Source organism: Vicia villosa, linkage group LG3, assembly GCF_029867415.1.
Source record: "Vicia villosa cultivar HV-30 ecotype Madison, WI linkage group LG3, Vvil1.0, whole genome shotgun sequence".
NCBI classification, from domain to species: domain Eukaryota; kingdom Viridiplantae; phylum Streptophyta; class Magnoliopsida; order Fabales; family Fabaceae; genus Vicia; species Vicia villosa.
In genome coordinates this window covers 134,658,383-134,730,471 of record NC_081182.1, presented here as the reverse complement: position 1 = coordinate 134,730,471, position 72,089 = coordinate 134,658,383, and the positions used below count along the sequence as shown (strand labels likewise).

Below are 72,089 nucleotides of genomic sequence, written 5' to 3'. Positions count from 1 at the left end.
AACTAGAACCCACCTCGATTACGAGTCTTTGATGTCGAAGATGAGTCGATTCGGCGGAGAAATGATGAAGATCCAAGCCTTTTCCTCTTTTCTCCTCTTGCTTTTCCTTCTCTCTACTTCTTCTCTCTATCTTTCTCTTCTTGTTCCAAAATGAAGAAGAACAGCAAAAAGGAAAAAGATATAAGAAAATATCTTAAGTTACACTACTAACTAAATGTCCAAAAGTATCTCTAATGTACCAATGTATAAAAACCTCGGTGTCAGCTAATAACATTAGAGCATTTAATTTAATACGGGGTATTACACCTCCGGCAGTTGTTAACATGGTCAATGTTAGGCGGCCTTTGTCTGAAATAGAGGAACTAGAAAAATGGCTGATAAGAGAGAAGGGAAACATTGAAATCCCACCGAGAGGGGAAGCTTGAAAGATTATCTCTGGAATTGCCATGAGAAGAATGGCGGAAAAATGCTGATGTGCCCAAGGTGTTCAATCATGCTGAATCGAAGGGTTCAGGTTAACTTCGAAAGGGCCCTACGAGAAAGATTGGAACAACCCTGGAGAGGAGGAAACCTATTGCTAAAAGTGTACCCAAGGATGGAAGAAAGCTTAGTGGTTTTCTTGGTCAAATGTCACAAAGAAAACACTGAGGTTGCATTGTGCCCCAGATGTGGAGCAGTCTATGACGAATTGCTGGCCCGATCATTCGAAAGAGTATATTTCTATATGGGTCGAGAAACTCAAGGGCTTCGTCCTAACCTGTATGGGTTCGATAACTGGACCCGATCGAAGAGGCCTGACAACCCCCATCCTAGAGCTCGAAGGGTCACATTCAAAGTCCCTGCAGACATACCCAGGGATAAATGGATGCAAGCTGGCGCGAAAATCAACAAATGGCGAAGTTGGGACCAAGGGGGAAGAACTGCAATGGCTTATAGGAAGTAATTCCAAACCTCAAATCGAGAGATGTACAGGTTGGAGAATTACAAAGGCAAAAATCCTATGTCCAGATCTCAATGGAGAAGGCACCAGAGGATGAAGAAGGCCTAAAGGGAATACAGGCCAAGGGAGATTGGAGAGTCTAGCAGTAACCAAATCCCAACGCAAGGGGCAAGAACAAGTAAACCTCCAGTGGAACGCAAGTTGTTCGATTCTGAAAATGAGAAGGAGGAAGAAAGCGTGCATTCCAGCCCTTGGAAAGAAGACGATAGAATGACGAATGATTTCGACTCAGATGGAGTCTCATCTATAAACCTCAATTGCAATGTTGTGTCAGTACTCCCTCATGAGTTTAACCAAGAAACAGAAGTTGAAGATTGTGAGGAAGCTGATATGGAAGAGATGGCAAGACACAAACCTGTGTGTTATTATGTGCTAAACAACAGGGCAGTTGAAGAGCAAAATGCCTTTTCCGAGAGGCCTGATGAAGGTATGAAAAATCATCTAAAACCACTCTACATAAGGGCTAAGATTGAAAATGTTGGCATTAACAAAGTCCTAGTAGGTGGGGGGGCAGCGGTGAACCTAATGCCCCAATATATGTTGAAGAGAATTGGTATGTTCGATACTGATATAAGGCCACATAACATGGTCTTGTCTAACTACGAAGGCAAAATAGGGCAAACTCTCAGTGTCATTCAAGTAAATTTAACTGTAGGTTCGGTCACAAGGCCAACGATGTTCATGGTGATACCAGCGAAGGCAAACTACAATCTTTTGCTAGGAAGAGAATGGATTCATGGGGTTGCTGCGGTGTCTTCGACAATGCATCAAAGATTAACCATTTGGAGGGAAGATGGTATAGTAGAGAACATCGAAGGGGATCAGAGTTACTACATGGCTGAAGTTAATCAAGTCAATAAAACCAGCTTCCACAGGAATTTGGCAAACATAGGGCCTTGCCATGCTGCAGAAGATATATACACCCCAAATAAGAATGCTTTATATCATTTGTCTTTACACCCAAATGGATTCCAATGGAATAGAGAAATAATGGACGGTCCAGAAGATACCGTACCAATAGAGCATTTTCCAACAATACGGCCAACAGGCTGGGACGACGACGTTGATGATGTCGGAATCATCCTTCTTCAAAAAGATTTCGGCTTATATAGCCGAGAACAAAAGAAAAACGGCTCTCAAAGCTGAATTATCACATATGATTGTTGATGCAATTCCAAGAAAGGAAGAAACAACGGATTTTGGGACATATTCGATCCCTCAATTCCTTGAAGACACAATTCAAGCCGAAAAGATCTCAGGTGAAGAGTTGAGTCAAAGGCTGGACGCAATCTACGATGAAGAACCCTTGGGATTCGAGAAAGACCCAATGGGGGCAAATATCAAAATGTTAGCCCAAGATCCACTCGAAGAAGTAAATCTTGGAGACGGAGGTCAGAAGAGGGTAACATATGTCAGTGCAAAATTAGAGCCAGCGTTGAAATCAAGAGTCATTAAGTTATTAAAAGAAAACAAATATTGCTTTGCATGGGATTACGATGAGATTCCTGGTTTAGGGCGAGATTTGGTCGAGTTAAAGCTGCCCATAAAAGAAGGAAAAAAGCCCATCAAGCAGACTCCTAGGAGGTTCGCGCCAGAAATTCATTCAAAGATCAAAGCAGAGGTCGAGAGACTTCTACAGTGCAAGTTCATCAGAACCACAAGGTATGTTGAATGGATTGCTAATATTGTGCCGGTTATTAAAAAGAACGGTTCATTAAGAGTATGCATAGATTTTCGTGATTTGAATGCAGCCACGCCTAAGGATGAATATCCCATGCTTGTTGCAGAAATGCTAGTAGATTCAGCCGCAGGCTTCGAATATCTAAGTATGTTGGATGGATATTCTGGGTATAACCAGATCTTCATTGAAGAAGAAGATGTGTCCAAAATAGCTTTTCGTTGCCCAGGGGCAATAGGCACCTACGAATGGGTTGTAATGCCTTTCGGTCTAAAAAATGCAGGGGCAACTTATCAAAGAGCAATGAATTCTATATTACATGATTTTATAGAAACTTTCATGCAAGTATACAAAGATGACATTGTTGTAAAGTCTGTTTCAGATAACAGTCATCTTGACCATCTGAGCCAATCATTCGAGAGAATGAGAAAACATGGCTTAAAGATGAATCCCCTTAAATGTGCTTTCTTTGTGCAGGCTGGAGATTTCCTAGTCTTCGTAGTCCACAAAAAGGGAATAGAAATTAATCAAAATAAAATAAAGGCTATTATGGAAACAAAGCCTCCATCCACGAAGAAAGAACTACAGTCATTACTAGGAAAGATAAATTTCTTGAGAAGATTTATCTCAAACTTGAGTGGACGCACGCAAGCCTTTTCCCCCTTACTTCGACTCAAGCAAGGAAAGTTCGAATGGCGTGCTGAACATCAAGAAGCTTTTGAAAAAATCAAGCAATACTTGATGCATCCACCAATATTGTCTCCCCCTGATGGGAAGAAGCACATGCGCCTGTATATTTCAGCTTCAAATAATACAATAGGCAGCATGTTAGCACAAGAAGATGACAATGGTATCGAAAGAGCTATTTATTATTTAAGTAGAGTACTCAATGATGCAGAGACTAGGTATAGCGCAATACAAAAACTCTGCCTTTGTTTATATTTCTCTTGTATCAAACTCAAGTATTATATAAAGCCAGTTGATGTTTATGTTTCGTCTCATTGTGATGTTATTAAATATATGCTATCAAAACCAATATTGCATAGTCAAATTGGAAAATGGGCTTTAGCCCTTACGGAGAACTCTTTGATATTTCAACCTCTTAAAGCAATGAAATGTCAGATCGTATCAGATTTCATTGTTGACCATGCAGTGGTTGAGAACCCTCAACAATATGTAGACTTGAAGCCTTGGAAGTTATACTTCGATGGTTCGACTCATAAAGAAGGAACCGGCATTGGAATACTGATAATTTCTCCTGATGGAATTCCAACAAAGCTCAAGTACAAGATTGAAGGTCCCTTATGCTCCAACAACGAAGCTGAATACGAAGCACTGATCGCTGGACTTGAAGCTTTGTTAGAATTGGGGGCAACCAGAGTCAAAATTAAAGGAGACTCCGAACTAGTGATTAAGCAATTGACGAAGGAATACAAATGTATCAAAGAGAATTTGATCATGTATTTTGTCATAGCAAACAGGCTGCTTAAAAAATTCGAGTACGTGGATTTAAATCACGTTTCAAGATTGAATAATCAAGAAGCAAGCGATTTGGCACAGTTAGCCTCAGGATACAGAGTATCAAAAGAAAAACTAGAAGAGCTGATTGAAGTAAGAGGCAAATCAATGGCCACCAATCTCTCCCCAAGTGATCTGGAGAATTCACAATTAGGTTTTTCTAACAAAGAGGAGTTTGAAGTTTTAAATATAGACTCTTTAGCAGACACAGATTGGAGGAGTCCAATTGTGAACTATTTAAAGGATCCTTCGACAGACACGGATAGAAAGGTAAAGTATCGAGCCTTATCATATTTCTTGATGGGAAATGAATTGTTTAAGAAGACTCCTGAAGGAGTTTTGCTAAAGTGTCTGGGTGAAGCTGAAGCATATTTGGCTCTCTCGAATGTACATAGTGGAGCATGTGGTGCACACCAAGCGGGGCACAAAATGAAATGGCTTTTATTTAGGTACGGAATGTATTGGCCCTCTATGTTAAAAGATTGCATAGAATTCGCTAAAGGATGTCAAGAGTGTCAAGAACATGCAGGTATTCAACATGCTCCTGCAAATGAATTAAGTTCAATAATAAAGCCATGGCCTTTCAGAGGTTGGGCACTAGATTTAATTGGGGAAATTCACCCCAAATCTTCTAAAGGTCAAAGATATATCTTAGTGGGAATAGACTACTTCACAAAATGGGTCGAAGCGATACCACTTGCGAATGTGGATCAGGAGGCTGTGATTGAGTTTATTCAAAGACACATTATATACAGATTCAGAATCCCAGAAAGCATAACTACAGATCAAGGATCAGTGTTTACTGGGCGGAAGATGCAAGATTTCGCCAAAGAAATGGGGTTCAAGTTGTTTACTTCTACACCTTACTACGCTCAGGCAAATGGAAAAGTTAAAGCAGCAAATAAGATAATAATTGGTCTCGTAAAGAAACACGTAGGGAAAAAACCCAAGAGTTGGCATAAAACTTTAGACCAAGCACTCTGGGCCTGTCGAACGTCGCCAAAAAAAGCTACAAACACTACACCTTTCCAATTGACGTTCAGACACGATGCAGTGCTTCCAGTTGAGATATACTTGCAATCAGTCTGAATCCAAGGACAGGCAGAAATTCCTCCAAACATATATTTGGAATTGATGATGAACGAATTGGTAGATTTAGACGAAGACAGACTTCGAGCGCTGGAGATGATAAAAGGACAAAAAGAAAGGGTGTCCAGAGCATACAATAAAAAGGTGAAAGGTAAAACATTTATTAATAATGACTTAGTTTGGAAAGTTATTTTACCTATAGATCGAAAGAATCAGGCACTAGGTAAATGTTCCCCACACTGGGAAGGACCCTTTCGAATCTTAAAAGTATTCTCGAATAACGCTTACGAGATAGAAGAGTTGGCAGAAAATCATAGAATCTTAAGAGTAAATGGGAAGTATCTGAAAAGATACAAACCAAGCATGCACGAAGTAAAAATTGCAAAAACGTAGATATTCAGAGTATACTACGTAGGCCAAAATGGTTGAACAAACACCAAAATGGCTTCGTGTTCTAGCAAGATATTTGGCAAATAAAGTAAAAAGACAAAGCAATGCCAAAATATTTTTCATTAAGAGTAGGGGAGTACATTCATTTTGGGGAGTGTAGATTCAGCAACTACAGAATTAAAAACATACTAGAAGCTAACAGAAGGAGCATTCAAAATTAGAAATAATAAAACTAAGACCTATATCGCCTCCATCAAAAAGCTTCAGACAATGCACCCTCTAGTTAATCCTTTGTTCTAAACCCTCCAAGGATAGCAGGGGCAAGCTTTCTGCTTCGAACATGTCCAGAGATCCCGACCTGCGCATTCTTCTCACTATCCCCTTTTTGAGAAACATGTAGGACAACAATCTTCCATAGGGAAGGCATGTCACTACACCCTGACGAGAGGCAGCCATAGAAACAGCTTCGACAAGCTGTTTAAAGATCAGTAGAGGAAAGTTGATTTTCTTTCCCCGGAGGGCACGGAGTATGAACTCCAGATCCCCCATCATGATGCTGTCTAGATCATGGTTTCGTGGACGAAAGTTGCCCACTAAAAGCTGGTGCCAAATCCTAATGACTTTAGCACTGAAAGGATCATTTTCCATGAGGGCCCTCAACGTAACATAGGTAGTCATGTTGATGGTGTTGTCATCAAACACTTCTCTAAAATTGTTACATCTCAGCAGGTCAGAAATGGTTGAGGGAGTGATGGTAATGTGAGCCCTTCGAACCTCAGACACAATGGTGGTTCTTCCTTCTGGATCTATGCGCAGGGACGCAAACATCCAGAAATCTGCTAACATGTTAGGGTAAACAGACCCCTCCAGGATTTCGTGATAGAATTGGAGTTGTTGGTTGGCAAAGAGCGCGCTGATACTGATGTGCATCTCATCAAACTCTTCCTCAGAGGGTTTGAACTCCTTTTTGATGCAGGATTTAATGGTAGTATAAGTCAAGGGTTGCACCATTTGAGAAAGAGAATGCAAAAGATTTTATCAAACTCTGTATTTGAAAGAATGTAAGGAGAAGAGAGCAAACTTTGGTAAGAGTTTGGGGAAAGTATGAAGAAAGGAGTAGAATGCTAACGCTTTATATAGAATACGTTGGCCATAAAGAACGGTTCATTTTTTAGTGTTGATTGGACTGCGTTTGGTGTCCCCAAGAGAAGTTATGGCCTTCGCCGTTTCCCGCCTTGGAAGTTGAAGTGTAATCATGTTGAAAACTGATACACGCACGTCTCAAATAGACGTTTTGAAAAAGGTGATGTCATCATTTAATGATGGTTACGGCTACGGGAAGTGGAAACGTCAAGTCTAGGCGTGAGAGGCTGCGAAGAGTAATCATGTCACGTGGGGGCATTATTAAAGTCATTATGATAATAAAAATAATTTTGACAATTTTTAGGAATTGTTAAAATGCTACTCGTGACAACCACAGAATTAGATGTATAGAAGATTGAAAGACAAATTGTATATATATTCCTGAGAAAGTTTGATTACTACAAAGAAAAGAGCTAAGTACGAAACACAAAAAATAGTACAAGGTCCAAAGTGGCTAATTAAAATCCTTGGGAAGATTATCTTTCATCTTCGAATATTGAGTTTCCCATAAAGACATATGATGTTCGATTAATGCTTGTTGTCTTTTCAGTTCTTCGATATCTGGCACTAGCTTATGTGCCGTCCCAAAGTGTTGAATCCCTAACTGCGCCACTTCAGTCAATTCTTCCTGATGAGCTTGTTGGATTGCTGCCTGACGAGACTGGGCATTCTTTATCTTCTCTTCGAGGAGTTCAATTTCTTGTTTCCAAGATTTGATATTCGTTTCACAATCTTCATATTCCTTCTGGTTCTTCGAACGTTCAAGCTTAAGGGCGTCAGCCTTTATTGTTGCGTCATTTTCAGCTTTCCAAGAAGAACTATGAGAAGTCACCTTTGTTGTGAGTTGCTCGTCAATATTCCGTTTTCGAAGAAGATTAGATTGGAGTTGATCAATCAGAGAACCCAGTGAAACAATCACTTCTGAGACTTCCTCTGAGACCAGAAGTAAATCTACTTTCTTCAAAAGATTGTTTAAGCTATAACATTTGGTGGAATCCCTGCTTAGAGCTTCGACGAGGTTGGTTTCGAAGAACTTTTCCCTTATTTGACGAAGGAGATTAGGAATATCATCCTTGTCACCAGTATCCGCCAAGACATTAGAAGAAGTTCAAAGCCCAATGGGAGAAACATTATCAACACTCATCATGGTCTTGAGGAAGCTTACGGGATCAGTTTTCTTGAGTTGCTCCAGTTCTGAAGGAGTAAGCATTGCGGGGACCTGCTTCGAAGTAGTCACAGGAGTGACTATAGTTCCGAAAGTCGAAGCTTCATGAGAACCAGGTGTAGGCAGTTTGGAAGTTTCCTCTGTAGCATCTTGCTCAGATATAGTATCTTCGCTGCTAGTTGGTTGTCCGGCTGCATTATCACTATCCGAACATTGAGGATCCTCCCCCATATTTTCATCTTGATGAATAGGTGGAGACTCATCATTTGAATGGCTTTCTTCAGCAGGCACAGTTGGAATGATGGTTGCAAGGGGTTGAGCGTCTTCGAGAACTGGAGAAAGCACAGGAGATTTGTGTCGAGGAACACCTGTGTTGAACAGTTAGAATTGATAAAAATAGAAAGTTGCAAGAAATTCGTCTGTCATTCGAAAAGGCAGACATTTACCTCGAAGATTGTCAAGATCAATGTTTAGACTTGAGGTTTTGAGATCAGAAGTAGCTGTGCCAGCATCATCCTACATTTACAAGGTAAGATGTGAACTTAATCATTAGAATTAAAGTTTGAAAAATGATTAAATTGTGAAATCCAAATACCTTGGTTGGAATGTTGTCTGGGCTTGAGTTGTGACTCTCTACAATGGGGATAGTACTAGCAGCTTTCAATGTTGTCTTTTCTTTATTGCTTGTCTAGTACGAGGAGGAGATTTATCTTCGTCATCTGAAGCAGCTGTTTGAGGAACTTTTCGCTTCGAAGATGCTGGAGGTTTCGAGCTCTGAAATACATAGTAAAACCAAGTATTGGAGTCAAGACGCGAACGTGCTCAAGACCTATATGAAGATGTCCTTTGAAAGTATCCAAGGTATGCTTAGTCGGGACCACTCGTTCAGCACGTTTTTTAGATTCTTCCTGAAGGATTTTTATGAGATTCCCACACACGAACCAGTCTGGAAAAGAAGGGCTTAAAGCCACACCAAAATCAGCACTAGGTAGTGGAGGGAATTTTGGAGGATTAAGTTCGAAAGCCACTTCATAACGTAGTTCAGGTCGAACGGACGTGGGCAATTTCAACTTATCCAGTTTAGCAGAAAACTTTTCACGTAAAGTGACCGCAGCCTCACGAACGGTCCGACTAAGATCATCAGGCCTGTAGGCAGTTTCAAAGAATTTTTGAAATGCTTGGATTTCTTTAATGTGAGTCAAAGTACCTTTATGGAAATTCGCCTGCACATCAGCAAAAGCTTCAGTTAGTTCCCGAGTAAGGCTTTCAGCATCGAAGATTTGCATGGAATAATAATCTGTCCACCATTGATGAAAATCTATGGTAGAGTAAAAAGCAGGTTCGAAAGAGACGGGAGACAAAGTAGTGATCCCAACATATTTGGAGATTTTTGACTCATATTCGTCTTCTACCAGATGCGAAGTATGTAGACACATGTGATTCCTTTTGTCGTACAAGCATTTCGGTTTGAGTTGAACAACCCCAAATTGTCTCGAAACCAGATTGGGTTGATAACAAAGAAGACAACAATGATTTTTTGGAGATCGAAGTCGGTGATATAACAACTTTGGGGTGGGGAAAGCTTCCCAGATAGCCATGGATGCTTGTTGGTCGGAAGAAGTTGCTGGAAATTCTCGAGTAAACCATTCGGGACCCACTTTCCGTTGTACGAATGGAGCCATCGAGGGACTGAATTGATAACGTTTAGTGAACATCATTATGTACGCCAAGAAGGTTTCACGAAGTTTGCCAGTTTCTTCTTTTTGGGTTAGGTAAGCTAGTCTGGTTCCTTCCACTGTTCGATTCTTTATAGCTGCACTTTCTTCATCCACATCACTTTTGTATGGGAGATGAGCCTCAAAAGTGGCATTAAGCCATAGTTGCAACAACCAGAAAGGACCAGCAAAAAGAAGAGATCCTGTTTTGTAGTTCTTGACAAGGTCTGTTGCTTCACCGAGATTCTCGTAGAGAAATCCTAGAATTAACTGGCTTAGGTTTAACTTTTTCCCAGCATTTAGCTAGTTAGCCATGCAAAGGTATCACTTTGCTACTTGTATGGACCTAGAACAAAAAACGCATCTTGAAAGCCAGAGTGCTAAGAATGCAATATGTTCTTCATCCGAGACTTCTGCGTTCGTTTCGTCATGATATTGTTGAATGAAAGCAGTATAAGTGACTGTTGCTTCATTAAAATTGATGGTGTCAGTATCCATGAAATTGGGGTCGAAGGTTTCCCCAGTTGGTCAAAGCCCTGTGATAGCAGCTACGTCGAAGAGGGTAGGGGTGACCATTCCGCATGGAAGGTGGAAAGTATTGTGAGAAGCATCCCAGAAATAAACTGACGCTACTAACATGGTTTGGTTATATTCTAGGCCTGTTTTGGATAACTGGATTAGGTCATAAATCCCTAGTTGTTTCCAGAAAGAAGCCTTTTGTTTTTCCACTTTCGTTAGCCAAGCGTAATACAATTCAGGATCTTTTGCTAAAGGGATTGACCTAAAGACTTTCACAAAATTGGTTACATAGTTTAACCTAATTTTCTCTAAGACCAAAGAAGTTTCAGTTGAGGTTTCTTTTGTGTTATCAGGATCAGCTGAGATTGGATGACCTTCTTCATCTATCTTATTCTTGCTAACTAAAGGTCTAGTTTTATAATAAGCAGGGAAAAATTTACTCAAAGAGGGGTTGTTTCCTCCTGGTAAAGGACCCATGAAAGCATGAGTTTTTCCAGAAAGTTCAAAAGGGATGATGACCTGAGAAGCATAGATGGTGCGCGCCTCAGCATCATTTGGGTCTGGAATGTGTTCTTGATTCTTTATCTGTGTAGGATTTTGAAGCTTTTGAATGGGTTGAAGAGCATTTGAAGAAGACGCCATGAGTAAATTTGATTTAGGAAATAGGTTAAACTAAGCCAAAGAGGATTTTTTTTGTCTATGTTGAAGGTAAGGAAGTTAGGAGTGGAAGTTATGCGAGGGTAGAAGTTCAAGTATTTAAAGGTTTAACAGAAATCCTTTCAAATCTTTTGGGTAAAAGTCAAAAGACACGCGGCAGGCGTTGATTTAATCCAACGGCGGTCGAATAATTATTAGCCTTACTCCTAGTATATAGGAGTAATGATCATGAAGTAATGCCAGAACGTGGGAATGTAAGTTCTGAGAAGACATCTTTGAAAATGACAAGACGTTTTGAAAGTGGAGTCATAAATGATTAGGACGTTAGTCAGTTGTCTTGGAACTCTAAGAAGTGGGTAAAACAAAATCTCATCATAACAAGAAACGCCTATTTCTCTTGTTTTCAAAATAGGCATTTATTGGGGGCAATTTGTTGGCTGAAGATTTCGTTTAGAAAGAATGTTCTTTGAAGAGTTAGAATTCGAAGGAAGATGGTTACTGATGACCATTTCTGAGATTAAAGATGGCTACTGATGGCCATGTTTCGAGAATGATTGTTTGAGTTGGAACGAAGATAGTCAGAATTGGAGCTAATTCGAAGAGGATTATCTTTGAGACTTAAACGTTTTGCGAAATACATAAGGTACTGAGGCTGAACGTGTTTTTGTGGCATTCTCGGTTCTGATCACGTTGCCACGCGTCGAGAGAGGATTCAGGCGGGAAGATTTGAATTTCGAGGTATTTTGTGTAACTGCACAAGGACAGATGGCATCCCAGGGATTCTTGTGGGCAACGTGGCATCAGATTAGTGTAGGACCGTTAGGGTCGAAATTAGTATAAATAAGGGTCTTAATGTTAGGATTCCGTGTGTTCATTTTGTACAAATCACTCACAAATCACTCAAGTATCAAGTGTTTAGAGAACGAGTTCGCTGAGAAATGTACGTATGACACCAACACCATTTTAAATACATTTGTATCTTTCTTTATTCAAGTATCTTTTCAATTCCTTTTTCTTTGTTTAACTTTCATTTCGAAGCACTTTACATTTCTGCACTTTACATTCTTGCACGTTATATTTCTGCACTTTACATTCCTGTAATTTACATGCTTTTGTTTACGTTTCTTTTTTCGAAAGATATATTAACATATGTAACAAGTGTTGTTTTTAAGTGAATATTCATTCGATCACATCACAAACAAGTTTTCTTGAAGTCAGAACAAATGAACATGAATCAAATCATATCGAGAGGCAATTGTTTGACTATGTCCTAGGATCAATCTAGTCGATCTTGCGAGTAACCAAAGTATATTTTATAGTTTGGAGGACTAGCGGTTGTTTACCGGAAATCACCGTAAACACAATGGTATATCATGCAATGTTGATTTTGACAGAATTGAGATTCTACAATTGAGTTCGGTAGAATTGATTTTAATAAAATTGAATTTATTAGAATTGATTTTTATGTAGATACATTTATGTTTGAATAACAAATTTTAGTGTAAAAATCACGTTTAAACTTAGGAGCTACAAATGTAGCTTCATCTAGAATCAATTCCGAAGACCAAAATCAATTTTGAACTGGGTCAAAATTATTGGTTTGATATACGGTTTCAAAATTCCAAACTGTACCGAATTGTTTATCGAACCAAATCGTTACGCAATTTTTTTTAAAAAAAAATTAACTTGTTTTATGCATTTTTCATTTTCAATTTTGGTTTGGTTCGGATTAAGTTTCAGTTGAATTCGATTTTAAAACTGTTTGTGCATAATGGTTTAGTTTACTAACTGATCGTACCTGATCAGAAGAATCGTCACAGCAGCAGGATCTGGTTTAATTGACAGGATGGGGGGGTACCTGCAAGGTTCTCCGATGCTAAAGCCAGCAGCTATCAGAGAGAGAAGGTTTTAGAAGTGAAGAATAGATACCTGACCCTCTAGTGAAAGAGGGTATTTATAGCCCCCAGCGCTGGGCCAAGGTTTCCTAATTGGGCCAAATCCAGTTGGAGGCCCACGTGCTAGGAAACTGCCAGAACACCCTCTGCTAAGGCTGAGTCAGCAGATGACTCACGTTCTGGATGAGCATGGCGTAGGATTCGGAGGAGGTTGACCGGATCCTTCGCTGAAGTGTTACACGTGGTCTTCATGCTTGACTGATTCGTAACGGTAATCAAGGAAATGGGCCCAAACGCACTAGGCCTGCTCGGCTAGCAAGAAGAGTTGGGCCTACTCGGCCCAGTCCAGAACACTAACTAAATATAATTGTTTAGTTTGATAATTCGGTTTGGTTGTTAGATTTTTTTAACAGCTCTACTTAATTGTACCCGAGAAATCAAATGCACAAACAGAATAAAAAATTTAAATAACAATGTTTAAAAAAAATACCAAAAAAACAAGTTTTTTAAAAATTTTACCCAAGTGCCTAGATTTTGCAGGACCCCATAGAGTATGCGCCAAACCATTTGGCGCAGTATAAATTTTCTTGAATTAGCCAATTCATTTGGCATATAAGTGTTTGTGAAAAGTAAAAAAAAAATAAAAATGAAAAAGAAACATCCACATTGGTGCCAAACCATTTGGCGTATACACCTAATTTTTGTACTAATGCGCCAATTCATTTGGCATATACTCTAGAGGATCTTACAAAACCTAGACACTTTGGTAAATTTTTTGAAAAAGTTGTTTTTTTAGTAATTTTTTTTTTAAACCTTGTAATTTAATGTTTTTTTTGCACAAACACCCTATTGATTACACAAACTAAAAAAATGACTTATTCGATATTATAGCTTAATAATTTGGCTGGACAACTTATGTGGTGGTCAGGATTCAATCTATGTTTGCCGCACTCTTCCTCCAACATATTTTAATTAAATAGTAATGTTGGTCTCAATAACAAAAACAATAAAAAAGTAACTCTAAATTTAACTAAAATTTAAGATAATGAAATAAATACATAAACTTTTCACTACAAAAGTGTACATAGCCTAAAAATACACATTTAAAAATCTGTATGATTTTTTTCTGAAATGTAAGGTGGAGAAAGAAAATTGATCACTAAACTTAACCACACACATACATACAAAAAAAACCCATAACTATATTCATCAACTTGTGAGGAACTTATCAAGTGACCCACATTATTTTGGAAAATTTTGAGGTTGTGGTTATTACTAAATGCTAATGAAAACCTTATCCATCAATTTTGTTTTATTATAAACTCACCTCAAATCATAGAAAAAATATCATCACCATAGCCCTATAAAACTAGTGTCTGCCAGGAATGAGTTCACCATTTTTATTTTCCCTTATCATGTTTCTACCACCTGCTTTCTATAATCAGAGTCTTGGAAAACATGGAGAGGGCACTCTATTAAAGAGCACTTTATACAAATATTAGATGTGGGTTTTTATTTGTTTGTTCTATTCATCTTGTGGCAGTAAATTCATGCACAGTCTCCATGAATCTGGTGCAGTTCTCTATCTCTTTTTCTTTTCCTCTTTCATATTTATTATTTCATTTTCGTAACTTCTAACTTATTAATTAAAATTCTTATAATTATTCTTACAAACTATAATATTATAATAAATTTTAATTTAGAAATTCATTATTATTTTAAGAAATAAAAACATATTATTAACTCAAAAAAATGTGAGATTTTGTACTTTTAATACATAGTATTTAAAATGTAAAATATAAACATTTAGTTTACTTATTGTTAAATTATTATTATTTACATTATTTCTAATAATTTAATCATACACGTCAAAAAATTAATTTAATTAGAAATATTTAAAGTAGTTTCAAGAGCCATATAAAAGAAATTGCAGGTGTTATTCTATAATTTCAATATTTTATAAAAAGTATTTATTGTTTAATAAAAAAGATAACTGTTCCTTTTATAGGCACGGATGCATAGAATTTCACTGTTTTTATACTTATTTTTCTAAAATTACTCTTCGATTATTATTTTAGTTAAGAAATAACATTAAAAAAGTAATACATTGAATAGAAATTTTATAAAAAGAAATAATTAATGTATAACTTGAAAATAAAGTTACTTTAATGAGCAATTTTGTTTCAACGAGACTTATATTCAAGGACAAGATAATATTATTCTTTCTAATTTCTTTTATCAAAGGTACCATGTTATTTTATATTATTATTCAATAAAGTAAAACCCAAAATATCCTTGAAAAAGAATTGTATAAAAATGTATGAAACCTTCAAAAGGATTCATACTCAAACCATTGACTAAAATATTTGTATTTTAAATCTAAATTATTTTGTATATTGCTAATTGCTTAAATTAAATAAAGTGATACAATATTTTATATAACAAAATGGTACACATTTAAATAGTACTTTTTATTTAAATTTTTCATAGTCAAATTCAATATTAAAAATCATAATTTACATTTGATTAATATGTCAAAAAAATTCAAGGTGAAAATAAATCATTTATAAAATTAAATGAAAATGCATTTAACTTCGTTTGTTTCAAATTATTTACATATATTTTTTTTAAAAAAAAATTAATAAAGAAACTTTTCATAAAAACTTTAATTAAATTTAGTTTAAATAATTACTTTTTTTTATAAAAATCATTTTTAAAAAAATTACAATTTCAACTATATTTTATCATTTAATAATATGTATTTATATTATAAAATACCAAAATTAATTTTTGTATTTTAAAATAATAAATTTAAAACAATGCATACCATTTTGAAAATATTACAAAAAAAAATATTAAAAATATTAAAAAAAAATTAAAAGAGAAGAGTAATGCTAACTTATATCCCAAATGACACAAGTTAAGTTAAAAGCTAGATTTAAAAAAAAGTTACTTGAAATTGTCTATTTTTTTATTAAAAACATATAATTAATATTTTTAATTTCATATGTCCTAATTATTTTTAATTTCATATGCTCTTAGGACACAAGTACATCAGCATTACCCTTGAGAGAAAACATGTGCATTGCCCTTAAGAGAAAACATGTCTTTGAGAAAAGTGAAAAGTTGCTTTCTCAAAAGACAAAGTTCACATGGAAACTTAGAAAAGGGTCCAAAGAGCATAGAAATGAAAGGGTCACAATCACTTAAACAAAATGCATTCATATTTTAATCCCAAGTTGCATCTTCACCCATCATTAAACAAAATAAGCATTAAATAGATCAAACACATCACATATTATAAATAAACTCCTTATAGTAAACAATGTTTTGAGAAACTATTATTCTCTTACTATATAAACCGGAACATTTATTGCAATTCAGAAATTGAAAACAAAAGAACTCACTAATCATCTGTTTAATGATAATATTTCTCAGCAGCATTATTCTGATTCTTATTATTTTTTATTATCTACATACAGATGCACAAAAAGCCAGATCATCCTAGTCATACAAAAATCCAGCAGCCAAATGTTCCAAAATCAACTTGTAGGTTTGAAAACGAGGATTTCTTTATTCCTCAGCTCTATTGTTTAGCCTGCAAAAATTAATAAAATAAGAATAAGTATACGAAACAATCAAAAATATTATCTAAAAATAAATAAATAATTGTTACGTTAGGTCAGGTTATGTCTGCTCAATTGATAGATGTGCAGAGACATGCGATTTCAGTGGTACATGTTCGACCCTGCGACATTCTACTTATTGCGATTGCACTTACGCAAGTTCGAACTTGCTACATTTCACTTATTCACCTATAAGGGGTGAAATTGTGTTGTTGACAAAGATGGTTCTACCAACCTTGCGCGATGCGTGCCTGACCACGCCTTGCCTAATATACATTTTTATGTATTAAAAAGGATATATCTTTAAAGAATCTAATCAAATATTCTGAATTGTTTCTAACCCATCTTTTGTTTCTTCTCCTTTTTCTCTATTTTTCAAGGTCCCACATGATACCTATTTTTAGTGGTGTTTGAAGCTTCCTATTAGAAGCCTCAATGTAAGGGTATGAACAAAAGCATGTGTTCAAAGAATTTGGTGCAGTCAAACATGGAAACTAAAGAAGGTAAAGCCAACTCATGTTGACATTGACTTGGAAAAAAGAATATTTGGTGGTTGGTTTTCAAACCAACAGAGTTAGATGGCAATTCAATGTACTAGCAGCCAATAAAAACATTGATTCACCTAACTTTTCATCGAGGGGCATATGATATGACGCATCAAAGTCAGACACGAACGCCAGATACGACACACAACATGTAGACAATGGTAATCATCATTTAAGAAAATAAAGTGATTGACTGTAACAATATGTGTGTCAATGTGACACATTTGATACGTGTCAGACAACAAATAGTGTTACGTATCGTGTAAGACACCAGACATGCCTTTAATGTGAAATGTCGGTGCTAAATATCAAAATTGAAACCGATGAGAAAATACCTGTGAGTATAAGAAGGTTCCAAAGACGGCAATTGCGGCTCCGAGAGCATTGACAGGCTGAATTGGTGTGTGGAAGATGATAATTGAAGATACGATGACAGATATACGTTTCATGGTGTTTCCAATGCTAAATGTCAAAGGAGAGATCTCATCCAACGACATGTAAGACACCTGATTGTATAGATGATAGAATATACTCTGAGCTGCCACCCACCTGTTGCGTACATTTACCAGTCATAGTTTAGTCATAACATCGAGAGGTTGTGCTTTCCGAACAAAACGATAAACATAGGTGAATAAACAGATTACTCAATCAGAAAAACAAACAAACTCGGTTTTGTCACAAAAGAAGATTTTTCATGTATAATATAGCATTAATTCTGTCATAATCACAAAATAAAAATCAAATGAATTAATGACTTAAACCATATATAATACATTCACATTCTCTCATTAGATCAGACAGGCGAAACATATAGGGCCTGTTTGGATAAACAGCTTATCTTATAGCATAAGTGCTTATGAATAAGTTTGTATAAGCCATTCAAAAGAGAGATGATGCATACAAATTTAGATGAACATGAACACGACCGTGTTTATAACAAAATTAATAAGGATAACATCAAACCGCGCATTTGTCTTGTAATTACCATATGAATTGGGGTCCAATTTCAGAGAGAGCTGTTTGCCATCCAGCAGCCCACATTGCCGGTCCTTCCACGGCAATCGCAAAAGGTGTGAGAATCGCAAGGGACAAAATAGATAAACAAGCATAGTAATTCATTCCGCTAACGGATTTTCCCTTCATCCCCTTTTTGGAAAAGATATTTCGGAACACAAATGCCAGATTCGATATCATAGCCCCCATAAAACCTGAAAAAGAAAACAAACAAAAAAAAATCGATAAAATCAACGGCGGGAGAGTACTAATTCAGAATATCTTGCAGCAAAATCGCGAGAAACACATTCCAACACAATAATTACGAGGAACACATTACCAATCATATTGAAATTAAGCTCAGTCACAGCAGCAAGTGCACATCCACCAATGATTGGAAGTAAAGACAGATAGACCGGCACAGGGAAGGTCTCGCCCAAAACAAACCTCGAAACGAGAACACTAAAAGCAGGCTCGCCACTCTTGATGATATGCGTAAATGATACCGCAACTTTGGACATACTAACCGTAGCCGCTACATGTCCAATCGTGTGCGCAACAGCAACCTGTAGTTTGAAACATCAAAGACTAAAGTCACAATCCATTAAAAATGATTGAAAATAACCAAATTGGTTCATAACTTTTTGTATCCATTCCAGTGTTATCAACCGCAAATCATAACATCAATTGGTTCATTTAAAACAAACAAACTCAACTATGCTACAGCGCTATAACCTTGCTATATCAGCAATTTGACATAACTTTGCTAGCAATAGTGATTTGTCCAATTCTATTTTACCATAGCCGCTTTCGACAACATCAATTCAATATGCATATGGAATAGAAAAATTGAATGGACTGAGCAAAATTTTCACTATTTTGTTTTTTTATGAACTCAGCCAACATAGTTATCATCCAGATGTGTGTATGTTCACAATTGCAAAAAGACAAACAATTTCTCCCTGGCACCAACAGCTCGGAAAAAAGGTCTGTCACACATCACCAGCACCAACACCTCTGAGAAAAGGTCTATCAGACACCACCGACACGACCACACTGACACTTGCGACAACGTTCAATTTTTTCAAATTATTATTTGTGTTAGTGTCAAGTCCATGTCTATGCTTCATAGAAGCATTAGGAACAAAAAAATTCCATAAGCAAACAAAACAAACCTTTCAATTCACACAGTCAATTCATCATTTTTCCCTCAAAACAAACAAACAAAAAAACAAAATCAAACACTTACAGGGAACAAAGTCTTCCAAAACTCAAGATCAGTCTTAGGAGCCTCAGCAATCCTAGTAGCCCAAGAGATCAACATCATAAGCGATCCACAAGCAAGCGAAAGAGTCGAAGTAAGCCAAGGGTAAGGATACGCATTCAAAACCTTCTTGTTATAAATATTAAACACAACATTCAAAGCCCACCAAGTCGCAAAATATATCCCAATTTTCACCTTCTTGGCAGCCTCTGATGGTGCTCCAACACCACCACCTTCAACCTCTGATCCATCAGCTTCATAAGCTCCACACTTCACCAAATCACTTTTCCCAAAACTCTCAAAATTCTTCACTGGCCCAAAATTTCCAACACCAACACATGCAAGATGAAGAGGCTTCTTCAATGAAACAACAGATCTCTGTGATTTTCCTCTTACCAGACAAGGTAAAAACGATTGTGGTTGAACTAGGGTTGCATGTCTTTTCCCTAAAACAACATCAGAACCACTGATCGAAATACTAGGTTGTCTCAATGATGAAATCATGGCTTAGAGTTAAAAGGGTATGTGAAAAATCTAAACTTTCCGACCAAAACCTTAAAGGTGGCAAAAAAACCTCAAACTGAAACAGAAACAGAATCAGAGACAACCCTTTAACGTTAGGGTCGTGAAATAATCACTCACGATCCCGAAGACAATGTTTATACGAAAAAGAATTTGTCTTTTAGGTTCTGATCATGCCCCGTGAGATCTTGAAAGGTTTATATCAAAAACCAAACACTGCAAAAACAACAACAATAATTATAATAATATAATAAAATAAAATAAATAAATAAATAAAGAAGGGAAAGTGAATTTGTAGACAAAAAATGTTTCCCTGAAAAATAAGGAAAAGGAATGATACCTTGGAATCTTATGATGAATGTTGGAATGAGATTTTAAATTAAAATTTAAAAATGTTGTAAATATAATATTTTTAAGGTTAAATTTGGTTGTTTTTTTGTTGTTGATGATTCTGTTCCGTCGAATAAAATATGTGAAGACAATGTGATGTGGGGTTTGGTGGTGGAGGCGTTAAGGTAAAAGGGAAGTGTTTGTTTCAAATCTCAGTAGATATTGAAAGTACCGAACGAACAATAACAAAAGTCACGTGCACTCTCTCTCTTTCTCTCTCTTCAAATCAAACGTATTAATTAAATAAAATGAGAAAAATTTGGGGTTATATTTGAATTTGCTGAAATATTATCTATTTAATTATGTAAAAATTAATTGATAAATTTGATTTACTTTAGGCATGTTTAGTTTAACGTTTTCTCACCGCCACCACACATTTGGAGACTATCTTGCTGTAAAAATTAGAAGTTACAAAACTAAACTTTTGTGATAACGTGAATTTTTTATTTGCTTTTTCTTTTCCTGCTATATCAAACATGATTTATCAATTTAAAGTTTTGGATGGATTCAATCTATTTTGAAAAGTTATTAAATATTTTGAATTCAATGAATTTTTTATATTAAAGTAATACAAAATTATTTATGTAATATAAAAATTAAAATTTTAAATTTTTATGATAGTAATTTTCTTATAGAAATCTCTCACTCTTAGCATATATCTCTTTGAATTAATTTTTATCTCATTTATAAAATACATTGTTTATTTTGTGAATTTATTATATTATTTATTTTTATTTATATAATATTGATAGGTATAAGAGGAAATAACTTAGATTAAGAATAACTAGCCGTCTACCCGTACGATGCACGGGTTAGTATTATCGATAAATATTAATTTAATAGTTAAATTTTATTAAAAAAATTATTATATTCTTAACAACAATAAAAAGTAGAATAATAATAAAATTTATAAAATGTGAAAAATAGTGTCCTTGTATGTATGTAGTGATATAAATAATAAATAAATAAATAAATAAATAAATCCAGAATCAATGGATGATTACATCAACGATATGATTTTTGTTATTAGCTAAATTTTTATTAGAAATATTTAGATTCTAAAAAAATTTAGTTTAAAATTTAATATTTAATTTGTAATCTCATACAAATCATGTAACATCATTAATATAATTAAAAAATTTATATAAATCATATAAAGACAATTTAGCACATGACTATATTTTTAATAACAATTATTGTGTAATGGTCCAATATCTATTAATGTTTGAAACTAAAATAATACAATATTGAATAATAAATAATAAAAATAAAATAAAATATATAAATATTATAATCTAGCATTTCCATAACCCAAATTTCTTAAAATATTTTATCATAATGTAATCTTTCAAAATGTGTACCTATAAAATAAGTATAACTAAAAGTTAACAAAGAATAATAAAATAAAAAATAGGAATCAAAATAATAAAGATTGAAACAATAATAATGAATTTAATACACTTTTTTTCAAAATATTTTTTAAATAGGAGTCATAAAAAATATTTTATGGTTTTTCAATGTCTCTTATCTGCAAAAAAATAATTAGTACACGTTAATAAGTAGTATTAGTAATTTTTTAATATATATATATATATATATATATATATATATATATATATAAATATTTTTATTAGAAGAATTAGCAACAATAAGAATAATAAAAGAAATAAAATTAATTAATTAATTAATAGAAAAATATTTGAGAAATTTTTTGTAAGACATTATAAGATTATAATTTAGTATACATAAATACATTAATTAATTAATTAAATAATTAATAGAAAAATATAAATAGCAACCTATCTCTTTTGTTGGTTTTCTCGTGGATCAAATGGAACTAAAATTGGAGAAGAAATTTGTCCATGTAATCCCAAGTCTTCCAAAAATTTTAAGAATGAATACAGTGGAATAATATATAATAATGATTAATGATTAATTATTAATAATAAAAATAATAATAATTAATAAAATTGTGAGAGAAATAAAAATCACAAATGACTTACTACATTCTTGTTGGGTTTCTCTAGTCTTGGATCATATGCAATCGAAACCTGAAGTTTGTACATGCCATCCAAAGTCATAACATAATTATAATTAATCATCAATAATCAATAATTAATAATAATGACAAATGAAATTGTGATAGAAATAAAATTCACAAATGGCCTACTGTTTTGTTTGTTTTCTCCGGTCTTGTGTGGATCAAATACAATTAAAACCTGACAAGAAATTGTGCATGGCATTCAAAGTCTTCAAGGATAGATCTAGAAATTGTGCATGGCATTGAAAAAGTTATAAAAGTCTAATAGTTAGAAGCAACAATAAAAGCAAAAACAAAACAAAACTTTGGTAAATGATATAATTGGTATACTTCAAAGAAATAATTCACAACATAATCACTCTTAGATGTTAGAAGTTATACTATAACATTTATCATCTAAGTCTCATTTGTAACAAAACTTTTGTACCTGCAAAAGAAAATTAAGAATTAACAAAAAAAAAAAGTAATGAAAATAATAGAGAATAAGATGAAAAAATAGAAAATAAAAAATATTTATAGTTGCTATGTGTATTTAAGGAGCGTGGGTGAGGTTAGTGGGTTACATAAAAGGTGAGGTGGGTGAGGTTAGTGGGGGTTACATATAACGTGGGTTTTTTTTTATCATTTTATTATTTTTATTTTATTTAATCATTGTCATTTATTTAATATAAAATAGTTATTAGAGATCTTTTTATCATTTGAAAATTTAAGGTTTTAAAAATTTTGTTTGGAATAAATGAACGTGGGAGTTAATAATAGTTTTCAATTAGCTAAAAAAAAGGAAAATGATTTGTGGTAAGAATGTGGGAGTTAATAATAGCTTTCAATTAGCTAAAAAAAGAAAAATGATTTGTGGTTTTATGATGATTTGGAATATAGTAATGGTTTATTATTATTATTATTATTATTATTATTATTATTATTATTATTATTATTATTATTATTATTATTATTATTATTATTGTTATTATTATTTATATGATGAGAGATTTTTTTTTATCATTTGAAATTGTAAGGTTTTAATTATATATTTATTAAATATTTATTATTATTATTATTTATATGATGATTTGTTTTTGGTAGAAAACTTTGTTTGGAATAAAAGAACGTGGAAATATAATAATGGTTTATTATTATTATTATTATTATTATTATTATTATTATTACTATTATTACTATTATTATTATTATTATTATTTATATGATGATTTGTTATTGGTGGAAAATTTGGCGGGAAATTTTTGGATTGAAGAAGTTGTAGGATTATAATTTATTATTATTATTATTATTATTATTATTATTATTATATTATTATTATTATTATTATTATTATTTATATGATGGTTTGTTATTGGTGGAAAACTTGGCGGGAAATTTTTGGATTGAAGAAGTTGTAGGATTATAATTTAGTATGATTTTAGTTGGGTCAAGTGTAATATAGATATAGATCTTTATAAAAAAATAAAAAAAATTTTGATAAAGTGATGGGCCTAAGCCCAAAAGAAGCAAACTACAAAAAGGAAACACGAGGAGAAAACTCTCCTGAAATGTCACTAGCTAAAAAGGAAAACATAAAATCAGGACAAATTCTAAATGTGTGCGGTCCAGGATCAAAGATCGAGCTCCTTTTGGCCATAGCGTCAACACATCTATTAGCCTCGCGGAAGACATGGGTGAAAATCACATCAACATCCCCTGCAATAAGAACTTTAATACTTCTAAGCAGTCCATAAACTGCTCCATTCTGTCTACTCAGACCATTGAGCTTCGCAAATATGTTCTTGTTGTCTGATTGAAGCTCAATTCTCCTGTGCCCTTCTCCAATGGCAAGCTTAATCCCCTCCAACACTGCCCATAATTCTGCATCTTCACTACTACATATACCAATATACTTAGAAAATCCTCCAACCCAACTACCTTTGTCGTCTCTAAGAACACCTTCACAAGTTGCCCCCTATTGTGAGTAACGGCTCCATCCACATTAACACAAATCCAACCAGAGGGAGGGGGTCCACATAACCTGAATAATTAATTGTTGTTGTGCAATGAACACACGGTGAAGGGCTACACACACGTCATATTCCTTAGCTTTCAAAATAACCTGCTCATGAATGTTGGACGGAAGGACAAAGGATTCATCATGAATCCGCTTATTTCTCCAGAACCACACTGTGTGGCAAGTTATGGCCCAGATGTTTCTCCAATTAGTAACCTCGACAGTGTGGAACTGCTGCGCCAAATTACCATGGATCCATTCCTGCAGATTCAGAGAAAAAAAGGTATGCCACTCCTCAGCGTTGACAAGCTTCCGCCATATGGATGCTGCGGTTTGATAGTCCCTCACGGCATGAAGAATGTCCTCCACCTTGTTCTCGCAATCAGCACACCAAGGCGCACATAAATGAGCATTTTTCTTTATAAAAAATTTAATGTTCCAACAAATGGTGGCATATTTCGAAATTATTTGAGCATTTTTCTTGAATCTTTTTTGAAATTCTGGTGACAGCAGACTCAGATGTCATATAAGGATGTCTTGACATCTGATCTAACATTATAAAACAGACAAGGTAGGAGTACAAATAACAGTGCAGGAAAGCAATAAAAATACAACAGAATTGTTTACCTAGTTCGGTGTGTAACTACACCTACTCTGGGGGCTACCAAGCCAAGGATGAAGTCCACTATTAGCAGTATCAATTCAGAGCTAAACTCCCAGTTTACAACTCCTCACTTAATCACTACCCAATTACCCTTCTACCTAGGTCCTCCTTAGATATGAGAAACCCCTCTCACTCCCAATCATCGCAACAATGTCTAGCAGTCAACACCTTAGCCACTGCATCAACAGCCCTTCACCAACATTCTATGCACATATACAAAGTTAACTTGAAGTTGCTTACAAGCTTTCTCCAAGAACAAAACTTCACTCATTGCTTCACAGCTTCTGAGTGAGTAAAACAAACCTCTTGCCTATAGGCTTCGAGGCACAAATCAGTGATCATCCCACAAACCGGGTGGTTCACTTACATGGCTAACCCTAAAAACTACATCTTGTCAATACTCGGCTAGCTTGCTAAAACTAGGTTAGAACTGCTTATTTATAACCTATTACCCAACTGGATTTGGACCCTCAATCACAGCCTTATTTGTTGTTACAAAACAGCAGAAAACTTCTGCTAAAAGAAAGGTCTTTAATCATAAGTTTCCAAAATTGTCTCCATAATTAGAAACTATATGATCTTCAATATTCTGACTTGATTTTTTTGACCTTTAAATCGTAACAAACTGACATAACAAACTATTGCTAAAATTGCTCCACAATATAAGCTTCAAGATATTCTCCACAAATATCTCCATAAAATATGCTCCAAGTAACAACAATAAGTTGTTACACTTTTGCAACAGATTCTCCTATAAAATCTTTCAACATTTGGTTTCCTAAATGTTCTTCTTGATCTCCTTAGATATATCTCCACATAGGATTCAATGTTTTAGGAATATTATGTTTCTACTAGAATCCAAACTGTCAGCTCAAATACGATGTCACGACATCTTCTTCGACATGTTGTTCCAGATGTTGAAACATTTTAACACAACATGTTTCTCCATTAAATAGAACTTCAACCTGCTTTCTCTTACAAGTTATAATTCTATTTAACCTATTGCTGCTAAATTAGTTTTACCAAACTTTTGTTGTTGAATGAGGTATCCACGTTGGTGATATCAATGGTATAGGGCATCCCGGTTTCAAATAAAATTGAATAAAGTGCCGCATATTTGAAATCCACTCAACATACATAATACGATCATTTGGATTTTTGAGGTGGGGAAGTATGCAGTGGAAAAATGTTTCTGAAAAAAACCATATCTTTAATATCAACACTCATTATTTCATATGTAATTGCAATGAGATGACCCATTTCAGTTAAGCGCATCCATTTGTCATCTGGTGTTGGTCACTAATGCAACAAACAATAGATTCATAAATTGCATTGAAAATTTCTTTCTTTCTCGTATAATCGTGTGTATGATTCGTGATATCCCTTCAACTCTTAGATAAGTTAATGGTGGACAAGTGTGTGATTTTCTTCTCCTTTATCGAGTAAAGCAAACACAGCTCAAAAATGACACTTATCGTCGCCCTCAACATTGATGATCCATTCAATGTATTTGTACATAAAAACCACATATCTTCAATGAATGGAATTTTTAATGGAGGCGGTGAAGAAGATGGTTTGCTAATGTAAACTCCTTTAAAAATACTTTTTTAAGATTTTGGAGTCGAAGAATCAGGAAAAAGTATGTCAACATGTTCAAAATATGAAGGACACCACATTGTTGAATTGTCACTTGATGTAGGTTTAAATTTCTTTGGAGCACCTTTTGTTTTAACCGGTTGAGAGGGTGGTTTCAAGTCTTTGGTTTCCGAATAATCAATCTTCCCTAATTGCTCTTTGATGTGAAGTTTCATATTGTCATCAGCTTTCAAAAATCTATCTTGTATCACTTCCCATTTGGTCAACATAGAGATATTCGATTTACCGTCTTTCATGACATCATCATCTTTAAACCTAAGCCTTGTCTAGTGAGTGTAAACTTCATCAGGCTATCAAGTTTCACCTTCTTATATATAAGACAAGCACAGGGATACCATAGGTTTTCATAAGTGTGCAACCATACTTCAAGCTATTGGAACCTACATTCCCAACTTGTTTGGCTTCGTGAAAAATATAATTCAGGCCTGCTCGAGATATGTTGTTGACCAACTGAGAATAATGATTGTTGTCTTTGAATCTGTGTTACAACACTGTGATGTTGCGACCAAATGATGTATGTATCTTATTATGTTGATTTTGGATAATTTGGTTCACAGATTTCCAATCTCTACACTAATCACCCTTATTATTTCCCAACCAATTCTTTAGTGTAGCATGTACATTATTAAATTGATTAGTTTTTATATTTCCAAGGGGTATAACCTAATCGATCCAAGCACAAATAATTTTCTCCTTCACCTAGTTCAAAATTGTACTTTCAACATATTTCAACAAATCTGGATATTCCTCACGAACCTTCTTGAAATGCATAACAACATTGGTGTATAACTCTTTTGTAAAAGAATTTATTATAACATTCCATACATCCATTATTCTTTCCACTATCACACCCGCCTTGACCATTTTTCCATCTTCAGCCTTTATCTGTTTCATCCCTACCGTGGGTTTAACCCGATTTCTCACATTTGTTGTTATGTGATACCTATAAAGTAATGTATAAGAATTAGGAAATACATTTGCAACTGAATTCAGTGGTGTCTCAGTTGGTAACAATTATTTTTGGCATGTCTTCTTGGTCCTTCAACATTGCCTGACACACCTCTAAAGCCCAAGTAACATTTTCCTCTTTTTCACTATCTAGAAATATAACCCCGACATAATAAGTTTTTTTTCATAGAGATAAGACCAACAATTACCAATATTGGAATCATGTATTTATTGGTCTTATACGTTGAATCAATGAATAGCACACTAGAAAATAAGTTGAACAACTTGATGGAATAAGGATGAGTCCAAAATATTTCTCTAACAGTTACTTCATCCTAGCAAGTTCGATACCTAGATACATTACTGTAAACATAAGATTGGTTTTGCATCTGGCCTTGAGTTTTGATGATAATCTTACATATTATCTTAGAGAACAATTGTGTACTCTAATGGTTTCTGTCTATTGTGTAGCTTTTGCTAAATAGGTTCTGACTCTGGTAAGAAGACGTGTGACGTCATCAAGACGTGTGACCGTCAGGGTCAACTTGCCCTTAACAATTTTTAACTATATGAAGGACTCTATTGTTGTCTCCAGGGGTCAGCTTGAGTCTTTCATACCTTTTGAAAGAGTTCTAATTGAGCTTTTCTATAAGGATGACGTGATTGGACTAATTTGAAGGGTTGGATCGATAGGTGTTTTTATGAGGGAAAGATGTGATTACCTTGAACCAAAGGATGTCTAGATGGTCGGGTGTCCTGTGTTTTATGGGTGTTGTTGTATGTGTTGTTTTGTTTTTTCTCTTGTATTCCCTCCCAATCAATCAATAAAATGTTTATTTCTTCATCAGTTTTTTATCCCGCTGAATTTTCATTTTGTGCTTTTAGAACAAATGCGCTAGATATCACCAATAATTATTTTAGAAGTTGCGAACTGTCTGAAACAATGTTAACTTGTGCTCTGGAAACGTTTGCTTCATTTCTATGAAGCTTTTCAGAAGTTGTAAACTTTCTAAAAGTTTTCTAACCAGTTCTAAAAAACCAGACTCTGATACTTCAGAAGTTATGAACTCTATGTAAGTATAGTAAGTTTTCTCTCAATTTGGCATCGTTTAGAGGTTGTGGACCTTATGAAGATTTGGTCAAAATACATGGTCTAAGACATGGTGAGAAGACATAATCTAAGACATGGTCAGAAGATATGATCTAAGACATGTTCTGAGACATGGTCAAAAGACATGATCTAAAACATTGTCTAGAGTAATGGTTCGTGTGTTGAACCTTCTAATGAAATAATGTTTTGCACCTTCTGGTGGCATGATCAAGTTTCTAGAAGAACTAGAGTTTTTAGTTATAATATTTAATGCAAGGCATCAAGACAGTTACTAAACATGTTATGATACTTCATAATGTTCTGATAGTAAGCCAGGTTCTGAGATGAAGACCAGACAGTTCTAGTTAGACTCTGATGAGATGTCAATGGGGAAGTATTTCTTCTCTATGTTACTTTCTGTACTGCAAAATTTATTTTGTGAGTCTTGGGCTCAGGGGGAGACTCTGAACAAGCATAAATGAGTTTTGGGTATTAACAAATTCAGGGGGAGCTGATTAGATTTTCTGAATTTCAGATCTATGGTTATTTTTTGATGATAACCTTACATGTTATCTTAAAGAAGAATTGTGTACTTTAATGGTTTTTGTATAGTGTGTAGATTTTGGTAAATAAGTTCTGACCCTAGTAAGAAGCCGTGTGATGTCATCAGGTTCTGAACTCAACACTCTGGAAGAATATCTTTGGTGTGTTACAAAGGAAGTCAAGATTCTGGAATACTCCTTATGCAACGGTTCTAAGGAACGTTAGTACAAGAGCTTCTGATCGTGATTTTGCAAGGAAGCTTTGGAGGCCTTCTAAAGCTTTGCTTTCGTTGTCCCAAATTTTAAAGATGCTGAAGATAAGGTTTTGCTGAACAGGTAGTGAAGATCTGAAGAAATTATTTCTAAAGACCAAGTGCTGAAGACTCTGAAGACAAGGTTCTGCTCAACAAGTTCTGAAGATTCCAAAGACTTAGGTTAAGAATACTCACATTTTGATCCTTCTACAACATGCTTCAATCAACATACAATTAGAAGCCTCTGAAGATATAGCATACAAAGATCAAGATTGGCTTGCGTGAGATGGTAAGTACAAAGTACAAAGATTGGTTTTACTTTGACTGTACTAATAATATAAATGAATACGAAGCGTGTATCATGGGTCTCAATGTTTCCATAGACCTGAGGATAAAATTCTTGAAAGTATATGGGGACTCAGCCCTAGTAATCAGTCAGGTTAAGGGAGAATGGGCGAAGCATCCAAATCTCATTCCTTACAAAGAACATGTGTTGAGTTTGATTCCATACTTCGAAGAGATCATTTTTTAGCATATTCCACGAGAAGAGAATCAGTTGGCTGATGCGTTAGCTACCATGTCATCTATGTTCAAAATCATATGGGATAATGAGGCGCCCAAGATTACTATTGACAGACTAGACGAGCCGACATACTGTTATGAAATTGACACTAATAGGGTGGAAGAGAAACCTTGGTTCCACGAAGTGAAAAGATATCTCGAAGCTCAGGAATATTCTGAAGGGGCATCTATCAATGACAAGAAGTTTCTAAGGAGTTTCGTTGCCAAGTTCTTTTTGCGTAACAGAATTTTGTACAAGAACAATCACGATTCGACCTTGCTTCGTTGTGTAGACGAGAAGGAAGCAGAAAAGATTATGGAAGATATGCACGATGGTATTTTTGGGACTCACTCCAGCGGACATACATGGCTAAAAAGATTTTGAGAGCAATTTACTACTGGTCTACCATGGAGACTGACTGCCATCATCATTCCAGAACTTGTTACAAGTGCCAGATCTATGCTGACAAAGTACATGTGCCTTCTGTTCCGTTGAATGTTCTGACTGCTCCTTGGCCTTTTGCAATGTGGGGCATTGATATGATTGGAGATATTAAACCTACCACTTCCAATGGACATCGTTTGATTCTTGTAGCTATCGATTACTTTACGAAGTGGGTAAAAGCAGCCTCGTCCGCCTCTGTTACCAAGAATGTTGTGGTTCGATTCATCAAGCATAATCTTATCTGTCGATATGGCATCCCTAAAAGGATTATCACAGACAACGGTACTAATCTGAATAACACTATGATCACTGAACTTTGCGAGCAGTTCAAGATTAAGCATCACAACTCTTCTCTGTACCGACCAAAGATGAATGGCGCAGTGGAAGCCGCAAATAAGAATAATAAGAAGATTATTCAAAAGATGAAGATGACATACAAATATTGGCATGAGATGTTACCATTTGCTCTTCATGGCTATCATACTTCGGTACGTACCTCAACAGGGGCAACCCCTTTCTCTTTAGTCTATAGTATGGAGGCAGTTTTACCTGTTGAAGTTTAGATTCTCTAACTAAGGATTATGAGAGACATAGACTTATATGAAGACGAATGAGTTCAGACTCGATTGGATCATATAAATTTGATAGATGAGAAGAGGCTCGCGGTTGTCTGTCATGGTCAGATGTATCAGAAACGTATGATCAAAGCTTTTAACAAGAAAGTCAAGCATCAAGTGTATCATGTCGGTGACTTGGTAATAAAGCGCATTATCCTACCACAAGGTGATCCCAGGGGCAAATGGACTCCCACGTATGAAGGGCCATTTTTAATCAAAAAGATATTCTCTGGCGCAGCCATGATGCTCACTACAATGAACAGTGAAGATTTTCCGCACCCTGTGAACGCGAAAATAGTAAAAAGATTACGCATAAATGAGACCCGCTAGGTTGACATACCTAGGCAAAAGTAAGGGCATCCCGACGAACCAAAAGGGTTCGGGCAAAAATTAAGGATATATATATATATATAATGTACACTCGGCAAGTCGAAAACCTAAAAAGGCAGCTTGGGCAAGTTTGTTTGCATGCATCATGACATGGCATAAAATTAATTTTTCCTTTTCAGATTATTCCACAGTCAAATGAATATTATCTTCTAGATATAGTGCAGGGAGAGTCGGGTCAATGATTTAATCCTGACACTCATCCAAGACAATGGAGTCAGAGATCTAATCCTGATACTAAGTTCTGGATATTCTCCAGAGGCAGTTCAGAGACGATTAAGACAATGGAGTCACAGATCTAATCCTGATGCTTAGTTCTGGATATTCTCCAGAGACAGTTTAGAAACGATCAAGACAATGGACTCAAAAGATCTAATCCTGATGCTTAGTTCTGGATATTCTCCAGAGACAATTCAGAGACGATCAAGACAATGGAGTCACAAGATCTAATCCTGATGCTTAGTTCTGGATATTCTCTAGAGACAATTCAGAGACGATCAAGACAATGGAGTCACAAGATCTAATCCTGATGCTTAGTTCTGGATATTCTCCAGAGACAATTCAGAGAAGATCAAGACAATGGAGCCACAAGATCTAATCCTGATGCTTAGTTCTGGATATTTTCCAGAGACAGTTCAGAGACGATCAAGAAATAAGGCAGATACAATCAATACGAAGATTCATTATGACACTCCTCAACACCTCTAGTTTATGTCTTCAGATACAGTCTAGCGTACAACTCATTTTAACATTCATTAACACATCTTCTGGGTACAGTCGGATACATACTCATCCTAGTTTATATCTTCAGATACAATCTAGCGTACGACTCATTCTGACACTCACATCATCAATGATCGGATGGCATCTGTAAGCCCATCCAAGCAACTAACAATACTACTTCCTGCAACGGTGAGTGCAAATTTCAGGGCACTTAAGTGTTCAATCATCTTCCACCTTCAGATCACGATAGGCAAACGAGTCAATCTACCTCTTCAAGCTTAAGAAGATTGAACAGGGGCAGCTGTTGCACCCTCAAATTTACCCTTACAATATTCAAGATAAGTTGGCTTAAGCAGCCTCATCAAGTTCATAGGATCTCTAATTGCTCAAGACCATCCAAAGGTTGGACATACCTACACTCCTCCTAAACATAGGACCTCCAACTAGGGTTTTGATTTCCCTCAAGAAGATGGAGCTTCCAAGGCCTCAAGTGGACCTCATAATGCCTCATATGTCTCAAGGTATCTCCCTACCAAGTTTCAAGCCTTACAATGCAAGATTGCTCAGTCAATTTCTCAGATAGTCAACAGTCGACTGTATTAGGTCAAAAGTCAACTATGGTCAATATACAGTAAAACTTCAAGATTTTTGGTCAATATCAAGGATTTGAGGTCACATTCATCATTTAATCAAGGGTTGATCATGATTCATCAAGTAAATCTCAAAGATCATCAAAAAATCAAAGTTGCTTAATTAGGGTTACACTTTCTGCATGCCCCGATTATGTAACTCTCCCAAAGCCATGTAATAGTAATTAGGATTTATTTTTCCGCACTTTATTTTCTGCACATTATAACTATTAGAGGTATGGTTAATAGGATTGTATGGCAAGATTAATAACTGGACGTTAGCTAACCCTAATTCAAGATAAATAACTGAATCAAAACACTTCTCACACTTGCACCTTTAGGATAACCTCTCTTCGTAGCCTTTCGATTACGATGGTCATGTCCCTCGAATATAGAGATATCTTAGCAAAGTTACCTACGAATAAATCATCATAGTCCCTTCGATATAAAGAACATAGTCCCTCGATGACCCTTCGATGTTGCCTATGAAATATGATCTAGTCCATCGAGTTGCCTACGAAAATGATGATAGTCCCTTCGAACGCTAAGATATCCTTACAAGTTGCCTTCTATGACCATACGACGACCCTACGCATGTCCTTTCACATCCAATAAATAAGACTACCAACCCACTAATGGTATGGATAGTACTATCTCTCGAAGAAAGCTATAAATACAAGAAAGACCTTACAAATTAGGGTAAGTAGCCCTTGATTACTTGCTCACAACAACTCAAATCAACAAATACTTCTCACATTTTCAAAACATCCTCTAAGCAAAATCTTTGTATACATTCGTACAAGAGTCATTACAAAGCCAAAGTTTCTTCAAACATCATTCTCAAATATTTTCAAGATAAACACTTTGTATTCATACGAGAACCATTACAAAGTTAACTTTTTTACAAAATATTTTCAAGCACACACACACACAAGTCAAAACAAAGTGAGGTAAGCAATCAAGAGCCCATGGATAACCATGGATACAAAGGGTGCTAACATCTTCCCTTTATATAACCTACCCCCCGAACTCAAAATCTTTTAAAGTTCTTTCCTGTTCTTTAATGCCTTTCCTAATAAAATTGGATAAAATAAAAATCGGCGGCGACTCTTGCTAACCGTAACTCCTTTTGCGAAAAACAAAACAAAAAAGTCAGTTCTCCCATCGTATTACACCAGGACATCCCTCGACCAGTTCCGGAGGCTCCAGTTGGGGGCATTGATAGATGGTTTCAGAGTATAATCATCATCTCTGCCCGTGCCATTAAGGCAAACGCAGTCAGGGCTCAACACCCTTTGTAGTGTGAGGATGGTTACCTAGAGTGGTATCTTACTATATCACACATCGCATCTTACCACCTACTTTAGGGTCTTCTGATATTGAGGGGTCTTCCCATTATGGGGTTTCTAATATTGAGGTACAGGTTGACAATGTGCCGCCACACCACCTCCACCAGGCACAGATGACCAGGAGCGCCTCCAATTGATTGATGTTATTATGGATAACCTCATGGGTTTGTTAAACTCGAATGGTGAGGTTTTTACAGGGTTATCCTGACTAGCACACAAGGCTCGTGGGGGCCTATTTAGTTTTTTGGTTTTATAGTTGTATTATTTGTATATTTTGTGACTCATAATACTTATCACTGTTATTTTTATTGCATAATATTTTGGCTATTACATGTTTAGTTTCGAAGATGAACATAACATAAAATAGTACAACAAACATAAATTAAAAATAACTAAACATGAAAAAATAGGTACTACCAGATGATTTTGGAAATTTCAGCATCTTGATTATGTCGTTGACATATCTTGAAATCTACGCATCAAACTCGATCGGACCCTTAGTTTTCCTACGGCGAAATGATTTCCACATGGTCGTCACATGTTCACCGGTCTTCAACTCAATCAGGTTGTATTTCACCCTTCCATTACAATCAATCTAATCTTCATGAAACTTTGTTTTTCTCACCCTTCTATTATCGGTACTAGCAATAATTCATTCAGCTTGGGTGTCAAGTTGGCGAGAGATATGATGTCATTTGTAAGTTTGAACTCAACAGGAGGTTTGAGTCTGTTGAAGTACACTTTTGCCTTAATAAAAAACTCAGGAAAAGGCTAATATATGCCTATTTATACAACTTTGGGTTCTTTCTAGACCACACAAAATTGTCAGTGAAATCAAAACCCTACAAAACTGTCGGCAAAATTCTGATCATTAAAAAATATTAAGTCAACACATTACCAAAAATTTCATCCTTCAACTAAATTTCAGATACAAAGTGATAGATTTTGAAATTTCCGGAAAAAAATTATAACTTACCGGAAATTTTCAACATCATACCAAAAATTTTGTTCGGAAAAATTATTTTTCTATACAAAAAGTATTTTTGATATTAAGAAAATTTGAGGGGTGCCAAATTTAATTTCCGGGATTGTAGGTTAAATTCTCGTTCTATTGTATCTCAAAAAAAACCTGATGGTCTTCCTATATTTTAACCACATTATTTAAATTTTATAATTTTAAATTTTATTTCAACTATCCCGTTTGAATTTAATAATTTATACGCACTAGTATTTTTGTAGTTTTATCGTCCCAAAATATTTAAATTATGTAATTTGTGATATGACATCATCCTATTTAGTTTTTTTATTAGACTCTCTAAATAATACCATATCATGACATCAATTTAATGTTGACTCTTAGACCATCTCCAATGGTAGTTTCTTCTGTTGAGTTCTCCACCTGTACCATTAATTTAATAATTAAATATTTAAAAAATTTGCCATGGAATAATAGAGTTGCATTGCAATACAACAACTAAAAGATTGTAGTACCAAATCAAATTAAATTATGAGGTAAAGTTGTGGGACCCATATCAGATTTTTATTAAAGTTAAAATTAAATAAATTCTTTTAATATAATGTGACTTAGTGGGTCCCATAAAGAACTCAAATGTAAGTTGCACCATTTGAGATATTCTTAATATCTTCGGTATAAGCATTCAAACTAAAGTAAAAAAGATAGAAGACTCCTTTAATATCAGATTTTTTAAAATTCACTTCAATCGTTTTTCTAATAATGCGATTCAAATTTGATGTGCTAGTTAAGATATAGATTTATGAAACATATACATTAACAATGCGATAGAAGTATGTAACTCTTTTTATTCAAATATCCTTTTATAAGTCTAATTTTACAAACTAAACGATATTAAGCATAAAATGTGTTATAGAAAAGTCTAGCGAGAATATCAAAGTAAATATTTCCCTTTGCATATCATCAGAAGGCCAGAAGGGGCATTTTGCTTTAAGCAAGGATCTGAAATTCTCATTTGACAGTCCTCAAGATTGTATTGTACAACTTGACATGAAATACTCAATCTGTATCTTGTATAAATACCAAGAAACTCATAACTGGCTATAATCTTAATCAAAAGAGGGAATACACAAAAGTTGGACTTGATTAGAAAAACTACTGGTACAGTGCTGTTTGCTCACTTCTAATGATGCAACAGATTTGGAGGTCACTTCTTCTCACGAAGCGGAGTTCTCGTGCAGTAATACATATTCTCGGCTGAAATTAGAAAAAACAAACAATTCAACAATAATATTAATATGTTGCAAGAAAAAACTGTAAATATAAATATATATGTTTTTAGGTGAACATGGCATAAGCATTACATCATCCTTCTAAATGTATAACTCCTTTTGGATTCTTAACTTATCTTTGTTAGACTTTACAATACCGCATAGAATCCATGAACTCGTAATAGTTTTCACTCTAATAGTAGAACTCTTAAAAATTAAAAATAGGCCCGACAAATAATCTCATATCTTCAAAGTCCCTTCTAGGAAATTAATCTTTTATGTTAAGAACTAAATTTTATAATAATAAATAACGTTTCTTATATGAGACATGGCAACAACATTTCAAAAAAACCCTAATTGAGATAGTCTAAGAAATTTCTTGCATTTGAACTAACACAAGAAAAGGAAGAAAATTCATTGCATTAACAGACACCTGATTAATTCTAGCAAGGAATATTGTATCAGGCACATGAAAAATCATCGAGGCGAGACAACAATGTCTAAATATAAAAAATAAAATAAAAAAATCCCTTTTTAGGTTCATGACAAGCAATCATATTATATTTTCATGTACTCTATGTTTTAGAAACTTTTAGAAACTGTTCAGGTCTGGGTAGCTCCAACAGCATACAAAGCCCGGAAACGGACCACCTACACGGACTGTCAGATCCATCCAACGGTCCTAGGAGACAGTCAAGAACATCAACACCCAATAAATGATCCAAGGACTTTGGGTCCACAAAATGGTCACGTCCTAGTAACTTTAGATCGAGACCGGTCAAACATCCGGGGACTGTTGGATCAAGAAGACAGTTGGACACATCATCAAGCCTATAAGGCAAGTGACAACAAAGAAGGTTTTAGTACTCATCAGTCTGGAAATGGACTTGCCCTAGAAGTACACCTCATCAGAGCTGACAGGACCTTGGAGACCTTCAGATTGTACTTCCAAGAACCTTCTGACACCTATCCTAAGAGGAAGCTGTAACAAACAGAAGATTCTATGCCCTTGTAAGCCCTAGAACCTCACTATAAAAGGCAGTCCGTGCATCAATCTTAGGTACAAACAATTCTAGTATAAAAGCCTCACACTTATGGTCGTCATTGACTTTAGCCCAAGACATGTATGTGTAAGCAAACAATTTTCAGTCTTCTTATTGGAGGAAATGTGGAAGATGAGAACTATGATGAGAGGCTAATAGAAGAGGTGGCTGAATTCAGGTTCTGGGACCCCGGTGGACACTTGGGCAATTCTTCATCTTGAGGACAAGGTGAATCTTTAGGAGGAGTACTGTTAAACCTCTTATCAAGGAGCAGTTATGTTTATAGAAACTGGCAGTAATTATATTATTAGGAGGCTTTAGAGGGTTGACAGATGTAGAATTGTAAGATAAATCACGTAAAGGACTATGTTCTCAATGAGATGAAAATTTTAGCCCAGGACGTGTATGTTCAAAAAAATAATTTCAAGTCATGTTACTGGAGGAAAATGTGCAAGTAGAAAACTATGATGAGAAACCCGAAGAGAGGTGGCTGAATTCAAATTCTGAGACTCTGGTTGAAACTTGGGTAATCTTTAACCTTGAGGAGAAGGTGAATTTTTAGGGGGAGTATTGTTAGATCTCTCATTAAAGAACAATTAAGTTGTGATTATTATATTATAAGAAGCGGTTATGTTTTATTAATTCTGAGTAAATAGAGAAAAGCATAGGAAGTTGAAAATTTTGGAATGATTGAGGGAGAGAACTAACTCAGGAATATTTGGGAAGGGGAGAGGCCAAGGCTCTTGAAATCCTTAGTAGAAATCGTGTCCTGGTCGTTTTCTGGAAACTTTTCAATTTTGTACAAGTGTGTGATCGTGTGTTTTTCATTTATTTATCATATTGGTACCAGTTTCTATCAGATATGTTCAAAGAGAAGCTGACCACACCACCTTGTTCACAAAGATTTGATGCAGTCAGAAGTCCTAAGGCTATGTTTGGGAGTTTGGAGAGGAGGGGGAGGGCTTTAGAAAATAGGAAGAATTGGGTGAAAAGAATAAAAAGATTTTAGATTTTAGGGTTTGATTTTATTCATAACACCAAAAACCACATAAAATGGGGGAACTCAAAAATTGAATTGAAGGGTTTTTGAGGGCTTACATAAATTTTTCAAATATCTTTTAAGTTGTTATATTATCTTGAAAATTAAAAATTTTGTAATGATAATGACTATTTTATCATTCTAAACAAAATTTTTTTTTTTTAAAATATTAATTTCTATATTTTTTTTAAAAATTCGTTTTCGGAAGTCTTCCCCTCCCCTCCAAACTCCCAAACATAGCCTAAAAAAATAGCCAGCAATAAACCTAAAATGAAAACAGGGTTGCAAGCGCAAAACCTATAGATAAACTCTAGAGTCCACCAGGAATAAAGAAAACTTTGGATTTTATTATAATGAAAAATAATCCTTATATGCCAAAGGTCTTTAAATTCAGAGAACAGAGAAACCCTAATGGGGTCTTATGAGCTTTTAATCTAAAACAGAATTTAATAAAACAAATAATAAAAAAAATTGCTGAAATATTAAAATAAGAAATTTCTTAATTATTAAAATGCTTTCCGACGCACGATTTCTTCTTCAATACGCGCGGCCAGCCTTCCTACATCAAAATCTCTTGTGATGTGAAATTCGTTGCCCTAATGGTTTATATCGTATTATCGATGATATTGTCTTTAGTTATTATAGATGATACTAGGGGTGTTCGCGGTGCGATTTGGGCTGTTTTGACGAAAAAAATTATCCGAACCGCAAGAGAAAAAATAGTGCGATTTGGTTTGGTTCGGTTGGCTTTTAAAAAAAATTTGAACCAAACCAAACCAAACTAATGCGGTTTGGTTTGGTTCGGTTGGTTCGATTTTTTACAAATATTTTATTGAGCCATACATACACATATAGATGACAACATAATTTTGTATTTAGACATTCTTACACTATCAAATAACAACAAAATTCGTCATATTTTGACAACAATTTTCCATTTAATATGTAAAAATTAAATTAGACAAAAGTGGAATATTAAACATAAAATAATAGCATAAAATAATATAAAAATTATTATAATGAAACAAAAAATAGAAGAGACGAAAGATTAGTGAAGGTGAAAAAGAAAAAAAAAAGTGTTGAGAGATTAGAGAAAAACATGTGCGATAAAAACGAAATTGAAATACGAAACATTTACATAAAAATGAGAAGGTGAAAAAGAAAGAATATAAGAGAGTAGAGATTATAGAAGAAGAGGGAAGATGTATGTGACAAAGAAGGTGCGATAATGTTATTAGAGATTTGAGAAGATTGAGACTGAAATTATATGTGTAAGGATGAGAAAATTGTTCGTAATCATAAGGCTAATGTATAATAGGTTTAAGTTTGGGTTGGATGTGAGTTAAGTAAAATTTAGGTTGTAACATAATGCGGTTTGATTCGGTTTGGTTCGATTTACAAAATATAAACCGCAAACCGAACCGTACGATTTTGTTAAAAAATGACCCAAACTTATCCGAACCAAATGCGATTTTTTGCGATTTTGGTTTGGTTTGCGGTTTTCTATTGGGTTGGTTTGGTTTTGAACACCCCTAGATGATAAAGTTGAAATGGAAAGAGTAAAAGAGAAATTAGCCGTAGAATTTAAACTAAAGGACTGAGGATCCTTAAGATATTTTTTCAGTATGGAGGTTCGATCAAAGAAAAGAATTGTGATTTTATAACAAAAATACATTATAGATTTATTGAATGAAACAGTGCTCCTGTTGATACTGGAAGATACCTGAGATTGGTTAGTAAACTTATTTATTTGACACACACCAGACCTGACATCGCCCTCTCAATCATATGTCCACTTTTTGTGACTTCTACTTAACAAAAAAGCTTGCGGATCCAAAAGCTTGGTGTGACCTGCTTTTGAGCATTTGATAATCAAGTTGGACATGATAGATATCTATCCACCAACATGAAAGAAGGCATTGAAAAATCCATGTATATTTGTTTCTTTTTTATTATTGTTAATAGTCCTAAATCGAATAATATATGGTCTAAAGATATGTTTATAAGTGGGGCCACTCCTCACCTTACAAGCCAGTTTTCTAAGGTTGAGTTATGTCAAACCAAAATTTTAAAATGGTATAAGAGTTCAAAATTCGTTGGGACACCTACTATTAGGTTTCCACTATCAGGCCATCCACCATTTATACCTTGCACCAAGCCCAATAGTACTTAGCGTGAGGGAGGTGTGTTAAGAGTCTCAAATCAAATAATATATGGCCTGAAGATATGTTTATAAGTGGGGACACTCCTCACCTTACAAGCCGATATTGTAAGGTTGGGTTGGGGACACTCCTCACCTTACAAGGAAGAGAATTAATTGTTCCCTCTTTATTTGAACGAGCCTTGAACCGAGAAATAAACCCTTGGACTGAGGAATAAATTGCATTCATCTCTTACTTTCTAATAATGTTGAATCCAATAACATCCTAAGGACGTGCCTGGCTACAAACTTCTACAGATAGGCCTGAAAGCAGTACTATTGAGATAGTTTCCATGGATCAGCTGGGGGACATAACAAGTTATAGATCCATGGATTCAAATATTGTTCTATTTGTTTTTCAAATTTCTTTTGACTTTTCTCCTAAATATCCTTCTTTCCTATTAGTCATCACTATAAAATTACAGAATTCTTTTTATTAATGAACTCTAAACTTCAAGACCTGAAACCATCAGCTCCCACTCCTCAATCTTAAGCACCTAACTACAACAGTTTCAATCTAATTGTTGATATTTGTAAATATAGTGTTAAGAATATTTGTATATAGAATAGTCCCACATCGACTATATTATGTAATTAGCTGTAATCTCTCTATATATAATAAAGTCTCCGTAGTGCCTTACAAAACACACGGTTTATTCAAATGTCTCTTAGTCTTTCGTATCTTAACATGGTATCTAGAGCCTACTAAGAGGAAATTCTTCGCCGTGTTTTACCCGGTTGACCTACTGTCTTCCGGTGAGAAATTTCCTTCTGCAAACCGTGTCATCACTCCGGTTTGCCTTTTTTTTTCGGCGACTATATTGGCACTGTTCATCAACCGGTACTGTTCACCGGCGTGGTACTGTTCACCGGCGTGGTACTGTTCATCAACCGGTACTGTTCACCGGCGCGGTACTGTTCATCAAAAAAAAAAATTTTTTTTTGCTCAGTTTTGTTCTCTGATCGCAGACCCGCTCTCGGTTTATTCTTCCGACTCGCAAAAATCTACCCTCCAGTTCAAACAGCCCCGTTCTTGTTAACTTGAAGCTATGGGAGACTCGTTTACTAAAGTTCCGCTAATCCCATGTGAAAAACTAACCGGATCAGCAAACTATAACATATGGGCTCGTGCTGTCGATATGTGGTTTCACGGTCAGGGATTTGAATAGCACCTAACCACAAAATTGTCTGCCGTTGCAACCGACAAACTCGCTAAATGGAAGAAAACCGATGCCTCTCTGTGTACTGTGTTGTGGTTTTCCATAGCACCTAACCTCCAAGCTCAGTACCAAGCCTACTCCACTTGTTATGAGGTATGGGAAAAGGCCAAGAAAGTCTTTTCCAACGACGTTCACTCTCTATACAGTGTCATCCACAAACTCAACACACTGACGTTGGAAAATATGGATGTGCAAGCTTATCTGAGTAAGCTTGATGCCTTGAAAGCCAGTTATGAAACCCTCATGCCTTACGCAAAAGATGCAACAGCTCATGCCGAACAGCAGAGTAAATATTTCATGGTCATGGCACTTAAAGGACTACCATCAGAACTCGAATCCGTTCGTAACCAGATTTTATCAGGTACTATTGTTCCTAGCTATGATACAGTTAGTGAACAACTGTTGCGCTTGGCTACACCTCATGAGTTTGGTTCGGTTTCTCCTCCATCTATTGCTGCTCCAACACCAGGTGACACTGCTGCCCTTGCATCTCTTGGAAACAATCAAAATCGCCTTCGAGGAGGGTCATCCAACTCCAAACCTCGTCCCAAGTGTGACCATTGTAATCGGCTTGGGCATACTATCGACTGTTGCTGGAAGCTGCATGGCAGACCTCCACGTCAGGTAAATGCAGCTCATATTGATTATTCCGATACTATGCAGACTTCACCTTCACTTCAAAATTCTACGCCAAGCTACGACGATTTTCTCAGGTGGTGTAAGACTAATCAGAACTCTGGTTCCACGGCTTCGGTTGCACACATTGGTAATTCATCTGTTTGCCTCTCTCAATCATCTCCTCTAGGTCCTTGGGTCCTCGATTCTGGTGCGTCTGATCATGTTACCGGTAATAAAGGTTTTTTCTCTTCCATCTCTACCTCTGGTTTCTTACCTAGTATAACCGCCGCAAATGGTTCTCAAACCCAATCCCAAGGGATTGGTACTGTTCAAATCCTACCATCTCTCTCTGTTACTTCTGTCCAATATGTACCTAATTGTCCGTTTAATTTACTGTCAGTCAGTCATTTAACTCGTGCCCTTAATTGTTCTATCACCTTTACTAATAGTGTTGTTACTTTGCAGGATCGGAGTTCGGGGAAGACGATTGGTGCCGGATGTGAGTCTCAAGGCCTCTACTACTTCTCTGCGTCATCCACCACATGCTCTGCCACAGATTCTCCACTCATTATACATGCGCAGTTAGGTCATCCAGGTCTTCCCAAGCTCCAAAAGATGGTGTCCAGCTTATCTAAATTATCTAGTTTACATTGTGAGTCTTGTCAGTTAGGGAAACATACTCGTAGTCACTTTCCCAATCGAGTCAATAAACGGGCTGCGTCCCCTTTTGCTTTAGTTCACTCCGATGTTTGGGGTCCTTCGCGTACTGAGTCTACCTTTGGGTCTAGGTATTTTGTCACTTTTATTGATGATTTTTCACGTTGCACGTGGCTATTTTTAATGAAGAACAGATCAGAATTGCTTTCTATTTTTGAAAAATTTTATCAAGAAATAAGAACCCAATTTGGCTTGTCTATCCGTACCTTAAGAAGTGCCAATGCACGCGAATATTTATCTCAACAATTTCAAATTTTTATGTCATCCAATGGTATTCTGCACCAAACATCTTGTCTTCATACACCTCAACAAAATGGGGTAGCCGAATGTAAAAATCGGCATCTCGTAGAAACCACTCGGACCCTACTTCTCCATGGTAATGTTCCTCTCCGGTTTTGGGGGGATGCGGTGCTCACGGCATGTTACCTCATTAATCGCATGCCCTCATCTGTCCTTAATAATAAAATCCCTCACTCAATCCTGTTTCCAAACTCTCCTCTTCACCCAGTTCCTCCTCGAGTTTTCGGGTCTACGTGTTTTGTACACAATCTCTCTCCTGGTCTTGATAAACTATCAGCTCGATCACTAAAGAGTATCTTTCTTGGTTATCATCGATCCCAAAAGGGATATCGTTGCTACTCACATACTCTACAACGATACCTCGTATCGGCCGATGTTACCTTCTTCGAGTCAATTCCATACTTCGAGTCCAGCCAAGTCACTCCGGAACCCCTTCAGGAAAGTACTCCTACACCTCTTCCGGAAGTCTCATTTCCCCTTATCCCCCACCATTCTAGCCTTACGGTTGACCCTCCCACTACTCGCCCATTTCAAACATATCAGCGTCGCCAACCCACTTCTGTCGTACCTATTCCTGAGGCAGTACATGTCCCTGAGGTCATTGCAGACTCTCCTCCGACGCCTTCGCCATCACCAGATCAGACCCCCTAACCTGAGTCCGATCTTCCGATTGCTCTTCGAAAAGGTGTACGTCAAACACGAAATCCTTCTCCACATTATATTGATTTATGTTATCATCGTCTTTCTCCTTTGCAGTATACTTGCTTGTCTTCTTTGTCTTCTGTTTCTATTCCTAACACTCCAGGTGAAGCATTATCACACCCTGAGTGGAGACAAGCAATGATTGACGAAATGTGTGCTCTTCAAAGCAGTGGTACTTGGGAACTGGTTCATCTACCCCCTGGGAAATCGTTAGTAGGTTGTCGTTGGCTTTACACAGTGAAGGTTGGTCCAGATGGTAAGATTGATCGTTTTAAAGCTCGTTTGGTAGCCAAAGGATACACTCAGATATTTGGGTTGGATTATAGTGATACTTTCTCGCCTGTAGCCAAGATGGCATCTGTTCGACTTCTTCTAGCCATTGCAGCCATTCGACATTGGCCTCTTCATCAACTTGACATCAAAAATGCCTTTTTACATGGTGATCTTGAAGAGGAAGTATATATGGAGCAACCACCTAGGTTTGTTGCTCAGGGGGAGTCCTCACAAATGGTTTGTAGGCTACACGGGTCTCTTTATGGTCTTAAACAGTCTCCGAGAGCTTGGTTTGGCAGATTCAGCACTGTAGTACAACAGTTTAGTATGGTCCGTAGTGAAGCTGATCACTCTGTGTTTTATCGTCACTCTGCCCAAGGGTGTATCTATCTTATTGTATATGTGGATGATATTGTGATAACTGGCAGTGATCATCAAGGAATACTCCAGCTGAAACAACATCTCTCGAATCAATTTCAAACAAAAGATCTTGGTAAACTCCGCTATTTCTTGGGAATTGAGGTGGCCCAATCTAAAGATGGCTTGGTGATATCCCAGCGGAAATATGCTATGGATATTTTGCAAGAAACAGGGTTGTTGAACGCTAAACCAGCTGATACTCCTATGGATCCAAGTGTCAAATTGCTACCCAATCAGGGGGAGCCTCTATCTGATCCAGGAAGGTATAGGAGATTGGTTGGAAAGTTGAATTATCTCACAGTCACTCGTCCGGATATCTCTTTTGCAGTTAGTGTGGTAAGCCAGTTCTTAAATTCTCCTTGCCAAGAACACATGGATGCTGTTGTCCGGATTCTGAGATACATCAAGTGTGCTCCAGGAAAAGGTCTCGTGTATGAAGATAAAGGACATACTCAGATAGTTGGATACTCTGATGCTGATTGGGCAGGGTCACCCATTGATAGACGATCCACTTTTGGGTATTGTGTACTTGTTGGAGGAAACCTTATATCCTGGAAAAGTAAGAAACAAAATGTAGTTGCAAAATGTAGTTGCAAGATCAAGTGCCGAGGCAGAGTATAGGGCCATGGCAATGGCAACATGCGAACTCATTTGGTTAAAACAGCTACTCAAAGAACTTCAAATTGAAGAAGCAAGATCAATGACACTTATTTGTGATAATCAAGCGGCATTGCACATTGCTTCAAATCCAGTCTTCCATGAAAGAACCAAACATATTGAGATAGACTGTCACTTTGTCAGAGAGAAGATTGAATCAGGCGAAATTGTTACAAGTTTTGTCAACTCCAATGATCAATTAGCAGATGTGTTTACAAAATCCCTGCGAAGTCCCAGAACTAATTATATATGTGGCAAGCTTGGTGCATTTGACTTATATGCTCAAGCTTGAGGGGGAGTGTTGATATTTGTAAATATAGTGTTAAGAATATTTGTATATAGAATAATCCCACATCGACTATATTATGTAATTAGCTGTAATCTCTCTATATATAATAAAGTCTCCGTAGTGCTTTACAAAACACACGGTTTATTCAAATATCTCTTAGTCTTTCGTATCTTAACACTAATAATAAAGTATTCATATTATATGTTAAAACAGGCATATAATAAAAATCTACTCAATGGAAGTGGAAATTGTAAAACACTCAATATAATATCACAGACTGGCAAAAGATACAAATTTGCCTAATATGTTTTTTTAAATCAAACAAGGAATTTGTTGTTTGAACATAATGAAAATCAACTAATATCTACTTGTCACTTACCTGCTATTACCAAATTTAATGGTGTCTTGCTCCCTAAGTTCATAATATCGTTGCGGTTCAATGGGATTATCCTGCAAAAGCAGCATCAGATAATAAATAATCCACATCCAACTTCAGCTCACTATTTGCTACTACATTAAATGAACATAACAAAGAAACTAATTAAAGACATTCAATGATCACTGACATTAACGAAAGTTTTGTTTGTGCTTCCAAGATCCATTATGTAAGGCCTGTTGCAGATCACATAGATGTTAGGGTTTTACATGCAGAATACTTCGGCAATATATGTTGAGTAACCCAGAAAAAAAAATCAGGTACTACCTTGTTTGCTTTACTGTTGTACCGTCAGGTTGCTCCTTTTCAATTTGCCTAATAAGAAAATAAATTTGAGTTTTTTGTGAGAACTTAAAAGGCCCACAAACAAAGGAAGCCTCAGGAGGTCGTAAAATTAGAGAAATAAATAAATACCGAAATTGAATAACAGCATGTTGCTTGCTGCAAGACGGATGATCTGTTGGGACATCAGCAACCCTTCTTTCCCTTCCAAATAGGTAACAACTTTGCCGATGTATATAAAGGGGCTCTGCCAATCATATACATTTCTTTTAGGAAAATGCCAGTACAGGGAAATATAAGTATCTTTGGAAGATAAAAAACTTGCATTTCCATTTAGAACCATAAACGTTGAAGAAGATTTTCTATTCAATAATTTAACTGCACGAGTTGAAGAAAAAAAGTATGACTAAAATTAACTATTGAAAATTTGTAGAAAAGAAAGGAAACTGTGCACGTGAAAGCAGAAATACAACTAAATGTAAAGGAGAAAACATTTAGAAACTGAGCATTAAGAGATTAACCTTAGCAGTAACACAAACCTCAGCAGTACGGCACAGAAAAAAGTGGCCAGGGGTGGGGCATTGGTTAATAATATTAAAAAATGAATATGTAAGATTTAAGCAGCAGGAATAAAAGCTTACCATTCAACATTTCACCAGTCTTGAAAATATAGAGCCTCCATTTAATATCAGGTTTTCGAGCCTCTGGTGGTTCATTGAACAATAAAGTAATACCTGAAAAATATGAACCGTTCAGCAAACAATTAAATGAAACATAAACTCGCTTAACAAATCAAAATAGATGGTTATACAGGTTAACAAATAGTTTCTCACCTCTGACTCGATTGGTTTCAGCCGCAAGTTTTCCTGATAGCTCAAACGAAGGTTTTACCTGCAAACGATAGAATATTTCAGAAAAGCAAACGGGAATGAGTCACTTAAAATCTACACCCTCGATTTTCTTTCTTGTGAACCAATCTACATCTTTGCAAAAAAAAAATAATAATAACAATAATAATAGTTAGCTTCTAATTTATGAAATCATTTTATGATTTTCTATTTTAAATTGAATTGCAATGCAACTCTAGTTAATATGGTCAAACTAAGCATATGGCACATATCTTACTTTATATTCAATCAAAATAACCCTCATTTGTATTTCTTTTGTTTTTTCATTTTTAAAACTGTCTTTTGTTTTCCTTTTTGAATGGTGGAGTAAAGTTTCACAAACTAATTTGGCAGTAGTGTACTTATTATCTAGAGACTGGATGTCTCACTCTAGCCTCTTCTTAAAGGAAGAGGATACCGATTGAAAATTAAGGTAATCAATGATGAGAAGGAAAAAAAATTGTAGCTAGTACAAGAAAGCATCCATTTCTGTTCAGAGTGCTGAGATGAATAATATTTATACCATACAGTGGTAACGTTGGTAAAATATGGTTCTTCCATAAGCACCTAAATGAGCAACGAAGAGGGACAACTGAATATGGGATCCCTCTTTGTTGAAAAAACATGGTTACCTTCTGTTTTTCTTCCAGAGCCTCTTCGGCAGCCTTCATCTTCATAATGGAATCATCCTCTTCATTCCTACCAATACAGCAACCAAATTGTCATCAGAAACTACACCAACTAATTTCAATTTATATGACAACTACAATACAAAGTTTTAAGCTTTAAGAAAATATACAGTTGGGAGCAGGGGATATAACACAGGATCTAAAACCAAGTGACAAGCTAATGTCATTTCATAACAAAGGTTTGATGGTTAAATTTCTCTTAAACCAATGAGACTTCATCTCTTTTCATTTGCAAACAGAAACTGTAGGCAACCTTCTACATTCAGTTAAGTAGAAATTAATAATGTATTATTTAGCTTTGCATTTTATTTCAAGTACAAATATAGATTGCAATATGTGCACCAAATAGAGGAGTTGTGTAGCATGTTCAAGCTCAAGGCCAATTAGACTAAAAATTATAATCTTACAAGCACAATTTATTTCTAATGTTCTTGTAGAAAATCTTAACGGATATAAGTTACATCAAATGCATGAAATGGCTCTATTTATTTAGTACTATTCAACAAAACATGAACAAGGAAAAACTCATAAGGATATCCAACAAATTAACAGCTACAGGAAAAGAAGCTTAAAGATAAATATTCTACCAAACATCAATATTAGACTATTCGTTCATTTATTCCATTCAATCACCAAACTAAGAAATCCAAGACAGGTTCTTAAGTCCTCTACCATTCTTCTACATCTAACATCTGCACACATGTCACTACAGTATAGCTTCTCTTAACTTAAGCCCATAGTCACTACAATTAGGTTTAGTGAACCATCTTTACAAGTAAACACATTTTTTAGATTTAGATTCATCTCCAATGATTTCATTAGGGCATATAATAGGCACCAACCCTCCTTATACATTTACAAACATAAAAATGTTGAAAGACGAATGTTACTACAAAATATAGCATTTTTATCAAAATAGACAATTAAAAAGTATGGACAACATCAACCAAGAGCAAAACATTGAACATAAAAGCTGAAGCAACAGCTTACATCATTTCAGCTCCTCTTGAACTCATTACCTGCAAAAATTAAACAGCAACCCAGATAAGAATCAACCCCAGGGAATATGAAAGCGTAACATGCACAGAACTATAAAAAACAAAGCAGAGGCAAAGAGACCAAGACTGGGATAAATAAGGGGTAATGAATATTTAACGCAAGATTGGAAGAATAAATAAACAAAGTTTTGGGAACCACACAACCCACAGGAGAGGAGGAGGAAGAAAACAAACTCCTCTGAAAGAAAAGTCAATAACAATGAACACCAACTTGAAGTAACAACAATCATTTCAAAAGGCACCAATCATGGAATCTAGGTTGTTAATCTCAGATAGCGGCGCGTAGCGCCCGACCTCCCAAATGCTATAGCGGCATAGCGGATAGCGGGATGACCGCTGTGAGCTTTTAAAAATCAAGGTAAATACTTAATAGGAAAACATAAATACTAAAATAGGTTCCAACAACATACATAAATACTAAAAATAGGTTCCAACAACATACATCATGACTTAAAACCAAAAGTAGCAACATACATAAACCAAACATAATGACTCAAATTAGGAATGTACTTAAAATGACTAAATCAAATTCTAAACGTAATCAAAATGACTAAATCACATCCGTCTCATCTTCACTTCTAAGTTCCACCACATTAATATCATCCTGCCCATCACTTGATTCAATTTCAAACACTTCTTCTTCCACCTCCAACTCCTCATCTCCATTAGATACTAATGTAGCAAGGTATTAAACTTAAACTTGCAGAAGATGATGATGCCATGGTTCCTAAGTAGATGTGAATGGATGAGAAAAAGATGAATAGGTGAGGAGGAAAGTGGAAATAGGGTTGAGAAAGATTGATGTTTGTTGTGAAGAGAAGAGAAAACGTTGAACTTGCTGTAAAGAGAAGGAGAAGGAAAACTTGTTGTGAAGAGAAAAAGTGGAAACGTGATATGAAAATACGGGAGAAGGAAAACGGCTGCTGATTTAAGTGAAGAGAGAGAATGTTAATGACCTAATGCCTCACTTTTAGCTTTTATATTAGTGAAATAAAAGGGAGAAATACAAATTTGCACTTGAAAAATTCAAAATTACAGTATTGACTTCATCTTCACAATAGCGGTCTGTAAAGCGCTACAAAACCGCTATTGTGCCGCTATTCCACCGCTACGCCTCCACAAATCGCGGCCGCTATTTCTGCTATTTCAGACAACGGTTAGCAGCGCAAAAGCGTTGAGGCGAGGTCCTCTACCGCTACGCTATAGCGCGCTATTGACAACCTAGCATGGAATACTTAAATAATATTTTCTAAGGACGCGTCTAAAGGAGAAATCATTCAAATATGTTATAAATTCTTCGTATTATTTGGCCAAAGCTTTAATAAGCCTCTCTCTAACTCACACTATAGGGATACCACCTTCCATTTAATCTACTCCAGTCTCATGGGCCTCACAAGTATTCTTTCCACATGCCCAAAAATACCTAAAGGCAAGACTCTACATTTTCATTTCTAAGCATGGCCAACTATAATGCTTCTCTAAATCTCAGTCAAATTCCTGATTCGGGCAGCTCTACAACCATTTCTGTGACTTCACCATATGTAAATGTCACTTTTCAAAAGCAAAGTGACTTCAAATGGGTTGTCCATCGTGAACAAGTTATCAAGATCATAACTAACAAGTTATCATAGAATACTCAATAATCAAATGCATCTGATATAAAAGATCAGCAGTATGATAATTCATGTGTCACCCCATTCTATAAGTCTACTCATCACAAAATTTGTTTGCCAAATAATATAGGATCTAGACGCAATTATTTTCAAAACCCTACATTCCATATGTTCAATCAACCTCTAATAACACATAAAATTCAAACAATTGATCCTGTAACACCGTAGTAAGAGTTACTACCAACACTTAGAAAATGTATGCAAAGCATAAATGTAATTGCAGAAAAAATGAACGAATAGTTTGAATTAGGGTTGGGTATCACCAGACACCTCATCACGAGGCTGAGTTTGGGCCGAGTGATACTGCGGCGGCGACCGAGACTTGTGCCTGCTCCTTCCGTTGCGGTGGTTCTCCGGCGACCTCTCATGCTTTGACCTAGACGACCTGCCGTTCCTTCCGCCATCATCCTCGTTCTCAGCTCTCCTCCTCTCCTTACGCTCAACTATTTCCCTCTCTGAATCCCTCCCTCTGCTACTGCCATGGCTCCTATCGTGCTCTAGTTTAGGTTCGCGTTCGCGTTCGGACTGATTTTTCTTCAATCGTTTAGTTCGCGGAGAAGGAGAACGAGAGTGATAAGAAGGTGGAGGATCCGGTGAACGGGAAGCTGGCCGATGTGCACGAATCGAATGTTGTTGTTGCTTCTCTCGTGGCGGCGGAGAGATGGTGCGGTTGCTCCGGTGACGGCGAGATGACGGAGAATGACGGCGAGATGACGGAGAATGACGGCCCATGGTAGTAGAGGGGTACAAAATTGAGAGTTTGTTCTAACTAAGTGACACTACCGATTAACTTGCCAATATCTTGATGGGAAAAGTTAACCTGGACCCTTGTGTGTGCCCTTGTGGCACTTTTAAGTTATTAAAGTAGTAAATTTTTTAAAGGGTTTAATATACTTCACCCCCTTGTCAATATAGCGAGATTCGGTTTGCCCCCTGAATGTTTTTTTTTACCAAACGCCCCTTATAAAATTCAAAACATGGATTTACCACTCCTTGTTACCACACTTGCTGACTGAGCAATGTAGCATTGGACACGGTGGCACTTTGTTATGGCTGAGTTGGTAAGTTTGAAATGAAATGTGTGAGTATGGTATGTTTACGGCTGAGGTAAGTGTTCATTTCTTGTTCTTCACCGGTACTGCGTGTTTTATTTTGTCTTAATAGTATCAGAACCTCGTTTAAGATCCAATGGGCCACCTTCTATGGTTTCCGCTATCGGGTCACCCACCATTTATTTTCACGCTCCAATTGTCTAGTCCTGGGCGTGAGGGGGTGTGTTAAGAGTCTCACATCAGACAATATATGCCCTGAACATGTCCTTATAAGTGGAGGACAATCCTCACTCTACAATCCAGTTTTGTAAGGATGAGTTAGGCTCAACCACATTTCTTAACATTTTGTAAGAAATTTTATCGGAGATAATTTGAATTTAATATTACTATTTTTTATTTTTTAATAATTGATAAAAAAAATTAGTGTGATGAAATATTATTTTAATTTAAACAAATATTAATTAATATGAAGAATAAAGTAGTATTTGATGAGAAATTTTATTGGAGAAGTGGGTGGGTCATGACAAACTACGTGGGAGAAATTAATTAATTATATTATTATTACTATTTAAATATGACTAACTTTTATCTTTATTAATTGATATAAAAATTAGTGAAAAATTTTGGCGGAAAAAATTTTAGGACTATAATTTAGTACGGACTATAATTTAGTACGATTTACATTTTATTTTTATTTTATTAGTCAAAATTAAGGTTCTTTTACTAATTGTATATTTTTATCTTATTTTATTTTACTACTTATTTATTAAAAATAAATTTTCTTCAACTAACTCTTAATTTTCTCTCTTAATTTTCTCCCACTAACTTTATATTATTTAATTATTATTTTAGTAATTTTAATATTCTTTTTAATTTTACTTTATTTGTTATTTCTAAAATTAATTTTTATTACTAATTAAAATTATTTATTTTTAATTATTTAGTAAATTTTAGTAGTTTCATTTTTTTCAAGGTAAAATTAAATGCAAATTGCATTAAATTTACATTCTCTCTCATCATTTCTATAACCAACAACCAATTAGAATTTTTTTACATCTTCCAAAGCACTTTATTTCAAAAAAAACCTTAAGTGAAATGATTGTATTTTTATTTTTCTTAATAAGCGTGATTTTATTTTTTTCTCTTATAATTTGGGACGGAGGTATTTATTAAAATTTTAATTTTTTAAATGTAATTACATTATTATTAATCTACGACCAATGTCACAAACTTTTTTAATTTTTAATAAATTTAGTTTAAAAAATATTATCCACTTATGTCATTATAGTCTTTATTATTTTTATTAATTAAGATAATATTTGCATATTCCACTATGATACCTAATTAACATTTTACTTCATTTGGAACTTCTATACACGAATAAACGTGTCAATTATTCATTTTACTCAAAATTAACTCCATTCAAATAATTAATAAATATATCAATCAATAAAATTCATCCATTTAATCGGGTTGACTACCACTACCTCACAATTAACTTCATTCATGAATCCACGCCCATTCACCTATTTGTCCATTTTCTCCTTAACTCCATTACCACCATTAACTAAATCTAACACCTCTATGTATAAAACCTTTATTACATACAACTTTATGTAATATTCCATTGTTATTTGGATTCAACCTTTACTTTTCAAGTTATGATTCATGTTGTTTTATTTGTACATATGACTTTGACATAACAAAATGCACTTCTTTTAAAAGTATTATTGAAAACTTTAAGTGTTGAGATATTTTTCTATTATTTTTTGTCCGAAACATGTCTCATTGTCTTTTTCTTTCGTTGAGATATTTTTCTATTATTTTTTTGTCCGAAACATATTTCATTGTATTTTTCTTTTGTTTTGATTTTGTTTCTGTCACATATATAGTTTTGCCTTTAATTTTTTTATTTCTTTTTCCTTAATTTTTAATTTTATTTTAGTTTTTCTATATATGTTTGTTAACTTCTAATGCATGCATATTTTCTTTGTTTTGTTTCTATCAGATTCTGTTAGTATCAAATTAAATATCAATTTTAGACAACTTTTTTTATTAATAAGAGTTTTTATATAATTTTCCTTTAGTTTTTTATAGATGTATTTTGATTTCTAATACATACATAAAATTATACTTTTTTATTTCTTTTGGTCTTATTAGTTTCTGTTTGTATAAAATTAAATATCAATTTTAGATACTATTTTATTATATTCAAAATATTGTTAACAAATTCTTATATGTATTTTTATATTACTATTCCGTGCATCGCACGAACAAACATATAGTTTATATTCAAAGTCAAAAGCCCGAACTAACATCTAAAATATTTGTATTAATATATTTAAAACTATGTAAAATTCTAACACTTATTAATAACGATTTAACTAAATTTGTCTTGCATCGCACGATACTACGGTAGAACTCTAGTTATTATCTATCATATAAGAAAATTAAATGTTGTGAAAATTACTCATATGCTCTGCTGCTTCCTCATGCTGCCACGTGCATAGCTTCCGCAACTTCCCTTACTTTTGTTTATCTATCATCTATCATATATAAGAAAGTTAAATGTTGTTGAAATATCTATTTTGCCCTTTTTACCAATTCTAAACAACAAGGCTATCCACGTGGACTACCTATTCTTCCAACTTTCCATTTTGTTTATTATATTCAACACATCTTTCTTTCTTATACCCTAGTTTGTCTTCAAGTTCAATAATTTTTTATCCATTCATATATCATATTTTTATCTTTACTAATTTTTTACACTATTATGATTTCTTTTTTTCATTTTTTCCAGGTTGTTGATCTATTGATAGGTTCCAAAACATCGAAAAGCATAACTTATCTGAGCATAAGGAGAGCTTCTTCTTCTTCAACAACATTAAAGGCTCGTAATTTTATTATATTTTTTTCCTCTCAGATTTGAGGTTTTTTTGTTGCTACTGAGTGGTGATGAAGAGATCGTGCTCATTTTTCTACTTCTTTTAAATCCAAATGTGAGTTTTTGTTCGATTGGTAATTTTCCTCTCAGATTTGAGTTTTTTTGGTGTTGTTTTTGAGTTTTTTTTGTTGTTGTTGTTACTGAGTGGTAAATCTGGATTTTTGTTTGATTTGCAGCTTTTCTCTCAATCTGGCTTTTAATTGTTGTTACTGAGTAGTGATGAAGAGAATGGTGATGAAGAAGATTAATTATACCGATGGATTTTAGTTGTTGTTACCGAGTAGTGATGAAGAGAATGATGTTGAAGAAAGTTGTTGTTTGTTAACTTTTAATTAATGAATTTTAATACAAGAAATTGTGGATTAATTATAGCATATCATAAGAGATTTTTTTTAATAGGAAAATTTAGGAGTAGGAAGAAATTTTTAGAAGTAGAGATTTGTCTTATATAGTGATAACATTAATTTATTATAAATTAAAATTATTTTCAAATGTTAGTACCTAAACAAAAATTATTGATCAAGATATTTTTGATAACGTTACCTAAACAAGAATAATATTTGTACACGGGAACATGAAATTATTGATCAAAATATTGATTATTAACAGGACATGAAATTACTGATCAAAATATTTTTTTATTAATTATACATTCAATTAATATTTTTTTACGAATAACTAAAAAATTTTCTATTAAAAAATATACATCCAAAATAAATGCGCGTCCCAGAATCCGTGGGAACATAAGAATTTGTTATTAGAACAAGTAAAAACATTGTAATGGGGTGCCAGGTTTAAATTATTTTGGGCTTGAAAGTACAATCAACGAGGCGGTCCGCTCCGACCCGGCCCAAAAAAACTCGAAAAACGTCTTCCACAACCAAAGAAACATAGAACAAAGAGAAACCCTTTCTAAACCCTGATTCAACCAACCTCTATTCTCCAGTCTCAACAATGTCACCCAGTTTCATCTTCGACCCTCCCAGCGACGAAGAAATCGAACTCTCCGAACACGAATCTGATTCGGAATCAGAACAAGAACAAGAACAACCAGAATCTCCATCACAATCACAATCAGAATCAGAATCAGAGCTAGAATCAGAAGAAGATGAAGTCATAGAACCGCGAGTTTCGAAAAAGAAAACACAGTCTCCATGGGATTTCACTAAATACTCTGAATCAGTAGCTGAAGAACATGAACGTAGAAGCACAACGTCAGTAAACGACAAAATCTCAGCCGTCAGACAACGTTCAGCGCCCGTCGTTGCTTTGCCTGATTCAGACGATGAGAGCGCCTCTGACTCCGAGCCTGATAAACAAGTAATCATAGGGCTTTCATAGGAAGTCTGCTTTAAAAAGTTATTCATGATTGAAAAGTGCTTATATGTTTTGAGAAGTATTGTTGTTTTAGAGAAGGGTTTAGTTAGGATGGTTATAGCAAAAGTGCATATTTTATCTTATGTTTAGAAGTTGTTTTCTGATTGTTGATAGAAAGTTATGGTTATTTGTTTTAAAAATTAATAATTATTTTGTTGTTGTGGGCTTGGGTTTGATTAGGAAGATTATAGACCAGAAGAAGAAGATGAGGAAGAGGGTAATGCTGGTGACACTAAGTCCTTTTTTGCTCCTTCTGATGGAGCCTCTTTCAGTGCTGATTCCTTCATGCAACTCAATTTGTCTCGCCCTTTGCTCAGGGCTTGTGAGGCCTTGGGGTATGCTAAACCAACACCAATTCAGGTTCTTTTTTGCTTTGTTCTTTTTTTATTGTTGTTATATTTATTCTTAGCATTATTGGTTATTTAACTCCATGCAATTTAAAACCCTTGTGAGTCTTAGCATAGTTAGAATTGGTTATGTAGTTTCATGCTATGTAGGACAATTCGGATTGAAAAATTTAATCTGATTTTGGGATTTTTAATCTTGATTTTAGGCGGCTTGTGTACCATTAGCATTGACTGGTCGTGATATATGTGGAAGTGCCATTACTGGATCGGGAAAGGTAGTCTTCCTGTCACTTTAAATTTGGAGATTGTAAATTTGTTACCTTGCTTTTGTGTTTCGTTGCCTGAGCTTTATACACCAGCTTCTTTTGATGCCTTTTCTCCGTATTCTGTTATCATGCAGACAGCTGCATTTGCACTACCTACTTTAGAGAGGTTGCTGTTTCGTCCAAAACGCGTGTATGCAATAAGGGTCCTTATTCTTACTCCAACCAGAGAGTTGGCTGCCCAGTAAGTATCATTGTAATTGTTTGTTATCTTTACTTTTGGATCACATTTATCTCATTAAAGCCATTCCAGATATATAGGTGTGCCATAAGAGTAAGTGGCATACCGATATTGAAATGTAATGTGAAATTGTGAATATTCTTTTCTTTTCCTTGGATGAGACTGCAGTATGCCTACTTGTATGCAAAAATATGTAGGATGAATTTCTATGGGTTGCATTCATGTTCTTCAGTGATTCATAGTCAAAAGCCTGAGCCTCAATGAGTATATGTGCAATGAATGAAACTAATTTTTGATGTATTCAGTGCCTTTTCTTTCTTTTTGTTATATTTTTTAATTAAAGATTATTTTTGCTGTAAGTTGAAGTACAAACTTGTTGATAGTAAATTTCAAAGTAGGTTTCATTCAAATAAACCTTTTTTTTTTATTTGTTGTGATTAATCATCAACTTCCACTTGAAGTTTGTAGATGTAAATTTTGGAAGCACTTTTTATAGTGATTCATGTAAATTTATTTCCAAATATGTTCATTCCGAATTCTTTGTTTGCAGAGTTCACAGTATGATAGAGAAGCTTGCTCAATTTACTGACATAAGGAGTTGTCTGATTGTCGGTGGTCTTTCAACAAAGGTTAGCTTACTGTTTCAATTTCATAATGCTTTCAGTATACTGCCTTCTATCGAGCTTATTGAAGTAAACTGAAAACAATTCACGAGTGTGTCATTAGTTAGTTAGTTTTACAAGTGTATCCAAACACCAATGTAAGTTGAGATAAGCCCAAATAAGCTCTTTCAAACAAACCCTTGGTCTTTATTTTTGTTTGATATAATGAGTTCCTGTAACAAATTACAATATTTGAAACTAATCAGCCAGAAAACAGGGTTTGCATTTTTTAAATGAAATATTATTGATGTCACTTATTCATAAGCCATTCTATTGAGCTTATTGGTGAGTAATGCAGATTGTCTCTCTATTTATTTAAGCTCTAAAAGTAGTTTCTCATCCTAGGTGCAAGAGGCTGCCTTGAGATCAATGCCAGACATTGTTGTGGCTACTCCAGGACGCATGATAGACCATTTACGCAATTCTATGTCGGTGAATTTGGATGATCTTGCTGTTTTGATCCTTGATGAAGCTGATCGTCTTTTGGAGCTTGGATTTGATGCTGAAGTTCAAGAACTTGTGAGTGTTAGTTAACCCTATGATACAAAAATCGCCGTTGTTACATGTGCAATTTCACAATTTATGTTGTCATGCTGTTGGAATGGAGTATTAAACACATTTGATTGTTTTACAGGTTCGCTTGTGTCCCAGAAAAAGGCAGACCATGCTTTTTTCGGCAACCATGACCGATAAGGTTGCTGATCTTGTTAAACTTTCCCTATCAAAACCACTGCGTCTTTCTGCTGATCCATCTGCTAAACGGCCAGCATCCTTGACTGAAGAGTAATATCTTCACTTCCCTTTGCTTTCTCTAATCCAATCATTCATCTTCCATTGATTTTTATTCTGTATGTTATGAAGTTTAGCTGTATGTTGTATGAAAAATGTCAAAGTCACAAATTAAAGTGGTAAGAACTTAAAGGTTGTTTTAGATTTTTAAATTGACGAAGAATATTTCTCATGAATGTGCAGAGCTATATTTATCCAAAAACCTTAATTATGCAGAACTATTTTGTTAAGCTTTTTTGCAGTTTTCTATTTACATGATTTTAGCATCTATTAAAATCCTTTGAACTTTGTTAACTGTTGCTATTTTTTCTTTCTTTCCAGAGTGGTTAGAATAAGAAGAATGCGTGAAGTCAATCAGGAAGCAGTTCTTCTTGCAATGTGCACCAAAACTTTTACTTCTAAAGTGATCATTTTCAGGTTTCATTTCATAATTATTTACTATGCTTACATTCAGCTTGTGATGGTAAATTCTTTTGTACGAATTTGATTGGTTTGTAGTAGATGTGAGGTTAATTTTACGATGATCCATGTTAATTTTAATCAGCATTATGAAGTTTATTACACTGGTTGGTCATCATATTGATATTTGTAGATTTCTAGTTGGTTTCGCAGAAGCTTTCTATGATTTTAATAAACTGAAAGTCTCGAGTCTTAATTCCAGATTTCGAATTTACGTTTTGTTTTGCAGTTATAAATTTATTTTTCATTGTGCTGCTACCTCTAACTACTACTTTCTCATTTGGTATGCAGTGGAACAAAGCAGGCGGCACACAGGCTCAGGATTATATTTGGATTATCTGGATTGAAAGCTGCTGAGCTTCATGGAAATCTTACTCAGGCCCAACGTCTTGAAGTATGTTGCGTATTTTAGCTCTTTGTTTGGCTTTGTAGTTATATAATCATGTTACTGTTATATTTTTTGGGATACTAAATTGGTAAAGCTGATTGTGATAAAAGAAATATTTGCTGTTGTGGCAATATTTGCTCACTTCTGGTTGTTTGTATAGGCTTTGGAACAGTTCAGGAAGCAGCAAGTGGATTTTTTGGTTGCAACTGATGTGGCTGCTCGTGTAAGAATTTGTTCAAGAAGAATTAATTTTTTTATCCTCTTTTATTACTTTTGAATAGTATTAATGAATATAGTATCAAGTATCAACATGTCTTCTTTTGAGGATAATGATAGTCAAACTAGATTAGTTCATGAGGAACATAAATTTATTAAATGTATGGGTACGGTACCCGGAGCGGGTACTGGTACGGGATACAAATATTTAAAAAAAAAATCAAGGTACAAGTACTTTAATAAAAAATCCCGAGTTTTCTATAAAATGTATGAATAGAGAACTAAATTGTTAGATTCATAATTAAACATCACTGTAAAAAGTAAATAAGTCGAAAATAATGTTAAGATATACTAACGAAAAAAAATTAAAATACGTAAATATACTATATTGATATTTTAGAAAACAAAAAATTTCACTCGAAATCGAATAATGAAAAAAATTGAAGTACCATGAGTATGGTACGTGTACCCAGTACGGGTGCGTACCCGGTACCGGTACTTCACCATTTTAGCAGTACCCATGCTTCAGAGTTAAATATTTGTTGGGTTCAAACAAATAGAACAATTCATATGGAAGGGAAATTAGATGAGATATTGTGTTCAGTTGAGAAGGAGTGATTTTATTAATTCGCCATTTCCCCCCTTCCAAATTCCTCCAATATTGAATTGGAGTGATTTTGCTCTCATCCTTTCCTCCAAAAAAAAACATAAACAGCTGATAAAAGTTTAAAATAACCCCTCCCCTCCCGTCCAACCAACAAACACTACCTAAGTTTATGGCCTCATGTTAGCACTTACTGTTGTCGTTTTGAATATAGATTTGACAGTCACTTAATTTTACTTACAGGGACTTGACATTATCGGTGTTCAAACGGTTATCAATTTTGCTTGTCCACGCGATATTACCAGGTATACTCAATGAAACATATTGTTGATAACTGAAAACTCTGCTCTTGATAACTAATATTGTTATGTGTTGGCAGTTTTGTAGTTGTACATCCTCCAGTTTTTGTTACTGTAACTATTATCTCATTCTCTCTGGGTTAATAACTTTAACATCTTTATTAACTATGAAGCTATGTTCATCGAGTTGGTCGTACTGCAAGAGCCGGAAGAGCGGGATCTGCTGTCACATTTGTTACTGATAATGATCGGTCACTTCTAAAGTCTATTGTGAGTATCATTTGGAGAATTTCTCTAGCTGTTTGCAGCATTCTTTTTGTGGTGGCTATGCCACTTTATATATTTTGTTGCACGCTTTTTATTACAAGAAAAATTTCATGCAAATTGATCTGGATTTTACAGTTTCAGTTGCATAGATTCTTTCAGGAAGCATTACTTAATTGCCCCTGCGAGTTATTCTAATTTTACATTTCATGAGAACACTTCTAAATCATTCATATTTCATTATAGAGAAATAAAAGCCATTCATTATATATCTGTTGATTTTATATTTTTAATTCTTTTCACGGATTGCTGCATGTTTATTTTTCTAGGATAGTTTGGTTTTCCTATTTGAAAGGTGTATTGATTCTCTTTTTAGAGAGACACCATGCAAACTAAAATAAGAAAAAGAAAGTTGGCGCGTTAGTCATGCTGCTGAGTAGTTTTTATTGTGAATATTAATTAATCAGGCAAAAAGGGCTGGTTCAAAGCTGAAAAGCCGCATTGTGGCAGAGCAATCTATACTCAAATGGTCTCAAGTTATTGAGCAAATGGAGGATCAAATTTCTGAAGTACTTCAAGAAGAGAGGTTTTGATTACATTTTGTTAAGGATTTATTGTTGTTTTTTATTCTTTTATAATATTTTACAAAATTCTTACTTTTCAATTTCTTCAGGGAAGAAATGATCCTAAGGAAAGCTGAAATGGAGGCCACAAAGGTATGAATCAGTTACTTTTGTTTATCTGGCTTTAATCCTTGGAGTGCACTATGTAATTTTGATTTATTCATTTGGTTGACGTCTTATATTAAGAAAAAGCATTTCTAAAGTAACGAAATATTGTGTTAATAGTACCGTTCTGTTATGTATTCTGTGAATTTAGTTACTTCCATTTTCTCATTCGTAACGTTGTCCTGTCAATAAAATCACACTTTTGTATGATATTACAGGCCGAAAACATGATTGCACACAGGGATGAGATCTTCTCCCGCCCCAAAAGAACCTGGTTTGTTACAGGGAAGGAGAAGAAGCTTTCTGCTAAAGCAGCAAAGGTATGGTATTGATTTAACAGCGATGGTGGCATGCCGACCAAGTAGTATTATGTAATATTGGGTAAAATGCTCCCTGATGCTAATAATACGAGAAATGACTTTTAACAGGCATCCATGGATAAGGAAAATGGTTCTTCTCAGAAGATGGTTAGTGCCCAGGAAGCTGAAGACCTAAAATTGAAGGAAAAGAGGAAACGGGAGCGAGAGGTAACAAGTGTTTCCCAATCTTGTTCTGCATACAAATCAACTTGATTTGTTACATATAGAATGTACATAAAATTGCTTGTACGCTTTGTCACGACTTGCATGTTTACTTGATGCAAAATATCTATGATGCAGAAAAATATGCCTAGGAAGAAACGCAGAAAATTGGAAGCAGCTAGAGAGATGTTGGAGGATGAGGAGCAGGATGACAAGCCAAGAGTAAGCTATTAACTTTCCCCATCATGGTTAAGGACGGTTGGGATGTAATCCTTATTCCTCACTTTCTGTTACACTGAAAATGAAATGCATAAAATTGCAGGGTAAGGGGACAGATAAGAATGAAAAGGGTGGAATGACACTTGCTGATCTTGCATACAGACGTGCAAAAGCAGTAAAGGCTGTCAAGAGGGCACTAGATTCTGGGAAGATTGTGAGGAAGCCTCAGAAGAAATCTAATAAATCCACTTCTCGTAAGACTTCCTCTTCTAGGACGGAAGAGATGCGGGAGCTATTCCAAACTGACATGAAGGATAAAAAGCCGAAACAAAGAGGTTCTGGACTTGGAAAGAAGCCCAATAAATCATTCAAAAGCAAGTCAAGGTATCAAATTAAAAAAAAAACTATTACTCTATCCTATGAAGCATCAATAGAAATATCTATTTTGTTCTTGTTCAACACATAAAATGTCTTCTATTCCCTTTTCATATTTTTTATTTATGAATGAAAACTAAAATGTTATTCAAATTCCCTTTCAGGTACAAGCGGAAGTAGTTTGTGAAATTAATAATCTTTGTCATAAATTATATTGTATAACCTTAGCTTGATTCTTGTCCCAATTAAATTCATAGCTAATCAATTTTGTAATCCTAAAATGAGACTGAGTTCCAAATGTTATAAAAGAAATTCTTAGTTTTGTTGCTTTTGCCTCGGTTAATCTTTTTGAGTTATTTACTATATTTTGTTTCTTTTAAATTGTTATGAATATTTCGAGGCTTTGATTGGAGATTACTTAGGCTGGCTATGTTTGCGAGTTTGGAGGGGAAGGGAGGGTAGGGTTTTGGAAAATAGGAAGAATTAGATGAAAAGAATAAAAAAATTTTGGGTAGGAGGGTTTGATTTTATTAATAACATCAAAAATTCCATAAAATGGAGGAATTAAAAAATTGTATTGAAGGAGGTTTTGGAGGGTTTATATAAAATTTTCAAATATCTTTTAGGTTGTTATACTATTTTGAAAATAAAAAATTTAGTAATGATAATGGCTCTTTTATCATTCTAATCAAAATTATTTTTTCAAAAAAAATGTCAAATATTTTTTTAAAATTTGTTTTTGGAAGCCAAGCCTGCCCCTTCCCTCCAAATTCGTCTTAATAATGTAATTCAATAAAATGTTTTACCATTTTGTGTGTAACAGTTGAGGTTGTTATTGCGATTGCTTGATGCTCTGACTCTAATTCTGTGTGGCCGACCCAGATGACCTAACTTACATTTTGCGAGAGTGTATCATCCTTCTCCTACACTTGTCCATAAGACGATCACTACATATATTTTTGCTATAAACTTCAAATAAGTTGGTCATCCAAATAGATTCTTAGTCAAAGAAAAATAGCTTAGTTGATAAAAGTCATTTCTATTCGTCCATTAGAAGGCACATGAATATGATATTCTTTCCTTTTCTTTACATAGTATTTGTTAGGAATCTAACTTGACACAACCAATATATTCCTAATACCATATTGACATGCTCTAATGTTCCTGGTAAAACTTAAATGATCACTCTAATAGAAAGTATAAAGAGAGTCCGATGGATTTTGAACAATGTCTCTTGTGGAGATTTTGGGTTAAACGACTAAGAGAACCTAGTGGATTCTGGTCAATGGACAATGTCTCTTGTAGAGATTTTTGGTTAAACGACTAAGAAAACCCAGTGGATTCTGGTCAATGCCTCATGTGGAGACCTTAGATCAAACAATTTACAATTTAGAGAGTCTAGATGTTTCATTATGGTCAATGCCTCATGTGGAGACCTTGGATCAAACAATTTAGAGAGTCTAGATATTTCAATTAAGGTTGGAAATAGGTCAGGTCAGACCTTAGTCTCACCTACAATAAATTTTTATGGTCTGAGTCTGACCTATGATCTATTATAGCTTTATTTTTTGGTTTGACGTGGATGCCTATTTAAAAGCTTGTTCTACACATGAGACTATTTGTTTCAGTTTTTAAAAAATGAATTTTTTCTTTGTATTTTTGAAAATAGATTTTAAAATAAAACACTAATTTTGACATCGTATAACATAAACATACATTATTGAAGACCAAAGTCTAGTCAAAATTGTAATTTTTCAAATATTGTATTTTAAAAATGATTTTCATGAAAAATTTATTTGGAATAGCTTCAAAATTAAGTGATTTTTTTGAAAATTTGATATTAAAAAAAAGTTTCAATAAAAAGATGAAATACCTAAAATAACACTTTAAGAACAACTATTCAAACCAAATTTTCATTTGAAACTTTATAAAAAAAAATTCTTTGTAATTTTTTTTTTAAAATTATAACACTATAAAAATCATTTTTAAAAAAAGTCAAAGCAAACGAGTCATAAACCTTTCAAATAATCCATTTTACCAATCAAGCTTTATAGATTGGTTGGCATATATATATATATATATATATATATATATATATATATATATATATATATATATATATATATATATATATATATATATATATATATATATATATATATATATATATATAGGGAGCATATCAAGTGAGAGCATTTTTAAATGAGAGATGAGAGGAAGAAATATCAACCATTGGATTTATCAAGAGAGAGAATGTTAATTCATTAATGAGACTATTAATTTCTTAGATTTTTGTTGTTTATTAATGTTTTAGCACAAAAGTAGAGTATGGTCCAAGTGGACAAAAAGAAAATAGCGGAATCATAAACATAGCGTCCAAATGGACAAAGAGAAAATAGCGGAATATAAACGTCCAAATGGACAAAGATAAAATAGCGGAAACATAAACATACGAATAATAAAATAAAGCATAAAGCGAGAAATAATAAAGAACAATATAATAAAGTACGGAAATTAAAGTCAATTGTTAGATGTTAAAGATAACCATCTTGAAACTTGTCAAGTATGTTATCAAAGTTAGTAATAAAGATCGATGGTGAGTGAAGGATGTTCTCGGATTTAAATTCAATGGAAATTTATCAGAAGCTTGATAAAATCATAGCGACTACACGATAAACTTCCATAAGCCTTAAATCAACCGCATACAATTCTCTTCCATGTTTGATCTTTTTTATTCGGGACACGAAATATTGCGCTATGTTAAGTAGATCGCCAAGTGATTTATGTAGAAATCACCCTACAACGAGGCCGGTCAACAATTTTTGTGCTAATGCATGCGAGAGAAATGATATATAGATCGTTCTCCTAAAGCAATACCGCACGAAAAGAAAATAGGTAGCGGTCTCATCTTCATCTAGAATCCAAAAGAATTCTCATGATGTTGAAGATTTTCATCGACCAAAATAAAAAAGAAGTGAAAGATGGAATCACATTAAAGGTTCCTTCCATCTTTAAGTTCAATCACTTAATATTGCGGATTAGGATTTTCATCCCATCAACGTCCTAAGTCCGTTGAATTTAAAGAGGAATTAGACCTCTAAATTTGTGATTCAAAGAAAAATCAGAATGGAGTAGAAGAAGAGAGATATTGTAAATTTAAATCACAAACTCTCACCAAATGGATCATCAAGTATCAAATCAAAAAGACATTTTAAACTACTTTTTTTGATATTTTTGATATGTAATAAAGAAAAGTAATACTAATATATATTTTTTTGTATTTTTAAAATGGTAAACAAATAGAAAAAAAAACTATCATAGAAATGGGTTTAAATGATAAAAGCATAGGTGGAATCAAAAGATATAAGTGTTGGGCTACCAATTGATTGTAGGCCCAAAACACTAGGAATCAGCCCAGGGAGGTGCGCTGGAAATGCTGGGTGCATAGAGTAATCCGAAAATCAGAATTTGTTGAAGCTTAAGGCCCAAATCAGATTGAATGCACACAAAAGAAAATAAACCTAGAACCTCACGAAGGGGCTCCCACCGTCCACCTCTCTTTTTCACGCTCCAAGACCTGCTTCTCTGTTTGTTTTCTCTCATCTCACGAGTTTCAACCGTGTCCTTCCTTAACTCTGCTTCTCAATTTTCTTCTTCTCTCAATGGAAGCAATAACAAAAACCTCCCCGCGCTAACTCGTCGGAGATGTGATGATGATGATGTCGTTGAAGCGGATGAGTAAAGTGATGATGTGTGTGTTGCGGATGTTAGCACGTCGGTATGGATGCGATTCGAGTTGCTGTTACGGAGAATCGGTTCGTTGCAGTGACGTTATGGAGTCGTCGGAATCGCGGTGATGTGATGATGTTTGGTTTCACCGAGTCAGATCGGTTGTTGACGTTGCGTGTCAGTTGAGTCCGAAAACGATTTTGATGAAGTATGAATATGTTGTTGTTTGAAGGTGATGAGTGTTTTGAAGGTGGATTTACAGGTAACTGGATTGATTTGAAGTTATGGAAGGTTTGTGTTCATGTGATTATGAAGGATACAGGTTTTATGGTTCGGTGATTTGGTAAGTTGATGATTACAGGGTGTTTCGGTTAGGTTGTTGTTGATGGTTTGGATCGGTTTCAAACAGGTGAGTATGAAAATGGATCAAAGGAGTATGCAGGTGAAGGTTTGTTGAATTTCTTATAGATTTCGATGGTTGATTGAAGAGTGTTTGTAGAAGGTGATGAAACTTTTGGAGGAGAGTTTTTCTGGTTTTCGATTTGGCAGCATAACACTAAAATTTTCTCCCCCCTCATTTGTGCAGTGAGCATCTCTATTTATAGATGGAATTTTGAATCAAATTCGTGTGAAGTTTTTTGCTTCAAGCGTGTGAAGTGGTGGACTATTCATGAAGCGCGGTGAGCTGTCAAGGTGGGGAAGAAATCGTGACTTTTGCGGAGCTGTATTGGAGTGGAGAAAAATCACGCTTCCAGTCTTTTTGTGGAAATATCCCTTGTTGAAATTTGTTTTTTCTGCACTGTGAAATCTTATTTTTTACTGATGTCACTTGGACCTTTTGGCTTGTCACCGATAACAAGACTTTTTGATGTAATTACAAGTGGGCTGCAACATTTTGGCTTAAGGACTCTTGTATCAAATGGACCTCCTTTTGAATTGGACCTTTTAATTGTATCCTACAAAATAAGAACAAACAATAATAAAAAAATTGATTTTAATTTTAATAAGAAATTCAATCTAAAAATTTAGATTGAATAACAAATTTAAATTTAAATCGAGATGTTAGTAATAAATGAACAACAAAACTATTAGTAATAACATCAAGCATAAATGGAAACAACTATATATTTTTGATTTTTTTGAGATAAAAATGCAAATGGACACATAAAATGCGGGTCAAAAATTGGGGTATGACATCAAGATTCACATGCTTAGCTCATTCGACAAAGTTCCATAATTCGAGTAATCATATCCAATTACCAAAACCCACAATTGTAATCCAATAATGAAATACAATCAAGTATACAATATCAAATCACAACACCCACATAAATGCATATCAACCAAAATCATATTCACACAATCATATCACATAATCACACACCACAACATTTCACACCGACACGTGCGACTCTATGCGATATGCATGTGGATCCCGCCGTTATCATTTTCGGCAAGACGATTGTCCATCTCTCGAACTAGATAACCACCTCAAAGCCCCATACTCGTTAGGTTTAGGACAAGCAAATAATCTCCACGAGATTACCCGACATTGCCTCTTTCAAAGACTCATGCTAGTGTAAGTGTGCCACAAACAAGACTTATGTAAATAAGACGATTCTCAACCTCTTAAACTCCATAATCACATCTTTTCCAATATTGCACAACTTTACACAACATGACCTCAATACCAAACAATGCATCACTTTACACACATCAATCAATCACATGTATTCAAGCCTAGCATAACATGCATTGCATTATTATTATTCAATTCACATCTCAATGCATACATATTTCAAATAATCATTCCTAACAAAACACATTATAATATCATATATTCATTCACACATATCATAGATATCATATCACATAACACATCCACTAATCTTAGCCACAATTCATCAATCCATAACGCACACATACATAATTACATGTTATCCACATATTAACATCATAATTAATTCATTAAGTGATAAATATTCCAATCCTATCATATATATAATTACATTAGCTTCCTAACGCTTTGAACGACGCATAAAATGGAGTTACGGATCAAAAGTTATGAACATTTTAATTTTTCGAAAATAGGGCATTTTCGCCTGGCGAAAGCCCTTGCTCGCCCGGAACTTCAAGTCAGAAACTTGCCACCCTCTCGCCCTCTACGCTTGCCCGACGAAGGCGTGTAGGCGATCGCTCGCCCGACGAAGCAACCCACTCGCCCGGCGCTCCGCACCAGAAATAGAAAAATGCTGATGCGAATTCAACATCCCAACACCAAATTAAATCCGATTTTTTACCAACTAAACTCATTTCAAAAAGCAATTCATCACATATTATGGCTTCCTATTCATGTTTCTAGTTATGGGTCACCCATACAACACATTGAACATGAACAACTCACAAAATTTCATTGATTTAACATAAACCCTAACATTTTCCAAATCTATGAAATTGAGAAAATAAGAGATCATACACAAAGCATACACACAATATTACCCAATTATATAAACCTATAATCATCTGGATTCTAACCCTTACCTTAAGTTAATCTCCTTCTATCTTCAAGAATCTCACAAATCCCCTTATCTTCTCTTCTCTCTTCTATTCTTCTTTCTAACCAAAATGATAATAACCTCTAAAATCCTATTTCCTTACTATCATCTCTTAATTGTTAGACGCTAGGCTTAAGGATCTAGAGGGGGGTGAATAGATCTCTCAGAGTTTTTTTGGAATTATTTCAAACTTAAGCGAAAGCGGTTCTGAATCGACTCGCGTCTATTCCGGACCGCTATTGAAAAGGTTGTATATGTGATAAAACCACAAAATGATTGGGATTAATAATGAAAGGATATACTATTGAAGCAATTCGTTACACCAATGAAAAACGATTAACTTCTATTTTGATAAACTTTGTTTCCAATGCTTTGATAATGGATGAAGCAAAAAGACAAACACTTGGTGATAATATTCAAATTGATTGTTATTCAATGTGTGGTGAATTGTGATGTTTACACAAGTTCTTAATACACCATTTTAACACTTAAATCGTTGATCAATTTGCAATTATAACCAAATATGAACAGAACGTAAATGAAAAGATAAAAGCGATAAGAACACGATATTTGTTTAGGCAGTTCGTCGATCGTCCTCGCTACGACTACATCTGCCCCCAATTCCAAACGGGAATTGGGAAGTCTTCCATTATTATTGAAAGCAGTTTATACAAAGAAGATAACAAAGCGATAAACAATAAACCGATTTTGTCGATCCTTTGAATCTTCTTCCCCCTTAATCTTGAGCCATATCAAGGTCTTCCAAGAGCTTCACTTTGATCCCTTTCTGCAGTGTCTTGAATTGCTTGAACCCTTGTTCTTCAATCTTCACACTCAGCTGGATCCTTGATGAAGCTTCTTGATAAAAACCCCCAAAATTCACCAATCTTGGAGGACAAAACCCGCAGATTTTATTCACCAAAAACCCCACAAATCTTCACCCACTAGGAATCTTCAATTCCGTTCCATGGATGTTATCGATCTTGAACGTAAACCCTCAACGCAAAAATTATTGTGTGTAGTTGTGTTGGAGTCGTGTCGATGATCGAAGATGAGAAGCCTTTGTGTATCTTTCAGTTGTTGGTGTTGATTCTTCAATAATTCACATTAGATAATATATATGAGAGCTGATCAGTTGGAGCATAGCAGATCTGCAATTTTGGCCTTTTTGAGCAAATAGGTCGACCTCTTCTAGTGCTTAGGTCGACCTAACAGAACTGGATTCAACTTGGATGAAATTTTTGCCAGTTAGGTCGACCTGTCGAAGGTTTAGGTCGACCATAATTCTGTGAAACATGTTCTGAAGACTTTTCTTCAGTTTAGGTCGACCTAGTTGTTATGTGAGTCGGCCTAACAGTGAGGTATGTAAATTTCATCATTTTAGGTCGACCTGGAGTGTGAGTAGGTCGACCTGTCTGTGGCATTTCTGAATCTTCTATGTTTTCCTTGTTTTGAGTCGACCTAGATGCAGAGCAGGTCGACCTGATTTGTCTTGAATAGCCAAACTTGCTTTTCCTTGAGTTCTTTTGCTTGGGGAGTTTGCCATGGATCAAAAACTCCTTTGTGAGTATGAACTTGTATTCACATACTCCCTCTTTTTGATGATGGCAAACAAGTAGTGAGAGCTCCGGCAAACAAGTAGTGAGAGCTCCCCCGGACTTGTATGCGTAAGCTCCTTCATACTGAGCTCCCCCGTACTCTCAGCACCGTCTCAGCACCTATCTCCCCCTTTGACAACATCAAAAGAAATACAACGAAGGAATAGTAGGAGAGAGTAGCAAGAGAAAATAGATATAACACGAACATGCATAGCATAATAGGTAAAAGGCAAGTAGAGGTAGCATAATATCCAAACAAATTTAAAAGTACACCCAAGCACACATAATATTCCAACTAATTGAAGGGAAACTAGACTAAGTGCTAGAAAGTTTAGCAAATAAACATAATGATGATGGAATGAAATGCAATGAAATAATGATATGAAGTGTGATGCATCCTAACGCCTGCCCCGTCTTCCTCTTCCTTTTTGAAACGATTGAGGACGATCTTCTTCAACTTGTTCCAAAAGATCAAGCACGGAGATGTTTAGAGTATTGAAGCTTTGACTTAGATTGGCATGGCGGTTCAATGCAGTCTCCTCAAAATGATTATGTCTTAAGGTCGAGTTGGATGCAAACGTTTCAAAGTCGCTTTTGTGGTCTTGAACCAAGTTGTATAACGATTGATATTGTCGTTGTTGTTCATCATAGCGATCTTGTTGAAGCTGTTGCATGTTCTGGAATTGGAGCTGCTGTGTGTCGAAATGCTGTTGTTGTAGGAGTTGCATATTTTCAAGCATGGAAATGATGTTGGACTGATCCGGTGGAGGTGGAGCCGTGTATCCCCAAGGAATTTCTTCCTCTTGAGGAGGGACATATTGCCAATTTGGATCCGTGTCATGAGTTACATCTTCCATGGTGTGATCCTCATCATTTGCTATTTCTTGATCATTTCCTTCTTCTTCATTACCTGCAAGGTGGCCAAATTCCGTAGGATCGTCATAGTTGTATATGACCTTTCCGGTTCCCTTTTGAATAAGATAGTAGGTTTTCCTATCTAGATCCCAATGGTATCCCATGAGGGTTAAGGTTGTTTGGGAGAAATCTTGGGACTGCTTCAAGTGAATGTAGGACAATCCATCGAGTCTCATGCCAAAATGGTTCACGATTGTTTGAATGATCGAGCCATAACATAGAGCAGTAGTCTTCTGCTGTACCTCATGGAACTTGGCAGTTAGAAAGTGTGGCCAGTGTACACCCGTCCTGTTTTGCAGCAGATACATTAACACAACTTCATTTCTTTCAATTCTTGAGAATCCGCCTGCTCGTGGTCGAACGACTCGTGAGATAATCCAATTTAGGAGCCTAGGATCTCTCTTTAAGTGCCCATCTTTGATTGTTTCATTTGGTTTATCAAAGACGGAAGGGTCTTTGAGAATTGATTTCATGTAGGCCACATGATCATAGTTGGCCGGGATCTCACCGTCTTCTATACGGACTTCATCTCCTACAAGTGTAAGGCCAAAGATACTTATCCAGGCCCGTTTGTCAACAACATGTGATCTCGACCCCATCTTAAATCGAAAATTACAACCTTCCTCTCTTGTGAACCCTGCATAGAAATCCCTAACAGTATTCTCACAATACGGTGTATCACATTCCAAAAGAGGGTGAATATTTTGATGTTGAATCAGACTGACAACCTCAGGAATGTGCATACGTTTAGCAACATGTGGATTATAGATATATTGCTTGACTATC

General features: G+C 35.1%; 3 protein-coding genes and 1 long non-coding RNA gene across 4 annotated transcripts; 2 read left to right on the top strand and 2 right to left on the bottom strand.

The window, feature by feature from the left end:
• The first annotated feature begins 14,153 nt into the window (after positions 1 to 14,153).
• On the top strand, positions 14,154 to 17,026 carry LOC131662437 (uncharacterized). The gene is made up of 3 exons (XR_009301567.1): positions 14,154 to 14,341; positions 16,252 to 16,318; positions 16,776 to 17,026. It is a non-coding gene; the product is annotated as an uncharacterized LOC131662437 (long non-coding RNA).
• LOC131662436 (glucose-6-phosphate/phosphate translocator 2, chloroplastic-like) lies at positions 16,048 to 20,209 on the bottom strand. Its single transcript, XM_058932217.1, has 6 exons — positions 20,060 to 20,209; positions 19,183 to 19,935; positions 18,274 to 18,499; positions 17,926 to 18,148; positions 17,276 to 17,489; positions 16,048 to 16,367 (listed from the first exon to the last, which is right to left on the bottom strand). The coding sequence occupies exons 2-6, from the start codon at positions 19,699 to 19,701 to the stop codon at positions 16,356 to 16,358; spliced, it is 1,194 nt and encodes a 397-aa protein (XP_058788200.1). The 5' UTR covers positions 19,702 to 19,935; positions 20,060 to 20,209; the 3' UTR covers positions 16,048 to 16,355.
• Positions 20,210 to 35,918: 15,709 nt separating this feature from the next.
• Positions 35,919 to 51,592, bottom strand: LOC131662435 (FHA domain-containing protein DDL-like). The gene is made up of 10 exons (XM_058932216.1): positions 51,029 to 51,592; positions 49,018 to 49,046; positions 47,971 to 48,037; positions 47,285 to 47,342; positions 47,093 to 47,185; positions 46,584 to 46,698; positions 46,437 to 46,484; positions 46,300 to 46,345; positions 46,113 to 46,183; positions 35,919 to 36,241 (listed from the first exon to the last, which is right to left on the bottom strand). The coding sequence occupies exons 1-10, from the start codon at positions 51,488 to 51,490 to the stop codon at positions 36,202 to 36,204; spliced, it is 1,029 nt and encodes a 342-aa protein (XP_058788199.1). The 5' UTR covers positions 51,491 to 51,592; the 3' UTR covers positions 35,919 to 36,201.
• A 4,043-nt stretch (positions 51,593 to 55,635) lies between these two features.
• LOC131662434 (DEAD-box ATP-dependent RNA helicase 28-like) lies at positions 55,636 to 62,832 on the top strand. Its single transcript, XM_058932215.1, has 19 exons — positions 55,636 to 56,074; positions 56,312 to 56,491; positions 56,685 to 56,753; positions 56,879 to 56,985; positions 57,533 to 57,611; positions 57,990 to 58,163; positions 58,279 to 58,427; positions 58,755 to 58,850; positions 59,184 to 59,286; positions 59,441 to 59,503; positions 60,344 to 60,405; positions 60,573 to 60,669; positions 61,131 to 61,249; positions 61,337 to 61,379; positions 61,610 to 61,711; positions 61,820 to 61,918; positions 62,051 to 62,134; positions 62,235 to 62,515; positions 62,671 to 62,832. Exons 1-19 carry the CDS (start codon positions 55,709 to 55,711, stop codon positions 62,684 to 62,686), a joined length of 2,289 nt encoding a protein of 762 aa, XP_058788198.1. The 5' UTR covers positions 55,636 to 55,708; the 3' UTR covers positions 62,687 to 62,832.
• Positions 62,833 to 72,089: the final 9,257 nt, after the last annotated feature.

What these genes read in the sequence shown, in the direction of transcription:
- LOC131662436 (XM_058932217.1), bottom strand. Translation starts at nt 19,701, where the DNA reads ATGATTTCATCATTGAGACAACCTAGTATTTCGATCAGTGGTTCTGAT. An exon ending in GCTTAATTTCAATATGATTG is followed by an intron (nt 18,149 to 18,273) that starts GTAATGTGTTCC and finishes TTTCTTTTTCAG; the next exon opens with GTTTTATGGGGGCTATGATA. An exon ending in ATTGGACCCCAATTCATATG is followed by an intron (nt 17,490 to 17,925) that starts GTAATTACAAGA and finishes TGTACGCAACAG; the next exon opens with GTGGGTGGCAGCTCAGAGTA.
- LOC131662435 (XM_058932216.1), bottom strand. Translation starts at nt 51,490, where the DNA reads ATGGGCCGTCATTCTCCGTCATCTCGCCGTCATTCTCCGTCATCTCGC. An exon ending in CTCTGGAAGAAAAACAGAAG is followed by an intron (nt 47,343 to 47,970) that starts GTAACCATGTTT and finishes TATCGTTTGCAG; the next exon opens with GTAAAACCTTCGTTTGAGCT. An exon ending in TGAAACCAATCGAGTCAGAG is followed by an intron (nt 47,186 to 47,284) that starts GTGAGAAACTAT and finishes CATATTTTTCAG; the next exon opens with GTATTACTTTATTGTTCAAT.
- LOC131662434 (XM_058932215.1), top strand. Translation starts at nt 55,709, where the DNA reads ATGTCACCCAGTTTCATCTTCGACCCTCCCAGCGACGAAGAAATCGAA. An exon ending in ACTCCGAGCCTGATAAACAA is followed by an intron (nt 56,075 to 56,311) that starts GTAATCATAGGG and finishes GGGTTTGATTAG; the next exon opens with GAAGATTATAGACCAGAAGA. An exon ending in TCTAAAGTGATCATTTTCAG is followed by an intron (nt 58,851 to 59,183) that starts GTTTCATTTCAT and finishes TTTGGTATGCAG; the next exon opens with TGGAACAAAGCAGGCGGCAC.